The sequence below is a fragment of the Helianthus annuus genome, chromosome 11, assembly GCF_002127325.2.
Source record: "Helianthus annuus cultivar XRQ/B chromosome 11, HanXRQr2.0-SUNRISE, whole genome shotgun sequence".
In the NCBI taxonomy this organism is placed as follows: domain Eukaryota; kingdom Viridiplantae; phylum Streptophyta; class Magnoliopsida; order Asterales; family Asteraceae; genus Helianthus; species Helianthus annuus.
This window is the reverse complement of record NC_035443.2, coordinates 24520276-24592364: the sequence shown is the minus strand read 5'-3', so window position 1 is coordinate 24592364 and position 72089 is coordinate 24520276. Positions and strand designations below refer to the sequence as shown.

The window sequence follows — 72089 nt, the reverse complement described above, 5'->3', positions numbered from 1 at the left end:
CTTTGACCCCATTATACTGCCTTGTGACTTATCGTTAGTCTAACCTGATTTTCATCCTAGCATATCTAACTCTGCAAACGGATTTCCATAAGAACAGTTCCATCATTTCAAGAACGTTGTGAGATGTGGATCTTAGCTAGACAACACCCAGATGAACGTGATGACTTACACAATAATTTTACCTCTTATATCGCTAGAGTCATTATTTCATAAGAGTTCTCTTTTTAAGCTGATCTTTTCCCTAACCTTTGCACTGGTCAATGTTTACCGTTTAATGAGATAACTAGTTATTGATCTCGACATAAATAAATCTCTCATTCCATTTTCATGGTCACACTACATCTTCAATTTTTTTTTTTACGCATAAACATGCCTTTTGACCTTTAGTGATCACAATATTGAACTCTGAAGATGGTGATGTATTGTTATCATTACCATACCATTTTGAACGCCTTTACACGCCTTTGTAATGAAAACTCTTGGCGACATATGTGATGTCCCCAGTACACCCGTCTTAGTTCAAACCTTCAAACTTGGTTGCATACATGTTCGACTAATTGCATACTCAATTACTTACATGGATCTTAGTGAATCTATTCTTATTCGCATACGAGCAGCTCGACGACTGTAGAGAACGCTCTGATTTAACCGAAATGCTGCAGACTCAGCCAACTATCACCTTCATAGATAATTATTCTTGTGCCAACACCTTCAAAGTAACGCTTCCATCGACTGGTACATCACTTTATTTCTATTTATACTTCTTGTTTGCGACCAGCTACATCCTCATCATCGGATTTGCTACTTTACTCATGATTCTAAAACAATTAGATGGAACAGATTGATGATAACCGCGTCTTGGTATATTCTTCGCGTCTTATCTTGTTGTGCTAAAATGAATACCATAGTTCTTGCATAACCCTGTTATACGCTAATCCTCGCTTGGCTAAATCACTCTCTACGAACGTCACTCGAGGAATGAGTCATACTTAAGATCATCAAGTGCAAGAACATAAAATAAAATTATTACTTACGTAAGGTATGCCAAGGTCAAATTCCTTCGTGTGTGAAAGCACCATACTCATGTATAGCTTCATCGACCTCTTTGTTCCATGCTTATTTCTCTTTGACCGAAGGCTGGTCATCTACTACAACCAACTACGACCAAAATATCACGATCAATATCAACTGAAAATCTCTTTTCCCTCTGAACGAACGAGTCAAGAGGATACCAGTCTGAAATAGGGATTAATGCCTAACTTGAGTTTTCATTCAATCGATTGATTGAATTGCTTGAATCACCTGTTCCAAGAAATTATATTTTCTTTCTCGAATTCTTACATACGATGGCATCACCTTTGATCTTCGATAGGGGTGACTGCACCAGTTCTGATCGCCGGTAGCGATACCATATATAAACATATATCTCTTACACTCACTTTATCACATTCACATACTTTGCTTCGAGTAAATCTTGGTGGTGCACCCAACACACGTGATTTTAGGGTTGAGCATTTTAGCCTGTAACAAACTACCTTAACACATTTCCAGTTCGGTTTATTTCGTCGACCCTTCGTTTATGATGTACGACATTCGCCTCAATTCTGGTAAGCTCTAGATATACATTAGATACACTTGCTTCGTGAAGTGTTGGCTACTTAATATACAACATCCATGATAACTAAATACTGCCTTTTTGCAAGTCCCCAAATTCAAAGGCGTATAGCTCACCTAAGTTATATTTAGTGCAACACCCACCCCTCCCCCCCCCGGTCGCACATGTTAAATGCATCAGGCAATGCCATACAGATGTATGACACACTCGTATTTCAACTTTTGTGAGCATCTCTTGAGCTTAGCATAACTTGTCACAACATTCTTCATTATCAAGCTCCTATTAACTCAACTTGTGTTTCTATTTAAGAGCAAGCACAAAATTGACATGTGTTAGTGCTTTTCCTTTGTTAGCCTAACTCGATCTCTAATTAAAACCCCAGTATACGAATTCACTCCAATGAATCACATTCTCTTCAAGCCATAGTAGCTTCACCTACTAAATCATTAACATTAATATCACTTCGGTAACGGCAACTATACCTGGAAACTAGGTACAATATGAACATCATCTTACTCGTGAAAGGAAACTAAATCACCAGAATTTAATACCAAAATATCATTTTGAAATTGCGTCATTTCTTTACTTTCGTGTATACTTACATTGTAAGCGACTTCCAATACTTTTGATAGTCACACTTATGTGCACCAACTCTTGCTGAAATCGATTTGTTGCTTCGACAATTGGCTACTCCATACCTATATATATAATCTCCTATAACTTGTACGAATGAACAATTGAATCTCATTGTCATCAGCTGTTATCTCAATCATGTAGTTTGATTTTATCTCATTTCATTTTACCGTCATATGCCTTCACGCTCTCTTTAGCAATGAACTTGCAACTATCATTTTAAAATATCATGATTCAAATTTTCGGGACGAAAATTCTTTCAACAAGGGGATGATGTAACACGCGACATTTTTATTTTAACATAGTTAACACAAACTCTGTTACCTCAAACACTCATTCATGCATAACACTTGATTTGGGAAAATTATGTGTGTCGGTTATTTCATAACACTCACGTAACGGTAATTCGGGGAATTACGGAATTACACATGGGTTGTACTCGAACGTTGATGAACAATTAGAACACTATTCCTGAACAAATAAAGAAATATAACTTATGTGAATTTATATGTTATCTGACTTTATATGCTATGTGACTTATATATTATTTAGTGAACTTTCGTGAAACCGTATTTAACTACGTGTTTAGTGAATTATCGACAAACTCATAATTGGAGTCTAGAGTATAATATAGCCTAAATTTCGAGGACGAAATTTCTGTAACATGGATAGGATGTGACAACCCGTATTTTCGACCCTGGTTAATTACATAAATTTACCTGTGGAAATACTATGTATTATTATTCACTAAATAATAACATCACCCAACAAGCGAATACGTCATGTAATTTACAATCATGGAGTTGTACATATTCGTTTTGAATTTAGCTAGTAAATATATTTTATATTTATTGTAAAAAAAAATTAAACGAGCGGATTCATTTTAAATGAGAACATTACACCCGGTTTAAGCCCAACCCACTTACCCAAACCCTAGCTATATAACCTATCTTTCTCTTTTCCCAATCAATTTTGCAAAACCCTAGCCCCACTAGTTTCTTTCAAACACACAAACCTGCGTAAAATACAAAGTTGTGTGTGTAGAGATTTTAGAGATCGAGAGAGATGGAGTTAAAAGAGGAGGTGCCGGCTAAACCTTTGTGCCCATGGTGGTTCCCGAAGACCGGCGACTGGCCACCCACTCACTTCCTGGTCCCACGCAGCCGCGCAAGGCAACAACAGTGACAACGTGACCCCTCTTCTTTGAGGACGGCGGCGACACATAGTGGTTGTGGGCATCATGCGGCGGAAGGATGGGTTTACCAGATACCTGTTAGGGTTTTCAGGCTGTATCGAGCGGTGTGTGAGTGACGACACAGTGGTGGCGGTCCGACGGGGTGATTTACGATGGGGATGAGGGTGGTCTTGGGCCGAGTACAGGTGGATGACGTCGTCAATAACAGTGGCGGCGAGGTGGCTTGTGACGGGTTTGTGCATCATATCTAAAACGAATCCATAAGTTCCGACTCTCGTTCTCATGTTTTACTCGACACTAACACTCTATACCCGACTTCCATTGCTTGAATTGTGTTATATGCTCTTGTTCAGATCCAATGTTTAAAAATTGGGATTATTGGAGATGTGGGACGATTCCGGTCAGTGGTGAAACGGTGATGGTTAGGTGGTGAATGGGTTATTAGTGTTTGGAAACTGAGATGGTGATATTTGGGGATCGTTTGGAGACGAGTCAACGCAGTCAGAGCTTGGTCAACAGCAGTCAACTCTGGTCAAACTGCCAACTGTGGTTAACGACTCAGCCGTGACTAGCATGTGGCTCAAGGCGTGTGTGTGTTAGAGAACGAGTTACGTGTAGGTAATGGTATGTACCGAATCATATTTCCATGTAAAATATATGTAACATAGTTGTTGAAGTAATGAGTCAACTCGCGAACGAACCGAACCGACAAGTGAGGAAACCCGAAACTGAAAGTGATTGCATTCATCTTATAAGTAAACAACTCTTCATTTAATATGCTTTCGTAACCAACATGAGTTAGAGCAACTAGCCACTGGCCACATGATATTATTAAGCGACTTTATACTTACCCTATCTAGTATAAAAAAAAAGATGATACTTTATCTCTGATCGAAACTGTGTTTGAAACCAATGAATAATCAATATGAATAATAAGTTGTTATTTTCACGTATGCTTTGATAACATAGAGTTGCATGAAGATGATTAATGAAATTGGTTCTCTAGATATTAGAATAAGATAATGAAACAATATCTTACTTTCAGAAAAAGTAAGCTATCATTTTGGTCCCTGAGATTTGGTTACTTTTAACACTTTGGTTCAAAACTTAAACCTTTTGCATCTGGGTCCCTATCGGTTCGTCGAGTACACGCGTTTAATCAAATAAGTGTTTCGATCTTGACAAGGTAGTTGAATAAACTATCTTTATAACCAAGTTGTTAATTGTTAACTAGAGTATTTTTATTAGACTTAAGGTGTCCTTTATTTGTAGTAGGGCACGAGGAGATTTGATATTTCAAGCTTCGGCTTTGCTTGCTTTTATTTGTTACATGGAGTATTATGCTTTGCACATAAGGTGAGTTCATCTCTCTTGAGCATGCGTCCCGGTGGTTGGGACAGTCAGTGGGTATCCTAGGGAGGGATAAGTCTTTTGGGTAAAAACGGGAATGTTGGATAATATACTCTTCCTATCACCTTTAAAGTCCCTCCGTGTTGTTTGGTTACCAGGAAGGTAACATGGTATTAGTTAGTAGCGCTACTTAGGTTTGGCAACCTCACCCCGTTCCTGGGAGGACGGGTGTTGAACTAATGACCTAGTCATGACCAATGCTTTGATAGGAGCATTGGAGAAAGGGCAAAATAATCAGAAGCCGTCTTGTATTGGGGTATTATCAACATTGTTTTCAACATTACTTTTGGATTTAAATTCAATGGATCAACTAATCACTTGGTAACTAACGTTTTCGTAAAACTATGAACTCACCAGCGTTGTCTGATACACTTGTTGCATGCTCGCAGGTCGTTAGGTATTTTGGACTTGGGAACTTGCTATCTGGAGTGGCAGGAGTGGTCATGGGTCGACTGGAGAGATTCCTGTGATGGAATCCTTGACATTTTACATTGGTTTCGAAATAGTTTAACTTGGGTGATTATTTGCTTCCGCTGAACATATTGGTTTTCATTTAAACTTGATGATAATGTTTTCATTAATATTTGAGGACTTTATTTATAAACTTGTGTGGGTTCAATGTAATTAGTGGCTCGTTGTTAGATCGTCACACGCCTAGCAGGGACGTTCCCTAGGTGGTATTTTGGGGGTGTGACACTTAATACATTACAAAATTGGTAGTTAATAATATATATACCAATTAACTTATTTTCATAAATTTATAAATAAGTTGTATAAGATTAAATATATTTATTTTACATTTAATCTAGTAGCCATTATAATCATTTACTTTATATGGATCAAAATATATAATAATCCTATTAAATAATTAGTTGGTAATTGTTGATGGGCCTAATTACCCTTATTAACTAATTAGGGTTTCCTCCTGGATGCATATATAAGGAGAATAATGTGGAGGTTAAAGGGTTAGACAATTACACAAACCCTAATAACACATAACATCAATCGACCTCCTCTCCATAACCGAACTCCCTTATTCGGTTTCTCTTACCACCATCATTAGATTGCACCCTAAGGAGGAACCAGACCAAACTGACAACTATGTCAAACACTATTGTTGCATCTCCATCTGGATTCTCTGCTGGCCTGTACTGATGCAATCAAAGGTATGTTTTCATGTTTTCCATTATGTCTAAACAGAACTGATCAACATGTGGTATCAGAGCATATGTTGATAAATCAGTTCTGATTTTATCCATTATTCTGGGATTGAAATCTGGAAAACATAAGTTTTGAAAATTTAATGAACATCAAGGCTGGTTTCGAGTCTGATGTGCCGAGATCAATTTTTTCGGAAAATAATGTTATATAAATGACTCGAAATCATAATGGTTAAAATCAAGTCCAAAATATGTTTATAAAAAGCCTTAAAATTCAGGTTTCGGGTTCCAGAATTTATGTTTTATTTTTTTTAGGGTTCATCATGTGTTCTTAGGAAAATTCGAAATTCCTTTATGTTTTGGAATATTATTTGGATTTTTGAGTGTTATTTCCTGTTTTGATCTGTTTTGCATTCTAAAGATTTTCGAAATCTGTTAATAGATAATCAGATAAAATTTTCGAAATATTTTGATAAAATTAGATCATCACTATAACAGGAAACCATATCTCGAAATCCCTAAAAATTCGAGTTTTCAGTTATTATCACAATAAACAGCTATTAACAATGGGGTCGAGACCATCAGATTACGACTCGAGACCATCAGTCTCGACTCGAGACCATAAGGTCTCGACTCGAAATCATCAGGTCCTTAAATCTTCACAACTCGAGACCAACAGATCTCGACTCGAGACCACAAGGTCTCGACTCGAAATCATAAGGGCTCAAAAATTTACAACTCGAGACAAAGGCCTCGACTCGAGACCATAAGGTCATAACTCGAGACCATAAGGTTGCGACTCGAGACCATAAGCTGAAACTCGAGACCGTGGTTGCGACTCGAGACCTCATTATGACTCGAGATCTCATAAAATACAGTAGTCGAGACCATGGTTCCGACTCAAGACAAAGGTTGCGACTCGAGACCTCATAACTGACTCGAGATCTCAAAACTTAGTCGAGACCTAACTCGAGACCTGACTCGAGACCTCACTCGAGACCTCATTACCTTAGGATGTTTAATGTGAAAGAAGACTTAGCTCGGGGCTCCGCCGCGAACCCCGAACCCCGTGCGGGGGTACGCTGTTCCCCCGCAAACCCCAGCGAACTCACTGCGGAGTTTGATCCACGCTAACAGGTGGTTTGCTACTAAATAATTGGTTTTTGTAATTACTTAGTTAATTAATAAGGATCAAATAATGTTTTACAAAACCAAAATGGCTTAACCTGAATGAGCTTCTGATGTATCACTTCGGGCCAAAGCTGATTTGACGCATCTATTTATCGTTCAAGTATTACGAAAGCTATGTTAAGTGTGCATCATAAACATGAATGTCTTAATATCTGGCCAAAGCTGATTTAATTCCTTCATAGATGGCATACTTAACGAGTGCATAACTAAAGTGATTGTTTCAATTCTGGCCAAAGCTGATTTGTCACAAATACTTTGTACACATGCTTAAATGATTACACTTCTGGCCAAAGCTGATTTGTTTTCGTTTAAGTAGAACTTTAAATAGTCCATTATTTTGATGTTAGTAATAGACACATCACAACCTCTTCACATAATGATCCTTATATTAATGATCCTTAATTAATTTTTTATGATCATTTCGTCTGCCTTATTCTTAGTACCCATAATTTTACTCACTTTAATTTTCTTCTATAAGTCTATATTTCATCCACTCTAATTTCTAAATCTAATATGTTTTGCTTAAAGTTTCTATAAGAATTAGCTCTTAAATTAAATCCTTGATTATCTCTTAAGACACGATAATCCTATTACTCTCTTCTGATAAAGCACTACAGAAGGAAAGTAGAGCATGATGATTAGGATAAATTGAACATGATGTCTCTTATGATAATCAAGAATAAGTGTTGTCACTAAAAAGTTATTCCAGATTAAGTCTTTCCTAAGACTAATCTATAATTGTGGAATGATCACAAGAATTCCTAAGATGCATGCCTTCATTTAAAATTCTAAATTATAAAGCTAAGTGGTATATGTGAATACATAATAATGTACAATACCATGACCTATAAAGTTAAGGGCTTACGCATGGAAATAAGTACATTTTTCCAGTACATTGCATACTAAGATTTTCACTTGTACAATTTGATGCCTTATAAATCAACTATAACACTCAAAAGTACCAAAGTATAATGAGTGTGTTGATAAGCAACATATGTACAAAGAAATAAATGTTTGAAGCTGGAAAATAAGTTGTTACTCACCTTACAACCACTTAAACTCTAAAAGAGGATTGTTCTAAGGTCCATAGACAAAATACAAGTACAAAATCCCAACTCTAAGGTTCTTCAAGGGAAAATCTCACTGCATAATTATGTCATTAGACTAGACATAAGCAACGAGACTATCCATTATTCTAAAGAACAGTTGGATAAATTAATTAGACAGTCACTTACTAATGATATTTAAGTCTGATAATTCTTTAATATTCCTATTAACACATGATTTAGTTTTAAACGTTTCCTTACCAGAAGTCAACAAATAACTAACATGAGAGTTAGTGACAAAATTAAATGTTAAGACTATAAGAACCATAATGAACAGTCTTCTAACAACGCTTTTCGATACCTTATATATTCTGAAGATTAATCAGAATATAGTATCATAATTAAGCAATGTTATGAAGGTTGTGAGGTTTGCATAGTCAACATAAAGTCACACTTACCTTAAACTCTCATTTTATTTGTTCTAAATATCTGGATTGAAACATTACTAAGATAAAACTAGATGATACCTTACATTTTCACAACTTTTGTTAGCATGCAAATAAGAATTTGATAAAAGGAAAATGAGACTTATAAATTTCATCCATTATAACCAAAAATTCATGAGAAATCATGACATGGTTAATGAGGATGATTTTTTCATCTAATCTCATTATAAGTGATTTTAAATCATGACGTTACAACCCTAAATATTACTTGGCTTAAGGAATAAGTATGGATCCATCATAAGTCATTCATTGACATTCGTGGAACTTATTCCAAATGGAATATTCAGACATAATTCATTTATCATTTAACAGACTATCAACTTGTATCTAAATTTTGTCGCATATGGCACACGGTCTTAGAAGAAATCTATTCATATATATACTTAATAAGATTTCTATTAAATATATCCCTAAAGTTTCTTATGATATCTGGACATTAAAGAAATCAAATAAAGTCTAACGTATATGTGATAGGTTCCCACGTCACGTAGCTCATTGAAACTTCTCTTGTAGCATTCTAGAGGTATTAAAGATCAGTGGGAGCATTAAGTGTCTTAATAATAACTTGCAATAGTTGCAAGAGGCGGAGGAGTGAAAATTTTACATTACCTAAATTTACACCTCTTGTACAAGACACCGCTCTATCACGACACTGTTCCATCAATACTTGTCTCCTTAAAATCTAATGCTACTCTTACAAAAGTTTCATTGTTGCTTAATTATGGGCACACTTAGATTTCTTGCCTAAACTAACATAATCCTCAACAAGAGAAATCACAACGACTAACGTCATTAACTTGTTTCTCTATTAGAATTTGTTGGTCGTTAAACATTGACCCTGAGCATGCTGAGTTCCTAAAGATTTCTAAGGTCAGTGGGAGCAGTCAAAGTCCTTATCATGACTTGCAAGGAATACAAGAGGCGGGGGAAGAGTGTCATTAAATTTCCCTCCGAATTTAACTCCGATTACACCTCTTGTACACCATACTGCACCAACTCTTATAAACTTAGAATGAAAATGATAGCAACCTAACCAAGAGCTAATCCATAAAACTGAAACTTCTAATGAACCCAATAATCAACTCAGGAGGTCATCTAGGTTTAAAAGCCTACTAACTTTGATGATTACATAACCTCCCTAACTAAAGTTGAAATGGATTATGGAAAAGTTTACTGATCCAATCTCTTCTAATTAAGCCATTAGTGTCAATCAATCTTCTAAATGGAATAAAACTGTTTTCTAGTAAAACTGATTTTATGTGTTCGTATAACGTTTGGGATTTGATTGAGTTACCTAAGAGTGTTCATAACTAAACCAAATCCTGATATATAAACGTTACGACACTAAGAAGCATGATTGATTGTCAAAAGGTTATACTTAGGAAGAGATAAATTATCAAAGATTTCTTTGAGGATCATCACTGTTCTAGTAGCTTATAATAGTTTAAAGCTACATTAGATGAACATTAAAAACAATTTTCCTTAACAAATGGCTGACATATTTACATGTTCATAAAACAACCTGAAAGTTCCAAACTGAAGGTTAAAGAACACTTTGTTTGTAAGCCAATAAAATCCATGTATGGGTTAATGCAAACATCATAATGTGATGAAATCTTAACGTAATTATTTTCATCAACAACCAAGTGGATTAATGTACCTACCTCAAAATGAGTGGGAGCAACTAAGATAAACTTGTCCATATAGATGATATTCTTTTGACAAGTATATGTTACATAAGTCAAAGCATTGTTAACACAAACTTTGATATAATAGATCTCAGAGATATCTCTTACGTGATTGATATCATAACATACCGAGATAGACCCAATGGGGCATTAGTTCCGTTCCATAAGTTTAACATTAAATGGGTCCTTACATATGTAACAAACAATACTGCTCTCCTTTAGAGGATAATAGGATAAATGAGATTGTTTCCTTACGCTTCATTAATTGGAAGCCTTATGTAAGTTTAAGTCTATACTCGTTTAGATATTACTCACATTGCAACACACTAGATATGTCTAGATTAACGTGAAGCATCTAATGGAGTATTACAATATCTTTAAAGAAACGAGAGACTATAATTTGAATAAGAAGTGAGAACTCAAACCGGTTTATTACTTTAACTTTGTGATGTTCAAAGATGACAAAATGTAATTTCGGGTATATCTTTATGTCAGCAGACAAAACCTATCTCATGGAGGAGTCATAATAAATTGATAATAACAACCTAAGTTATAATGACATAATATCGTCACTAAATGTTGTTGAAAATTTATTAGTGGACTCATAAGTTTATTAACTCCATATAATTAATGTTTTGAAGACTTAGTGTGATATAGTCAGCTACCATGACTCCTTGAACAGTAACAGTTCGAGAGGTGCTGCATTAAATTTCGATACGCAATTAATTATTCGTTTATGAACGAATTGAGGAAACTAAGTTTTGTATCGAATACATTCATGATATGCTTAAGGATCCTATAACTGAAGGGCTATTACCCATAAGTCTTATTAAGAGAGCTCATAGACGGGTATTAATTGATGGCCGTGCGCAATTGCATATCGTACTATGAATGACTAAGTATTAGTTAATTTTCCTCATCAGTTTGATTTTGTATGTCTCTAAGAATTTGTCAAGTCGACATAATGGCATATAGACAAATAAAGTTACAAATCAAACAAAGGGCTTATGCATATTTTGATCATGACGATTAGGTTTTAAATTAAGGCTATAGTATGACTAATGGGGGTACTGAGTTGCATAATGATTCAACGGCTGTATTTCTCTGCTATAGTACTTGTTTAAGGCTAAATTGAGTGTTAACTCCTGATCAGGCTTATCTAATACTAATAGTAAATGATTACTCGGCTAAGTGGGAGAATATAAGATTAAATATATTTATTTTATATTTAATCTAGTAGCCATTATAATCATTTACATTATATGGATCAAAATATATAATAATCCTATTAAATAATTAGTTGGTAATTGTTGATGGGCCTAATTACCCTTATTAACTAATTAGGGTTTCCTCCTGGGTGCATATATAAGGAGAATAATGTGGAGGTTAAAGGGTTAGACAATTACACAAACCCTAATAACACATAATATCAATCGACCTCCTTTCCATAACCGAACTCCCTTATTCGGTTTCTCTTACCACCATCATTAGATTGCACCCTAAGGAGGAACCAGACCAAACTGACAACTATGTCAAACACTGTTGCTGCATCTCCATCTGGATTCTCTGCTGGCCTGTACAGTTAGGGCTGGCATATCGTGTATACCCGTACACGATAAGACATGACACGATACACGAAATACCATACACGAACACGACACGATAACTTATCGTGTCCTTTTTTTCAAACACGAACACGACACGAAAACACGAAATTACCTGTTAATACCTGTTAACGAACACTAGAATAATCATGTATTAACGGGTATCTAACATGTAAACAGGTATTAACATGTATTAACGGGTATCTAACTATCTAACAGGTATTAACATGTATTAACGGGTATCTAACAGGTAAACAGGTATCTTAACGGGTATCTTAACGGGTATCTAACAGGTAAACAGGTATCTTACCCACTCGATGTTAAGTGTTAACATGTATTAACGCTATACACGAACAGACACGATAAGACACGAAAACACGAAAACACGAAACGCTAGACACGAACACGACACGAAAATTAACAGGTTATTTCGTGTCTACCTGTTTAGTACACGATACCTGTTAAGGTCATACACGATACCTGTTAAGGTCGTGTAGGTTCGTGTCGTGTATTCGTGTATCGTGTAAAATTGCCAGCCCTACCTGTACTGATGCAATCAAACGTATGTTTTCATGTTTTCTATTATGTCTAAACAGAACTGATCAACATGTTGTTGTTTATTAATAGGACTAATTAAGTAACTTATTCAAGCAAACATATTGTATAAACTTGGATTAGTTAAATTTAAATTAATATCATTTAATTTTTCAAATTTAGTGACTTAAACATGGTTGTAAACGAATCAGACGCACATGAATAATGCATTGTTCGTGTTCGTTCGCTAAGGAAATGAATGTAGTCGTGTTCGTTCGTTGATTTTAGGTAATAAACACAAATGTACGTACATGAACACACAAACGAATGTTCATGAACAAACAAATGTTCATTAACAGAAATGAACACAAAAGAATATATTTTAAATTCCGAATAGAATCAGTATTTTCCATAAAAAAAACATTACGTAGATAAATATTATGTAATATGCAATATCCTAATATTAATCAAATATTTATTAGTGTGAATTTTGAAGTATTTAAATAAAATATAAAATTAAAAACTTTAGTGAATATCAAGCAAACTAACACAAACAAACATACATGTTCATATTCGTTCATTTAACAAAATGAATATAATATTTTTTTATTCGTTTATTGTAAGATCAAATACAAAAATAAACTTCATGAAGGTTTTAGTTTATTTGGAGCCTTAGACATTTTTTTTTCAAATAAAACAAGGATGGATACAACTCTACAAGTGGATAACAGCTAACGTTTTGGGGGAGCCAACTTTAATTCGGCTCAAGCTGAAAAACCATAGCTTGATAGATCTATATATAGTAATTAATTTAATTCTATGAAATCTTTGTCTTAAATCTAAAAGATGTCTTTATTAAAATAATAATACAACCATGACAAGTTGAAACTAATATTCATTTTTTTTCCAATTCTAGATTAGAAAGAAAGTTAATTAAAGAACCATTTTAAAGTATAAACTTTGTTAAAATTTTTAGGAAAAATGATAAAGCTGAAAAGATGTTTTACAACAGAAGATAAAACCAAAAAAAGCAAGCAAAAGTGGAAGATGAAAAACAATTAAAGAAATGATATTCCCCATATTTTCTTTGTGACCCCCTTCACACTTGCTTTTTACTGTTGTCTTTTCAGTTTTCATTCTACTGGTTGGTTCCCTCTTTCTCTCTCTCTCTCATCACAAAACCCTCATTCTCTCTCTCTCTACAATCTGAAGCAAACTCACACAAATGAGAGGAGTAATGGGAAAATACCCATCAAGTGATGGCAATGGTGAAGTTGGTGGTGCAAATGGGATCATAAAAACCAACAGAAAATGCAGAGATGTTGTCTTTCTTGTTTTTTTCATTGCTTTTTGGATCGCCATGATTGTTAACTCCAGTTTTGCCTTCAATCAAGGAAACCCATTGAGGTAAACCTAAAAATAAACTATAAAGTTTCAACCTTTTTTTTATTTTTATTTTTTAATAAAAAATTAATTCTTGTTCAAGATTTTCAAGATTTCTTGCAGGTAGTGTCACTATCATGCTTTAATAAGATTTTATGGTTGTCTAGATTTGATTTTATGGATTAAGTTGTTATCAATCTTCTAGATAATGTTTGTTAGTCAAGTTAAGGTTTTTTTTTTTTTTTTTTTCAAGATTTTGATTTGTAGATTAAGTTGTTAGTTTACAACTTAGGGACTGTATTACATATTTACATGATTATTGATAGGTTATTATTTAGGGAAGAATTTAGCTAAATACAAAATGTCACTTTCTACTTTTAATTTTTTGAGAAAATACCAACAATGCCAGAACACATAGGTGGAGTTAAAGGGCAAAGATCCACACCTTTCTACAATAAATAAAAAGAAATAAATTAAAACTGCTAAAATTTGGAACAAACTGTTGAGTTTGAAATCAGGTTCAAATAATGGAGACAGCTGGAGCAAACCGCCTATGGCGTTTGTCACATGATACGGACTGTTGAGACTTTTCGGTTCATAAGTAATGGGCATTGTAACTCCAAATGTGGTGAAAGTTTCGCCAATTTAAGTTGGGCCGTTTCGTAGCCCATTTGGTTTTGTTTAGTTGATCCAAGTATGAGTCCGCTAGCTCTTGGACCAACGCCTCATCAAGTTTCCAAATATTAAATTTTAATCATCTTGTTTTCTAGATAATTACTATTTGTTAATAATTTAATTAGGGGTGCAAACGAGCCGAGCTGAGCCGAGCCCGGGCTTGACCAGGCTCGAGTTTGATTAACTTATGAGATCTTGGTTCGTTGGTAGTTTCTCAAGCTTGGGCTCGACTCGTTTATTATCTAATAATTAACATATTAAATAAAAATAATATAAATAATAGGCTCGTTTAGGCTCGGAAGCTCAATAAGTGAAGTTCAGGCTCGAGCTCGTTTACTAAACAAGCTTATTTTTAGGTTCGGGCTTGGCTCATAAACAAGTTTAAATAAGCTCGGCTCGGCTCGGCTCGTTTACTAGACAACTTTAAATAAGGGGCAAATGTTATTAAACATTAATAAAAACTAATATTCCATTAAGGCTCGATAAGACTCGACGAGCCTAATGAGCTTCACATGCCAGGCTTGAGCTCGATAAGTAAACGAGCTTTATTTTAGGCCAAGCTCGGCTCGTTTCGAGCTTTTTCTTGAGCCGCTCGGCTCGTTTGCACCTCTAGTTTTAATTTTAGTTTTTGATATTCTTAGTCACAGTTGAAAAGGATTTATATATCAGTTACAATAGGCTAGTTTTCCTCAAGTTCTCACATTTCTTTAATGTGTAATGAATTATGTATTTTATCAGGCTAAATTTCGGGTTGGATTATAAAGGAAATGTATGTGGAGGCAAACACAAAGATTTCAACCTCCATGAGTTGGAACTCAAATATTACGTTAACCCGAATCAAGTTTACCAAAGCGGATTAAAAAACAGCGGAGCAAAACTCTCTAACGCGCGAACAATATGTTTATTGGATTGCCCAACTCCGTCCGAAGATTCATTGAACTGGGTTTGCGATTATCCCGAAGGAGATATCCGTATTTCATTAGACGATTGGATCGATATGAATTACGATTATTACGCTGATCTTACTCCAGAACTAAGAAACTCTTCTCTTCAGCTTCAAGGTCCTTGTTACCCCGTTATTTTTCCAAGCGTAAACGGTATGTCATAAGTCGAGTTTTTGAATAATAGCTTTTTGTTTCTGTAGTGATTTGTTGAATGTTGTTGTTGGTAATGAGTCTAATGGCTAATGCAGTTTATTGGACTTGCCAATTTGTTGATCGACCGTCAAACGTGTCGTTAACGCATTGGAAACAATTGAATGGTGTTACCATTGATGATGATATGGTCATAGATAAATCTATTCATAACTCCATTAATCAACGGTCCGCAGTATTGAAGGTACGCTAGCCCAAATGTACTAAAATAGATTTTTATCGTCTATTACACTGTAAAAACTAAAGGTGGTAACATGCCAAAATGGTTTCTATTTGAAACAAGTTGTTTTTTAGTGCGGGTCAAACGGGCCGGGTCGCAAGGTTGGGTTGACACACAAGCACTTTTGTCTACTTTAAATAAGATTTTAAAATTGTTAAGCTATTATTTGATATTTCAATGCTATAATAAGTTAAATATTTGGGGAATTGAACTGTAATAATTCCACCTAGACCTTATTGGCCATTAATAATCGCACCTCAGAATATTCCCCCCACCAGTCCCACCTTTCACCTATTTTTCCTACAATGGTCCCCCATTAAAAAAACTTAACGGAGTTAAGCTTTTTTCCAAATTACAAACAGATTTTTTAGGGCTTTTGATCAGAACGATGATACGAGTCCATTGATGTAAAACTTACTTCAAAATGGTGCTCCAAGTGACTTGATTTTGGTTAATTGGAAATTTAAACACCCGAATTGAAGCGCCGTTTTTATCGTTTAGAGCACCGTTTCGAGGCAAGTTTTACATCAACGGACTCGTATCGTCGTTCTAATCAAAAGCCCTAAAAATATGTTTGTAATTCGGAAAAAAGCTTAACTCCGTTAAGTTTTTTTAACGGGGGACCATTGTAGGAAAAATAGGTGAAAGGTGGGACTTGTGGGGGGAATATTCTGAGGTGGGATTATTACAGGCCAATTTCCCCAAATATTTTAACAAAAATGATCTAAGACTATGAGTTTATATGCAATTATGCATTATAGATAAGACTTTGGGCAACTTTCAAACGGTCACGCCCGTTAGACTACTTTCGATTTTAGCAAAAGTTTTGATTTGACCCGTTTAAGATAAAACATAATTCATATTTATCCATTCATAAGTATATGGGTCAAAATTCCCACCTTTAGTAACAATTTAAAAAAATGATTGTTGTAGTGCATTAAAAGCAAGCCATCTGACCCGTTCGACTCATTGCCCTTTTAGCTAAAAAATTTTATTCGGCCCGTTTGAGCGAAAACACGACCCAAATTGACCCGTTCGCAAGTGAATCGAATAGGTCAGAATTCCCACCTTTTTAAAAAAATAAAAAATAGTGTGCATTTCATTTGTCATGGTAGTGCATACATACCTTTAATAGTTTCAAGATTGAGATTACTTATCGGTGTAATGATTGCAGAGATATGTAGCTGATGTTGGAAAATCATGGCCCGTTTTGATTGTGTGCGGAGGACTCTTGCCTCTAGGTTTATCGTTGCTATGGCTTTTAATGATTCGACATTTTGTAACCGCAATGCCATGGGTTACCGTATTCTTCTTTAATGGCCTTATAATATCAGTCACAATGTTATACTACTTAAAAGGTAAGAATGTAAGATTTGAACTTATAAATCCTTCGATGTAATATTATGTCTTTTTTTTTTTTTTTTTTTAGCTGGATGGATTGGAAACGATGCTATCTCACCAATCATTGGTGAGCATGATCCGTATTATCACGTTTCCGCAAGGGTAAATACTTTAATCAGTTAATAATTTATATTCATTTACTCACTATAAAGGTGCTGCTAAGTTGCTATCATGGTTTTGAAAACCGAACTTGGTAGAGCGATCGGTTTGACGACTGGTCCAGTTATCAAAACATCGGTTGCTAATCATTCGTTAATTTGCTTTATTCAGGAGCAACATCATATCCGTGCAGCTGCGTTTCTCATGACTTGTGTTATGATTGTTGCCGTTTTATCGTCTATAGCTATCGTTAGACGAATTCTTATGGCAACATCTGTACTCAAGGCAAGTGTACTCATATAATATAGATTAGAGTAAAATGCCATTTTCGTCCTTGAGGTTTGGCCAGTTTTGCGACTTTCGTCCAAAGGTTTGTTTTTGCGCAATTGGATCCAAAAGGTTTGAAATCTTGACATTTTCATCTGGCTCCTTAACTCCATCCATTTTTCTTCCTTAAGTCAGGGGTATTTCCGTCTTTTTTGTTGACTTAAAGGGCAATTCGATCTCTTTCACTTTATATACAAGCATTTAGCATAATGTACAAGTATTCACTTAAAGGGCAATTCAGTCTTTTCCACTTTATGGCAAGATTTCAAACCTTTTGGATCCAGATGCGGAAAAACAAACCTTTGGACGAAAGTCGCAAAACTGGCCAAACCTCAGGGACGAAAATGACATTTTACTCTATAGATTAAAATCCCACATTTTACCATCAATATGCATATAAGGGGACTAGGGGTGGAATCACTAGTGATGGATTCCATCACTCCCACTATCCAATCAACTAATGCCATGTCATCAATCCAATTTCCATCACTAGTGATAGAAATGTAGGAGGGGTGGAATCACTAGTGATGGGGATTCCAATATACAAGTATTAATGCACAATGTACAAGTCATACCCTATAAAACTCAAAAGTTTAACGCGTGCTCAGGTTAACGCGTTTAAATGTTCACGCGTTATCAAATGAGTGGCGGCGGTGTTGAAAATGGTGATCACGCGTTAAAAATGTTGATCACGGGGGTGCCCCGAGTCCCCTAATAATAAAACTATAATTTTTTCAGGTAGCTGCAAAGGTGATTGGAGAAGTTCATGCTCTAATAATATTCCCGATTGTACCATATTTAATCCTCGCAGTCTTTTACATGTTTTGGTTATCGGCTGCTCTTAATCTTTTTAGTTCGGGTCAAATAGTCCGCAACGACTGCAACACAAATTGTTGTGCGTACGATCTTAAAGCCAAACGCGTCACTTGTGACGATTGTTGCGGTTATAGTATCCATTACACCCCTCACATAGCCGCTTCCATTCTGTTCCACTTGTTCGGGTGCTATTGGGCCACTCAGTTTATCATCGCATGTTCTTCAACCGTGATTGCGGGCTCCGTCGCTTCATACTATTGGGCTCGTGGGGAATCTTCGGTAAGCCTTTAAGCATAAAAAATAGTTAACTTTTGGTTTATGCATCTTTCGTTACTAATGAATGCGTGTTTATTTGATTCAGACGACTATTCCGTTTCTTCCGGTTTTTTCGTCAATGAAGCTACTCATGCGCTATAGCCTTGGCTCGGTGGCTATTGGTTCCTTGATTGTATCGTTTGTTGAGTCGACCCGGTTTATACTCGAGGCTGTTCGCCGGAGACTTAAAGTTGCTGACATCATGCCCGAAAACTGGATTAAAAGAGTGTTGTTTTATACTTCGCGGGTTTGCTTGAAATGTATTGAATTGACCGTGAAATCTGTTAACCGCAATGCATACATTATGGTAAGTAAAGACTCAACGTGTATATCTTCTTGTAGAGGTGGCAAATGGTGTGATGGATCATGACAAAACGGGTTTTGGTTCAAACGGGTCATTTTTGGTACGGGCTGGGTCAGGTTCTATTGACCTGCAAACACTTTTTCTCATTTCTTTTTTTATCTTTAAAAAAAGAAAAAAAAAATCAATGCCTAAATTTTAATTATAAAAACAATATATTATTACAATAATTAATAGAGTAAAGTACACAGATGGTCCCTGTGGTTTGCACTTTGTAACGCATTCTTTTTCCAAAAGTACATGAATGGTCCCTATGGTTTGCACTTTGTAACACATTTAGTCCCTAACTTGGACATGCTAAAACCTAGGGCTGTAAATGAACTGAACAAACATGAACAAGGCCTTGTTCGTGTTCGTGCGTTAAGGATATAATGTGTTCACGAACGGTTCATGAACACCTACCGAACAAGATTTTTTGTTCGTGTTTGTTCATTAACGAAAGGAACATGTTCATAAACAGAGGCGTAGCTTAGTGTAAAGTTGGGGGGGCACCCGCCTCCTGAATGTTTCGGTTAGAAGCGTAAAATTTCCTATTTTTCGTCCGAAAATTTTTAAATTATATAGGATCCCCCCAAATTATTTTGCCTAAATATTTATAAAATATATAAATTGGGTCCCATGACTTTCCGCCCCCTCGGAACTTTTGGTCAAGCTCCGCCACTGTTCATAAATGCATTGCAAAATGCAAACCACTGGGACCATCTGTGTACTTTTGGAAAGCTAGGGACCAAATCCAAAATGTTGGTAAAACACAGGGACCATTCGTGTACTTTTTACTTAAATGCATTAAATTTATACTTTGTGCGACTTTCAACCGTTTTGACCCGTTTCCCTTTTAGCAATTTATTTTTAACTGGCCCGTTCAGGATAACCCACCCATTAACAAGTAAACAGTTTAAAATTGCTCTCTGTTTAACATGTGTTTCGAGTTTTTTTTTTTTTTTGGCAGATTGCTATAACAGGAAAAGGGTTTTTTAAAGCTTCCGAAATGGCAACAGATTTGATAATTAGTAACATTCTCCGTATAGGCCGAGTGAACGTAATCGGGGACGTTATACTCTTTCTCGGAAAACTATGTGTAAGCCTTGCAAGTGCACTTTTTGGATTTCTCATGTTGGATACTCATAAATACAAATCATCTCACAACAAGATCACATCCCCGTTATTTCCGGTGCTGGTATGTAACATGGGCTCAAGTAAAAATCGTATCTTTGATTAAAAAGATCGACGATTCGATACTAATTTGATTTATGGGATTACGATGCAGGTGTGTTGGGGTTTAGGATATGTGGTGGCGACCCTTTTCTTTGCGGTGGTGGAAATGTCGATCGATACGATTATACTTTCGTATTGTCAGGATGCGGAGGAACATCAAGGGACCGCACATTATGCGCCTCCGCTTTTGATGGAAACATTTGATGAACAGAATGAGGTGCAAAGAATTGCACAGTAAAGGTTACAATATGTGGTGGGAAATTTTGTTGTAACTTTTTTGTGGTGGTAGCATTGTTATGTAGTAGGTTATGGTTATGTGTATGTGCAGAGAAGAAGTGATGAGAACTATATATGAAGAGTATTATGATATAATATATATAGATATATATATAGCCACATATGCAAGTTTTGGATGCATACAAGGATGTGTCTCAAGTGTTTTTGAGTTTACTTGATGAGCAAAGGTATTCTTGACTGCATCATGATGAATGTGGTCAAAAGCCCTTTGTTTGACATGTTTATTTTTTTGGTAAAGTTTGTTTGACATGTTTGTTTTATTTTGTATATATGAATGGGGGGGGGGGGTGGATATTGCACGGTCCTCCCAACCGCTGGAGTGATCTCACTCCACAAGCTAGCTTAGCCCCATAACTGTCTGGCGGTTACTACCCAACCGGAAGCGAAAGCCTGGAGGGTGTGCCTGAATGTGTGTAGGCCTACAAAGTGAAGATCTAGTACTTGTTTTAGTTTTTCATTTTTTTCTCTTCTAATTTCTTACTTTGTTTCAACTTTTTAGTTGTTTTGTGTTTAATTTTACATGAGTATTCGAGTAATTTTTCATATTTTTTTTTTCATTTTTGTAGACTATTCATAAACCTTTTTTAGCTTATATTAAACTAGTGTTTTTCAATGACGCGCGTTGCGCGAAAGGCATTGGTGTTTTCGATCGACATCATTCTTCAAACGATTCGAGATAAACGATGCGTAACCAGCCATATCCGGCATCGTGGAGTGTATTAAAAAGGGAGCAATTGGACGATTGGATGTTGTGCTAGGTGTTTCTTGGAATGCCCACGGATCGTTCGGGTCAAAACCACGATTATGAGGATTCATTTTTCGTATTGTGGTTGGATGAGAATTTTTTTTTAAAAATAAGATAGAGATGATTACAGAAGAGGTGGAGTAGTTGTGGTAAAAAAAATGAATAGAAGTGTGAGTATTTATAGTGAATAAATTTTTTATATACACATAGCCATTGGTCAACGGCTAGCCCAAACGGCTACTTGTCTTGGCCAATGAGATCCCGCCATGTCATCTTGATAGCCCCGTCCAACGCACGGGCTGAAACCCCCGCCCAAGGGGCCACGCCGAAACCCAAGCCCACCCGGGGTGGTGACTTGGGCATTTGTACCCAACCCACGTCACAACCCCGCCCCCGGGCTAAAACCCCCGTCCAAGGGACCACACGAAAACCCAAGCCCACCCAGGATGGTAACTTAGGTGTTTGTACCCAACCCATGCCTTAACCCCGCCCCATACCATATATGATAAAAAAAACAAACTCCTGTTCATTTAGTTTGTTTTTTATCATATATGAATATGAATATGAATATGAATGGTTCATTGTTATTTTAATATTATTTTTTATTTTTTATCTAACCTGTTTTTAACATGAAATGTTTTTGCCCCCCATAAAGAAATTATGTGCATCCGTCAATGCTTTACTTAATTAGCAACTAGTATATAAAATCATTTATCAATATCATCAAATATAAAAAATAACAAATAAATGATGTGAAAAGTTTAAAAAACTAGTTTAATAAATTAACAAATAAAAGAATAAATTTAACAACTAAAAAGTTTACCCAAAACGGTATAAAAGTTTACACGCAGGTATTAAAAAAGTTATTAAAGTGATAAATTGTCTTTGTAAAAAAATCTATAAATAAAGTTGCTAAATTTTTTATACTTGTATTACAAAGATGGTATAGAAATGCTATAAAAACATGGATATCACGTAAATAACATTATCTTAAATTGTTTTAAAAAAAAGTTGAGTGATAAAACTCTTGCCTTTTGAAAACTAGTATTTAGATCCGCGCGCTGCGGCGAGACCATTAAACTGCAAAATTATACCAAAATATAAAATGAAAAAGATTTTCCATACATTGTAGCAAATACGTTTATAATATCCGAAATCTCATGTAAAAAATGACACGTCTTGTGACGGTACCATTAAACAAAACAAAAATTCAACATAAAAACGTTGAACCATGCACGGTTGTTACGTAGTGTTAACTCGCAACTCATTTGAGTTTAAAATTTATATAATTATAACAACAATAATAATAGTTAAATAAATTTATTAAGTATAGGGTTTATTAAAATTAAAAGTAAATCATAAGGGTTATTTGATACTTATTCTAATACTCTAAGGAAAGATATTTACTTTTAGTTATAGTCAAAGGGAAGAAAAATAAATATTTATATGCAATAAAAATTTGTACATCTAGCTTTAAGATTTATATATGGATATAATAAAAAAGTGGATGTCATATGACACCCACCGATTGACCTACAAAAGCTCCTCCACCAATCAAGACACTAAATATTAACAATAAAAGCTCCTCACAAACCAATTTTCTCAATTAATATATGGGAAATATAAATTGGTTATGATAAAAATTTTAAGATTTACCATTAATTAGAATTTTAAGAAAAAATACATAAGCATGACAAGGGTTGCGTCGCAACTCTCTTTAGAATAACAAATCCAATTCTATAAAAAACGAAACTCTAGTTCCTCAATGTCGAGAAATTGTTGTGCACTACCTTCTGCACTCTGTCTAGGAAACCGATAACTTCTGAAGCAAGAAAACCAAAAGTATCTAGGACAAAGGGAACGGAGACATAACACAAGTTTTTTCATGCTTAACAACTTTCACTTATTCTGTTCGGTAAGCCACAAAACGGTTTTCCTTGAGCCAACAAGGGGGACACTCAGGTAACATCCACACAAGCATGTTTTCCACCTGTGAACACAATTTTTTAGAATAAAATAGGCCCCCCTTGTTCCCACACCCCATATATCTTATTTTCACACCCTAGTGTATACGGGCCCGTATACAATTATATGGCCCGTATAGAATGTTTTTTAATAGGAAAATACGCAGAGAATGTTTTTTTGATTTTACTATATACGGCCCGTATATAGTTATACGAGTCGTATACATGTTTATACGATTTGTAAAACGTATACGGCTCAATGGATTTATTTTTGTGAGGTTTTTGATGTTACCAAATGTATACGGGCCGTATATAAGGATGTTTTTTTAAGTATCACGTTTTTTCCAGTAAAAACACCATCATTCTAGGGTTTCTAAACTCTTCATCACCTTTAACAACGTTGATCGGAACACGCCGCTTAAATCGGAGCACAAGTAGAGTAACGTTATCGATCAGTCCGTTGATCGAGTAACTAGCAGAAGAACCCGACACAAACAAGTTCTCCACAGTTTGTTATTCAGATCTCTATTCGGTCATCTTTCCAAGCTACAACACACGATAACTTTAAACTTTATATTGTGTGATTTGACCAGGAAATGATTGGAGGTGATTGCTACTTTTAATAAGTTGTCATAGTTGTCAAATTCGATTTCAACAAATCTTTTCCTTTTCCTTCAATTTCTAGAACATTCTCCGTAACATGAAGACGTGTCGGGTTCTTCTACTAGTGGTATTTTAATGAAGTATTGAAGATTGAATGTGCAAACCGCAACCGTTTTTTTACTACGGAAACGGTGGCTATGCGAAATACAAACCGCAACCGTTTGTGACTATGGGAAACATAAGTTTTCTTTTTGAGCTTGATGGATGTCCGTTATCTCAGTTGAGGTGTGCATTGTTTAAATCTGAATATAACTAGATGTTACATGTAACTTCATTAAACCAAGAACAAAGCCTATTTCAAAACACATGTAGACGAAAATAATAAAACAAGCAGGCATTGATTTTGCCAAGATTGAAGGAAAGAATCTGGCCATAAGCGTTGTGGATTCTCAGCGTTATTCGAGTGTAAGTGGATCGAGTGATACGCTTATCTATTCTGGTCAAGGTGGGCATGGTTTGTTTGGGAGTAAATCACCACCCAAAGATCAACAACTTGTGAGTGGGAATATGGCTATGAAGAATAGTATGGATAAGAAATCACCGGTTCGGGTGATAAGGAAAGTTGCCTCGTTCTAATAGATTAAAAGAATGATCGTTCTAATAGATTAAAAGAAGGGGTTTACAATGTTTTGCTAGGTTGAAAGAGGTGAATGGTCTTGAAAGATTTGTTGAAATCGAAGAAAAGAGTAACTAGCAGAAGACGTGTCGGGTTCTTCTGCTAGTTATTCGGAATGTTTCGAATCATCACAGAAGACGTGTCGGGTTTGTATTTCCCATAGCCACTGTTTCCGTATACAAAACGGATGCGGTTTGCATATTCAATCTTCATTGCTTCATTAAAATTACAACACACGATAAAATGCTTGGAAAATTGCATCAATTCTCCTATATCAACATACTCTTCTCCAGACGCTTAGTTGTTATGAATGACAAATTGAGGGGTCTAGTTAACTTTCAGATTCAGATTCAGGAAGCAGATGATTTGTCAAAAAACATGGTCAACGTAGTAAAATGTGAGCTTTAATGATTTGTTTCTTATTGGCTATTATTCGACCGAGTAATCAGTTTTATTAATAGATTCCGAAGCTGTTATTTCAGTTATTTATGTTGATTCAGTACTTCAATGCATGAACCAACCGAAATCCACAAATTCCAACAAATTGTGTACGTTAAATACCGTTCATCGCTTTTTTAGTTGCTTCTCTTGTTAAGTTTCTGAACCAACTGAAATCCACAAATTCCAATAGTTTCTTCGTAGAATCCGTCCGGTGTCAAAGCCGGTTGAGGATTACGAGTGTTCTAGACTCGTTCAAAGCCGGTTGATGAAACCGAAGCTGTTATTTCTGTTGTTCAGTACTTCTGAGACGATTGAAGTGAGTCCTATAAAGCAAGTGTCTGTCTATTCAATTGAGAGGAATAATTGCATTGTTTAAATCAGAATCAAGGTTCTCAAAACAAGGATCGTTCTAATAGATTAAAGAGAATAAACCATTTTTTACCAATTTTTACCCATAGTATACGGGCCGTATAATATTATACGGCCGGTATACAATCATCGTATACATTGTATACGACCGGGTAATTTTTTTTCACATGTTGTATACGGCCGTATAATAGTATACGGCCCGTATTAACAGGGTAAAAAATGATCTGGTAATTTTTTTTCACATGGTGTATACGGGCCGTATAATAGTATACGACCCGTATTCTTAGGGTAAAAAATGGATTATTCTCTTTAATCTATTAGAACGATCCAAAAAACGAAGAACAAAGTCAAATGTGATCAAACTTGGACATCAGACGTAAATCTTGAAGCAAATATGTGGTTCCCAATTGGTTACAGAAACCACTAACAGACATGTCGTGCATTGTTTAAATCAGAATCAGGTTCTCAAAACAAGGATCGCTCTAGTAGATTAAAGACAATAAACCCTCGTTTCTTCATCTTCATCTTCAAGAAAAATGATGAACATATGATGTTTTTTTTTTCGCAGAACCTTTGGTATACGTCGACCACAACGAGAACAGTGCAACGACAGTTGAGTCTCCTCCTTCGTTCCCGATGCAACAACGAGAACAACGCCTGATTCAGATCTCTATTCGGTCATCTTTCCAAACTACAATACACGATAAGTTTACACTTTATGGTGTGTGATTTGACCGGTTATATATAACAGAGTAACCCTCACTCTCAGTCATATCTACAGAGAAAGTTGGGTTTTCAACAAATCTTTGTGAAGTTATTCAGAATGTGTATTTTTAGTTATTTCTGTTGATCCACAAATTCCAACAAATCTTTGTGAAGTTATTCGGAATGTGTATGTGCTTGTGCTGTAGTTAAACAGACTCTTTCACTCAAAGTTAATATTCATTGTGATGGATGCAAGCACAAAGTTAGAAAAATACTCAAGAAGATTGAAGGGTACCAGTACCTAGAGAGAGAGAAATGGAGAGAAAGTGAATTTGCGTACACAACTGAAGGTTCAGTGCACGAAAAGTTTCTTACGAACGATATGTATCAGGAAGCTTAACTTGAACGGACGATATGTATCAGGAAGCTCAACTTGAATGGACGATATGTATCTTTTATCATGCGACGGACCCAATTCTTGCTCAACTCTTGTGGGCCCGTATCGGAAGAGCGGGATGCGATAAATGTACCATCCATATGGACACAGTATCTTGAAGCAAAACGGTGAGTCTCCTCTTTCGAGACATTCCCATAGCCACCGTTTTCGTATACAAAACGGATGCGATTTTAATCATGTCGTTAAGACCCAACAGTGAAATTAGCGAATCTGGAAGTGATAATCATAACGTTAATGATAATGAAGTAGCAATGAATGATTAATATGAATAAGATACCTTCGAGATACTTCGTGTTAGTTTGATTTGAATTTATCAAGTGACAAATTGATGTATCTGGTGGGGGTGATATAGTAATTTTAAATAATGTAGGAAGGATTGTAGTAGTAGGACATTGGAACCATAACTGAACTTTGACTCATAAACCCTTGAATCCCAACGCTTCTCTAAACAAGGATTGTTCTAATAGATTAAAGAGAATAAACCCTCGTTTCTTCATCTTCATCTTCAAGAACAATGATGAACAGATGATGTTTTTTTTTCGCAGAACCGTTGGGTCTAGGGTTGTCATAGAGAGAAAAGGAGGGGGAGAGAGTCTGACACCATGGTCTAGGGTTCTCAAAACAATGATCGTTCTAATAGATTAAAGAGAATAAACCATTTTTTACCATTTTTTACCCATAGTATACGAGCCGTATAATAGTATACGACCCGTATATAATCATCGTATACATTGTATACGATCTGGTAATTTTTTTCACTTTGTCTATACGGGTCGTATAACTGTATACGGCCCGTATTCATATGGTAAAAAATGGTTTATTCTCTTTAATCTATTAGAACGATCCAAAAAACGAAAGGGATTTCGAGCAGTTGGTATTAAACCAATCATTTGTTGATGTATATAACAGAGTAACCCTCACTCTCAGTCATATCTATAGAGAGAGTTGGGTTTTCAATATATCTTTGTGAAGTTATTCGGAATGTGTATTTGCTTACTCTGGAATTGGAGAACCGTTGTTTATCTGAATCAGGTTCTCAAACAAACACTACTAAAGATGATCTGGAATTGGACAACCGCAACCGTTTTAGTGCTTCTCAATCAGATATTATTTATTTAATGAATCATAACTGAAACAGTCGGAAAATAACTAAACCGAACCAACATAGTTGAAGGTGCAAGAGAATGGCGAGTAAACAGTTGCATTTTTAATGATTTGTTTCTTAATGGCCATTATTCGACCGAGTAATCAGTTGTATTTTTAATGATTTGTTTCTTAATGGCCATTCTTCAATCTTCATTGCTTCATTAAAATTAACAACCTGATTCAGATCATCTTTAGTAGTGTTTGTTTGGGAACCTGATTCAGATTTAAACAATGCACTCCTGATTCAGATCTCTATTCGGTCATCTTTCCAAACTACAACACACGATAAGTTTACACATTATAGTGTGTGATTTAACCGGTTGTCAAATTCGTTGCGTGTCATATTGTTTAGACAACAACAGATAATGAACGGATTATTGGCCATTATTCGACCGAGTAATCAGTTGTATTTTTTTAGTTGCTTCTCTTGTTAAGTTTCTGAACCAACCGAAATCCACAAATTCCAACAGTTTCTTCGAAGATTCCGTCCGGTTTTCAAAGCCGGTTGATGAAACCGAAGCTGTTATTTCTGTTGTTCAGTACTTCCGAGACGATTCAAGCGAGTCCTATGAATTTTTTCGCAGAACCGTTGGTTAATAGATTCCGAAGCTGTTATTTCAGTTATTTCTGTTGATCCACAAATTCCAATAATGTGGGGGTGATATAGTAATTTTCAATAATGTTGGAAGGATTGTAGTTATAGAACCCGACAAACCAACAAAATCCGAATACTTCAAACATTGTAAACCCTAACTGTGTATGTGCTTGTGCTGTAGAAACCGGTGATGAATTTGTGTACACAACTGAACGTTCATTACAACTGAACGTTCATTACTGATCTGGAATTGGAGAACTGTTGTGTATCTGAATCAGGTTCTCAAACAAACACTAATAAAGAAGAGTTGGTATTGAACCAAGAATACTTCAAACATTCTAAACCCTACCTGGAAACAAACCAACAAAATCCTGATAGTGAAAAACATCAGCAACCATTTTTTCTTTTCATTCAATTTCGAGAACATTCTCCCTGTGTATGTGCTTGTGCTGTAGAAACCGGTGGTGAATTTGCGTACACAACTGAAGGTTCAGTGCACGAAAAGTTTCTTACGAAATGTACGTGACAAAACAAGTATGTTGGGAATTAAACGCATGTACGTTGTCACACCCCAACCGATGGCGGAAACATCGGGATGAGACGAAGTGTGTATAGATTGCTAGAGACGTCATAACACTATGTGACAATATTTAATTAAATTCAAATTTCATTGCAATACTAAATTGTCATACAAGGTTCAAATAGAAATAACAACATAGTTTCAAATTGTAACATAACAACAAAGATAAATTAATCTAGGTGTGTATCTAGTCCACCCTAAATCTCGTTTCATCTTTAGTCCTTACTTCAACAATTAACCTGCAACATGTATTAAAATAGAGTTCAATGCAAAAGCAAAGGCGAGTACACAAGTTTGACTACATAGCATAATAGAATAAAAACTCATATCCAACATGTAACATAGTGATTTAATTTACTAGCGATGCAATTTTTGGCGTACTATATGATCAAACCCAAGAATACAACGCACAATAGCCTAATCCCAATAGTTTAGCGGGATAGAAATGTTTAACTCAACAATACCCAATTAGAATAGCGGGCGGGGCGTTAGTCCTATAGCGCTATAATTGTTAAGGTGGGCTAGCAAAGTTAATGAGCATATAACGTTACAAATCGTTCATAGAGCATACAAGCATAGCAATTGATCACAATAGTTTCATGTTTCGTTCATAGATAGAGTATGTTTTGTTTTAAGCATAAAAGTTTGTTTTGTATAATCATACATGTTGCATCCCAAAGTGTAAAGGGAAAAAGGGATCGAGTATACTCACGGTTTACAAGTGGTGACTTGAAGTTCCGAGAGCAAGTTTGTAGATGAATTAGTTCGGAGCACCTTGTCCTTCTACACAAGGAAACGTAGGTGTGTGAGTTTGGCGTATAACGGAAGATTATAGATTCGGAGTTTTTAAAATATATAGAAAGTAACATAGGTGAAAATAATCATCTTGTACACATAACTCTTGTTCTTGACACTATTGAAACTCAAAAGAGTTGGTATGATTTCATGGATTCTAAGATCCATTAGAGTCGTAACAAGGGCATGGTCATAGATGATGTAACGTCCACTTAACAAATAACTATTAAGTCATCATCAAGTCTTGGTTACTTAGATGTATACATATAGAATAACTTAGATATTATATAGTTTACAAGTCTTATGATTCAAGCATGAGGTAGGAGATTAATGTCTCCATTTAGGTACCTCTTTGTGTCATAGAATACATACATGAGGTAGGAAGAACAAGCTTCCATTTAGGCACCTCTATTGTTCACCACTACACTTGTTGTTATAAACAACAAGGAGGGTCATGAACGTACAAGTATCAAGGTATTAACAACAACTAATCTATAGCAAAGCATCAAGTAATGAGTGGGTTCTTATGAAGGATAGCCCAAGCTAATCCAACCATCTCACATTCAACAAGTTTCACACTTGAACATTACTTGTGGGTAAAACCCTAATTAAAAACAGAAAGTTTATGGGGTTTTAACCTCTGATTTAGATGTCTCAACCATGTTTTTAAGCCTAACCAACCATAAGAGAGGTTGTAAGCATTAGGACATTGGTTTGAGATGTGTTTCACACAAGTTGGATGAAGTTTGCATAAGTTTGAAACAAAACAGAAAGTTTTTGGTCAATTTCGGAGCAATTCCAGGTCTGATTTCTCCAAGGAGAAGTCAAGGAATCAAACTACATGATTAACCAAGCAAGTAGGAAAAAGAATGAGCAAAAACGGACAAGAAACGAGTGAGATATGCTCACTTTTGTGCAAGAGTATGAATCTACTCGAACCTTCTGAATTAACACGAATTTGGGACTGATTTGGAGATTTGAGAGTGTTTAGAAAAGTGAAAATAGCTTGGATTAGGATTGGTATTTATAGGGAAAAAGTTAGGTTAAGTTTAGGTGAGTATTTAATGCCAAAATCGAGTTTAAAACTCAAAAAAAGGTCAAAATCGCGCTCAAACAGACCTACTGGAGGGTCTGTTCGCGCTGATCAGGCTTCAGTGAGGGAGTGGTTAAGAATTAAATGTGCTGAATAGAAACCATGTGAAGGCACTGGTGGAGTGGTGTGTGCGTGTGTCTTTAAGCTGGGTGACCTGGGTTCGAGTCCTGGCACCCGCTTTTTATTGTTTTGATTTTTAAACAGTTTCAATAATTGCAGAATCAGTCCCTGAAGTTTAGTTTGGTGAATTTGCACTAACGGTCCCTGTGGTTTAACTACTAACCAAGTTATATGGTTTTTTAAAAGGAAAGTAACTTTTAAACTAACTAAGTTATATAATTTTTTTTTTAACCAATTAGTTTATCGAAGTAATTGCTTAAGTAATTTAACTTGGTTTACTAACTAGGTTATTTTCTAGCTTCAAAATCTAACGGGACTAACTAGATTATTATAAAAAATGAACTTTTAAATAACAAAATTAATTATTTTAATTAATTTAATTAGTTTAAGCTTGAATAATGACCATATTTATAACGAAATAAAATCTTTAAACGTTTATTCGTTTCACAAAGCTTTCGAGTTTCACTATTTTACGAGTTTCAACTAGTTTAACGAGCATTGAGCGTAATAACGAATCGAGAGTCTATGATAATATATCGTTCAAACGTGAAAATCGCACATAAGTGTAACACAAACATGAATAAAATACCTTCGTTTTCATTATGATCAATAGTCTCGAATTACAAATGAAACGAAAGTAGATTACAAAGAGAGTACAAGTGTCTAAACATGGAAGGTACAACACGACTTGCTAAAATAAGAAAGGTTCGAAAATGCGGAGCGTTACAGTCTCCCCTCCTTTAGGAAATTTCGTCCCGAAATTTAGGAAGACGTAGGGAAAAGATGAGGGTACTTCTTCATCATATCGCTCTTGAGTTCCCAAGTAAACTCAGCGCCACGTTTACCTTCCCATCGAACCTTGACGATAGGAATTTTACTGCGCCTCAATAACTTGACTTCTTGGTCCACGATTTCCATAGGTTTCTCCACAAAATGCAAAGTGTCGTTGATTTGAAGATCTTCGAGAGGAACTTGAAGTCCTTCATCAGCGAGACACTTCTTTAAGTTTGAAACATGAAACGTGGGATGAACATTGTTGAGCTCTTGAGGTAAATCGAGTCGATAAGCCACCTTGCCAATCCTTTCGAGTATCTTGAAAGGACCAACATAGCGAGGGGCAAGCTTTCCCTTCTTACCAAAACGAACCACTCCTTTCCAAGGAGATACCTTGAGTAGGACGAGATCTCCAACGTTGAATTCCATGGGTCTGCGTCCCTTGTTAGCATAGCTCTTTTGACGATTTCGAGCCTTGAGTAGATTATCACGGATTTGGTGAATCTTATCCGTTGCTTCTTGTATGAACTCAGGACCAGTAAAATGTTTATCGCCAATCTCGTGCCAACTTAAAGGGGATCGGCACTTGCGTCCATATAATGCCTCGAAAGGAGCCATTTGAATACTAGAGTGGTAGCTATTGTTGTATGAGAATTCGATCAAAGGTAAATGCACATCCCAACTACCACCAAAGTCGATGACACAAGAACGGAGCATGTCCTCTAGGGTTTGGATAGTACGTTCAGTCTGTCCATCCGTTTGAGGATGAAAGGCCGTACTGAGATTCAAATGAGTACCCATAGCGGACTGAAAAGTTTGCCAAAGGCGCGAAGTAAATCGACCATCACGATCAGAAATGATGTCTAGGGGAACACCATGATAGCGTATGACTTCATCGGTATAGATGCGAGCAAGTCGTTCAACCTTGAAATCTTCACGAATAGGAATGAATTGGGCGGACTTGGTCAAACGATCGATGATCACCCAAATGCTGTCGTGACCAGAGGGTGTACGAGGAAGTTTGGTTATGAAGTCCATCGCAATGCTATCCCATTTCCAAACAGGGATTTCAGGTTGTTCGAGTAGACCAGAAGGTCGTTGATGCTCGGCTTTGACTTTCGAACAGGTAAGACATTTGGAAACGTACACAGCAATGTCTCTCTTCATACCAGGCCACCAATAGGATGTACGTAGATTATGGTACATCTTGTCGGCGCCAGGATGAATTGAGTACCTAGATTTGTGTGCTTCGTTCATGATAAGGTCACGAAGATTGTCGCGATCTGGGATCCAGACGCGATCACAACAATAGAGAAGACCATCAGGTTTCGAAACGAGTTGACTTTCAGAAGCTCCACGTATTTCTACAGCCATGGAACCTTCATTGATAGACGAATATTGCGCTTCACGAATGCAATTGTGAAGATTGCTCGAGATATGAAAACAACGAATGACATCTACATGAGCCTTACGACTAAGTGCATCGGCCACGACATTTGCCTTACCAGGGTGGTAGCGAATCTCGCAGTCGTAGTCGTTGAGTAATTCCACCCAACGTCGCTGTCGCATATTGAGTTCCTTTTGGTCAAAGATGTGTTGTAGGCTCTTATGGTCAGTGAAAACCACACACTTAGTACCATACAGGTAGTGTCGCCAAATCTTTAACGCAAAAACAACTGCGCCAAGCTCGAGGTCGTGGGTAGTATAATTCTTCTCATGTATTTTGAGTTGACGAGAGGCGTAAGCGATGACTTTGTCTCGTTGCATGAGCACACAACCAAGACCACGATTCGAGGCATCACAGTACACCACGAAATCATCATTCCCATCAGGAAGAGCGAGGATAGGAGCGTTGCAAAGCAAATCCTTGAGAGTTTGAAAAGATTCCTCTTGCTCAGGACCCCAAGCAAAAGGTTTCTCTTTTTGAGTCAACGAAGTGAGAGGAACGGCGATTTTTGAAAAATTCGAGATGAATCGACGGTAGTAACCCGCCAATCCTAAGAAAGAACGGATTTCTGAAGGGGATTTAGGCGCGGTCCAATTCTTCACAGCTTCGATTTTTGCAGGGTCGACATGGATTCCTTTTTCACTAACAACGTGTCCAAGGAATTGAACTTCTTTGATCCAAAACTCGCATTTAGAAAACTTAGCGTATAAACGTTCACCACGCAAAAGTTCGAGTATAAGACGAAGATGACGCTCATGATCGGCTCGAGATTTAGAATAAATGAGAATATCGTCAATAAAGACGATCACGAAGCGATCCAAGTAAGGTTTACAAACACGATTCATGAGGTCCATGAACACAGCGGGTGCGTTGGTTAAGCCAAAAGGCATAACCACGAACTCGTAATGTCCATAGCGAGTACGAAAAGCGGTTTTGGGAACGTCCTCTTCGAGGACTCGAAGTTGATGATAACCAGAACGAAGATCGATTTTGGAAAAACAGGTAGCGCCTTGGAGTTGATCAAAGAGGTCGTCGATACGCGGGAGTGGATAGCGATTCTTAACGGTGAGTTTGTTGAGCTCACGATAATCGATACACATGCGAAAGGAACCATCTTTCTTTTTAACGAAGAGCACGGGAGCACCCCAAGGAGAGGTACTTGGACGGATGAAACCCTTCTCGAGGAGTTCTTGTAGTTGCGAGGATAATTCTTGCATCTCAGAAGGTGCAAGACGATAAGGAGCCTTAGCAACAGGAGTTGCACCAGGTACGAGATCAATACGGAAATCAACAGATCGAGGTGGAGGAGGACCAGGCAAATCTTCAGGAAAGACGTCAGGGAAGTCGCACACCACTGGAACATCACTTATACATTTTCCCTTGCCCTTTTCTTCCACGACGTGGGCTAAAAAGGCAAAGTACTGTTTGCGTAAGTACTTGTTCGCTTGGGTGCAGGACATTAACTTCAGTCCCTTTGAAGGTCGGTCTCCATAAACGTGTAAAACGTCACCAGAAGGAAGAGGTAAGCGAACGAACTTCTCGTGACAAGCGATTTCAGCATGGTTCTTTTGAAGCCAATCCATGCCTATGATAACGTCGAAACTGCCCAGTTGCATGGGTATGAGATCGATAGGGAAAACGTGCTCGTTAAGAGTAAGACGACAATCGAGGAGAATGGAATCGACTAAGATAGATTTGCCATTGGCGACTTCGACGGAAAACGACTTGGGTAGCTTAGAGCGTGCGCAATTTAACAATGATTCGAATTCTAAGGACACAAAGCTTTTGTCCGCACCAGTATCAAACAGTATCGAAGCATAAAGATGGTTAACAAGAAACGTACCGTTAACGACATCATTGTCGTTGCGTGCTTGATTCGCGTTCAGGTTGAAAGCGCGTCCACGAGGAGGTTGTTGTTGCTCTTGATTCCATAATGGGCATTGGGGGCGAATATGATTAACATCCCCACATTTGAAACAAGCCCTAGCGGGTCTTGCGTTTGGAGGAGCAGGTGGAGCTTGTTGCGCTTGTTGAGCTTGTGGCGCTTGCTGTTGTTGGTAGCGGCAAAAGGCGGTGTCATGTCCATAACGGTTACAATTGCCACAACGACGACATCTAGCAGTGGCGGGATGATGGTAGTTACAGGTGGCACACTTGGGGTGAACCCCAGTGTACGGCCTTTGGGCGTTATCAGGAGCAACAGGGTTTGGGTTAACAGGCGGCACAATCGCGTTACAAACGGGGTTGGATTGCTTTCGCTTCCTTCCCCTATTGTTATTCGACTGTTGGGTAATCTGGTTGGCTGGCTTGGAAGAAACAGGTTTTGCGGCTTGCTTATCACGAACGCGGTTGTTATTAAGGGAAGCGGCCAAACGGTACACGGCTTCGATGTTATCAAGGTTGGCTGCCTCAATCGTATCGCGCATGCTAGGGGGTAACCCATTGATGTACTTGGTTATCTTGCGTGCGGTAGTCAAGACAAGGTGAGGGACAATGACACTGAGTAGCTTGAAACGGGTGGTATAGGCTAGGTTATTATCATCAATCTGCCTTAAGACCCAAAATTCTTCTTCCAACTTTTGTTGCTCGTGCGGAGGGCAAAACTCGTCCATCATTAGGGCCTTAGTCTCCTCCCAGGTCAACGCATAAGCCAACTCGTTCGAACGTATGTTTCTTTCATTCGACCACCACTCGAGAGCTCGGGCTTGGAATACCCCAGTCGCGCTACGCGTCTTGAGCTCGTCAGGGCAATCGCTATTGATGAATGTGACCTCTATGCTGTCAAACCACTCAAGCATAGCGGTCACTCCATCATTGCCAGTAAATGGCTTGGGATTGCACGAAGTAAAGTGCTTAAAGTTGAACGAAGCGGGCTTGCGTATTTCGACCTTAGAGTCGACGGAACAGTGAGGAGTTTCAGAAGCTCGAATCTCGGAAATGACCTTTGGAACGACGCGCGCAAATTGATCGGCCATGAAAGCCATCATCTTCTTCGTGGAGCTAGACTTTGACTTCTTAGACGCTTTGGAGAGACGAGAAGACATCTAAGATTCAAAAGATTGAAAAGGTGAGACTTGGTCACAATGTTTGTTTAAGAAAAATGAAATTGATCACATAACATAAAGGGTCACATAGCATAAAGGGTTCAAATTGATTCGCATAGCATGAAAGTTTAAACATTTCATATAGCATAGTCATGAATTCCACATAGCATAACATGAATAAACGAAAGCATTGTAAATTTAGTTTGTTCACGAGGGATTATTATTGTTTGTGATTGCGATAACGTGCGAAATGATTAAAACGACATTTTGAAATGAACGAACGTTCGAGTATGAAATCACATATAAATTGAGATACATAAAAGAGAGGCTCAATAAAACATCGGAGTGTTTCGGGTAGAGAAACGTCGACTATTCCAAAGTGGGTCGAAAGTCCTTTCGAATTAGAGATATTGTGCTTTGGCCTATAGGCAAGATACTCTCGTCGAGAAGCGATTAACGGTATCTTACCCTTCCAGTTACTACACATCTCTAAATGATTGGAACATTCGGGACTTTGGCGAGAATAAAAATCAAGGAATGGGACTTAATCGACAAGATGCGGGTTTCACCCCTAACTTGACGATTTCGTACCCTAAATGTGGTTGGTACTCGTCGGCCAAAATAAATTTTGACACTTTGACGAGGGTCCACTAGAGTTGAAGTGGAAATTACCATTAAGTTGTGGATGTCACTCCTAGCTTAATGGTGAAATTTCGTGCAAAAATAGATTAAAGGTAGAATGAGAGTCGTTTACCAAATTGTGGGTTTCACGCCTATTTTGGTAAATTCTTCTCGTTGGTGTTACAAGAGTATAAAAATAGCATAAGTGTATTCGTGTTAGCCTTAGGAAAGGCACATAATTTTAATCAAAGTATGGCTAGGAAGCATGCATGGTAGAGTACAAAAGTCTTAAACAACAAATAAGAGGCAAAATTCCTAGAACTATAGATTAGGGCAAAAGCATGGCAATTTTCCTAATTCCCTATAGTTATGGCTCTGATACCAATCTGTCACACCCCAACCGATGGCGGAAACATCGGGATGAGACGAAGTGTGTATAGATTGCTAGAGACGTCATAACACTATGTGACAATATTTAATTAAATTCAAATTTCATTGCAATACTAAATTGTCATACAAGGTTCAAATAGAAATAACAACATAGTTTCAAATTGTAACATAACAACAAAGATAAATTAATCTAGGTGTGTATCTAGTCCACCCTAAATCTCGTTTCATCTTTAGTCCTTACTTCAACAATTAACCTGCAACATGTATTAAAATAGAGTTCAATGCAAAAGCAAAGGCGAGTACACAAGTTTGACTACATAGCATAATAGAATAAAAACTCATATCCAACATGTAACATAGTGATTTAATTTACTAGCGATGCAATTTTTGGCGTACTATATGATCAAACCCAAGAATACAACGCACAATAGCCTAATCCCAATAGTTTAGCGGGATAGAAATGTTTAACTCAACAATACCCAATTAGAATAGCGGGCGGGGCGTTAGTCCTATAGCGCTATAATTGTTAAGGTGGGCTAGCAAAGTTAATGAGCATATAACGTTACAAATCGTTCATAGAGCATACAAGCATAGCAATTGATCACAATAGTTTCATGTTTCGTTCATAGATAGAGTATGTTTTGTTTTAAGCATAAAAGTTTGTTTTGTATAATCATACATGTTGCATCCCAAAGTGTAAAGGGAAAAAGGGATCGAGTATACTCACGGTTTACAAGTGGTGACTTGAAGTTCCGAGAGCAAGTTTGTAGATGAATTAGTTCGGAGCACCTTGTCCTTCTACACAAGGAAACGTAGGTGTGTGAGTTTGGCGTATAACGGAAGATTATAGATTCGGAGTTTTTAAAATATATAGAAAGTAACATAGGTGAAAATAATCATCTTGTACACATAACTCTTGTTCTTGACACTATTGAAACTCAAAAGAGTTGGTATGATTTCATGGATTCTAAGATCCATTAGAGTCGTAACAAGGGCATGGTCATAGATGATGTAACGTCCACTTAACAAATAACTATTAAGTCATCATCAAGTCTTGGTTACTTAGATGTATACATATAGAATAACTTAGATATTATATAGTTTACAAGTCTTATGATTCAAGCATGAGGTAGGAGATTAATGTCTCCATTTAGGTACCTCTTTGTGTCATAGAATACATACATGAGGTAGGAAGAACAAGCTTCCATTTAGGCACCTCTATTGTTCACCACTACACTTGTTGTTATAAACAACAAGGAGGGTCATGAACGTACAAGTATCAAGGTATTAACAACAACTAATCTATAGCAAAGCATCAAGTAATGAGTGGGTTCTTATGAAGGATAGCCCAAGCTAATCCAACCATCTCACATTCAACAAGTTTCACACTTGAACATTACTTGTGGGTAAAACCCTAATTAAAAACAGAAAGTTTATGGGGTTTTAACCTCTGATTTAGATGTCTCAACCATGTTTTTAAGCCTAACCAACCATAAGAGAGGTTGTAAGCATTAGGACATTGGTTTGAGATGTGTTTCACACAAGTTGGATGAAGTTTGCATAAGTTTGAAACAAAACAGAAAGTTTTTGGTCAATTTCGGAGCAATTCCAGGTCTGATTTCTCCAAGGAGAAGTCAAGGAATCAAACTACATGATTAACCAAGCAAGTAGGAAAAAGAATGAGCAAAAACGGACAAGAAACGAGTGAGATATGCTCACTTTTGTGCAAGAGTATGAATCTACTCGAACCTTCTGAATTAACACGAATTTGGGACTGATTTGGAGATTTGAGAGTGTTTAGAAAAGTGAAAATAGCTTGGATTAGGATTGGTATTTATAGGGAAAAAGTTAGGTTAAGTTTAGGTGAGTATTTAATGCCAAAATCGAGTTTAAAACTCAAAAAAAGGTCAAAATCGCGCTCAAACAGACCTGCTGGAGGGTCTGTTCGCGCTGATCAGGCTTCAGTGAGGGAGTGGTTAAGAATTAAATGTGCTGAATAGAAACCATGTGAAGGCACTGGTGGAGTGGTGTGTGCGTGTGTCTTTAAGCTGGGTGACCCGGGTTCGAGTCTTGTCACCCGCTTTTTACTGTTTTGATTTTTAAACAGTTTCAATAATTGCAGAATCAGTCCCTGAAGTTTAGTTTGGTGAATTTGCACTAACGGTCCCTGTGGTTTAACTACTAACCAAGTTATATGGTTTTTTAAAAGGAAAGTAACTTTTAAACTAACTAAGTTATATAATTTTTTTTTAACCAATTAGTTTATCTAAGTAATTGCTTAAGTAATTTAACTTGGTTTACTAACTAGGTTATTTTCTAGCTTCAAAATCTAACGGGACTAACTAGATTATTATAAAAAATGAACTTTTAAATAACAAAATTAATTATTTTAATTAATTTAATTAGTTTAAGCTTGAATAATGACCATATTTATAACGAAATAAAATCTTTAAACGTTTATTCGTTTCACAAAGCTTTCGAGTTTCACTATTTTACGAGTTTCAACTAGTTTAACGAGCATTGAGCGTAATAACGAATCGAGAGTCTATGATAATATATCGTTCGAACGTGAAAATCGCACATAAGTGTAACACAAACATGAATAAAATACCTTCGTTTTCATTATGATCAATAGTCTCGAATTACAAATGAAACGAAAGTAGATTACAAAGAGAGTACAAGTGTCTAAACATGGAAGGTACAACACGACTTGCTAAAATAAGAAAGGTTCGAAAATGCGGAGCGTTACATACGTGACAAAACAAGGATCGTTCTAATAGATTAAAGAGAATAAACCAAGTACTAATCATATGCTTTCTGAATCTGAATCTGAATGTTAACTTTGACTCATAAACCCTTGAATCCCAACGCTTCTCTAAAAAAATTTGTTTCTTTCCTTTTCATGAGGTAAAACCGGTTTCAACATCAAGGGTTGTTTTTCACCCTGTGTGAGCATTGGAAGCCCGACAAACAATCTTGCAATTACGTCTTCAATCAAGACCGCATTGTTAATTTTAATGATGATTCGAAACATTCCGAATAACTAGCAGAAGAACCCGACACGTCTTCTATGATGATTCGAAACATTCACGAACCACAATGGACTCAGACTCATACTACTCACCCTCCCCTGAGGAAAAGTTTTCCCGACGACTCAAGATAAAGCAGTTGGTTTGTGTTCATATCAGCGTTGTTTATCACCCTGTGTGAGCATTAGAAGCCCGACCACTAGCAGAAGAACCCGACACGTCTTCTATGATGATTCGAAACATTTACGAACAACAATGGACTCAGAATCATTGTTGCGAATTTGGTTTCTTCGGTACAGGTTGATGAAACCGAAGTTATTATTTCGGTTGTTCATTATTCGAGACGATTCAAGTGCGTCCTATGAAGCAAGTGTCTGTCTATTCAATTGAGAGGAATCATTGCATTATCATTGCATTACATCCCCGTTGAAAATAAGTGGTTGTAGTGACGGGACCCTTGATTTCAACGCTTCTCCTTACAACTCTCATCAAATGCCTCACCCTTCCTTTTATTCTGTAAATATTAAATAAAGAATAACACCATGCCCGTAACCCCGCGTTGATAGCTTCTGTTTTATTACAGTCATACGACGCGACTTTTTGTTCTTCAATCTTTGTTAGTTGTTAATGTTTTATTTTTTTCTACTTTTAGAAAGGTTTGACCACCTCACAACTGTAAAATGTCTTGTGTGATTGGCACCTTAAATCCCTTAAATACTTTGAGAAAAATCTAATTTTCGAAGAATACGGGTCGTATAACAGTATACGGCACGTATACATCGTTCGTATACATTGTATACGACCAGGTAAATTATTTACAAATGGTGTATACAGACCGTATACTGTTATACAACCCGTATGGAATTAAAAAAACTGACAAAGCATACACCATATATAAATAAATTTTTTACATGTGTTAATATTAGGAGCCATAAAATATTGAACTAAAAATATGTAATTAACCGATTTGGGGTTTTCGTTCGGTATTCTTCTCCACTCAAAAACCCTAGAGTTACAATCATCTTTTAACAACTTCAATTAATCAGAGCATCAATCTAAGGTATTATCGATTCCGAAAGATGATAAAATCTTAATATTTCAATTAGGTATGCTTTGATTCAACATTCTCTGTTTCAATTTTTTGGGGGATTATATGCTAGAGGAATATGATCCAATAAAGTTTGACACTATAAACTCGTAATTTGTTCTAGGCCTATATTCTGTATGTTGGAAGTTACTAAATTAGGGTGCTTTTATAGTTTTTCGTTTCAGAGTGTAAGTAATTGAATCACTGTTAATTAACTGAGTGTGTTTGTTTATGCTAATTTGCAGAAATTGAAAGTTGAAGTAAGATTTAGTACAGTGTAATGTGTTACTTTTTTATTGATTTCTTCAATTTAAAGTTTAGGGTTTCTCTGTTTATGTTGAGTTTGTTTGTTTGTTTTTTTTTTTTTTTTCAACTGTTTGATTTCTAGTTTGTTGGTTCAGATTTATTAGATCAATTGAGGTAGATACAAATTCTAAAGATTACACAGAAAAGGTCTTGCTCACCTGGCTCGACCCCCCCTTGACCGTTAGTTAATCGTTTTGACCCATTGGACCTATGCAGCCCATTTTGCCACCTATAAATGGAAGTAGGATTTCTCCGAGGACATGATCGGTGATAGGGTTTCTTGAAGATGTCGGATAAAGGTTAGGCTAGGCTTGCACCTCTTTGAGGACATGATCGGTGATAGGATTTCTTGGACAAAGGTTAGGAATTTTTAGGGGGAATATTGGTTTTTGTCGATGTGTTCCGCGGTGTTTAGCAGCCCTTCAATCTCTCATGGGACCCTACTATATGTGTTAGATAATATGCCTAGTGAAATGTTGCAAAACTTGGTCCCCATCTGAGGCGCCTTTATTCAAATCACCCTTATAAGTCAGTGGTTGGTAAAACTCGGTCAACATCGGAATGAACGGCAGGTACTCCACCAAGTCGGTATAGGCTTTCAACATCGGATTGACTTTTTTTTTCTTTAAAAACCCTAAAACCTAATAACATTTTACATATCCGCCCATACACCATCTCATGCATTCTTCTGGTTCTTGACGCTGTACTCATCGAACCATCCTTCTGGTTCTGGTTACTTTCCTTCCATCGATATCTTCTGGTTCTGGTTTTGATTTCGCTGGATGCAATCACGAGCTGGTACGTCGTTTCATGAACGTTAGCTTACAGGTTCATCTCCTAGTTAATAGAACAATTGTTATATCCATAGTTATTAAAGGCCCTAGGCGCACTCAAGGCGCATAGGCCTCGCCTGGAGCCTATGCGCATAGGCCTCGCCTGGAGCCTAGGCGCAAGGCGCAAATAAAGTGAGGGCCTGTGAAAAGAAAAGCGCACAATGAAAAAAAATGAAAGATATATTATGTATTAGAAAATAATATTCTTGAAATGAAATAAACAAAAGCTATTATGTAACATTTAATATCATATATTTAGTACCAAAAGTTCTAAAATATTTAGTGTACTGGTGTAGAAAAGTAGTTTACTTAGATGAAAGTAGAAATCTAGTTAGAATTTTGTCAGATTTTAGAGAATTTGGCAGGAAAATATCAAAACTCTACAAATCTCGTCGAAATTTGCGCCTGAACCATCACCTGGAGAATTAAAGCGCAATTGCTTAAAGCGCAATTACCTCGCCTCGCCTGGAAAATGGGCTTAGGCGCAAGAAGCGATGGCTTTTAACAACTATGGTTATATCATGTATTCAATTTGGTTCTCAGTTTTCTAATTCTTGGGTCACCATTTGGTTCTCAATTCTTGAATTCTTGGGTTACCATTTGCTGAATCTTCTTCGTTAATATTAGAGTAATAGCAGGTAATAATGCTGACTGAATCTTTGTTAGCTTCTGAAAAGGTTAATAAGTAACTAAATGTATCACTACTATACTTGCTGAATGTTTTGCTTCTTGATTTTATGCAACATGTGTTGAATTTAAACACTAGACTAGATTAGTTTTAATGGTCTAACGGCATCTTTAGTATTTGAAGTTTGAACATCTATCCTTTGATATTTGTTAGTAAACTTATGATATTTGACATATATATATATATATAGAAAAAGTGTATCATACAATATGCCTTAACATACGAAGCGTACGCAATGTCAAATTCGCACGTTATAACAAAAAGTCGCATGTTGTAAAAACAGAAGATCGCATGTTAAAGAAAATGAAAATCGCATGTTTATAAAAAAAAACATATTTCGCATGTTATTAAAAAAACAAATTCGCATGATGTTAAAGAATACCAAAATCGCATGTTATAAACCAATTTTCGCATGTTGATACTGAATCTCGTTAAGGCATTTTGTACAATAACCGGCCTCTCTCTCTCTCTCTCTCTCTCTCTCTCTATATATATATATATATATATATATATATATATATATATATATATATATAGAAAAAGTTACGCCCCGCTTGCGGTATGCGCATATAATGTATATATGTGTGGGCCATCGGGGGGCAAAAGTGAAAGTGCACTAATTTTAACGTTATTTTACTAATTTCGTGAAAATAACGTTAAAAGCTGAGGACGGTTAATCATGCATCATGTGGTGGCGTTGATAGCTGAAAGACAAAAGGGTACATGCACTAATCGGTCTTTGTCCCGATTGCTGAGTGTCATGTGCCTTATGTCCAAGGCTTGATGCAAAACTACTATCGAGCCGGGGGTCTCACTGGAAGCAGCCTCTCTATTCCTACGGGGTAGAGGTAAGGCTGTCTACATCTTACCCTCCTCAGACCCTACCTTTGCTTTGCTATTGGTGGGATTTACTGAGTATGATGATTGATTGATTGATATATATAGAAAAAGTGTATCGTACAAAATGTCTTTAACGTACGAAGCGTACGTTATGGCAAGTTCGCATGTTATAACCCCAGAAAGGAAATCTCGCATGTTGAAAAAAACCAAAGATCGCATGTTAAAAAAAATTAATTCGCATGTTAAAAAAATTGCATGTTGCTGAAAAAAACCAAAATCGCATGTTGATACTGCATCTCGTTCGCAGCGTACGTTAAGGCAATTTGTACAATAACCGGCCTATATATATAGGGGTTAGTTAACGTACAATTGGCCTTAACGTACGACGCGTACACGATGAACGTATAACATGCGGATTTGAGGTTATAACGTGTGGAATTTAATGTACAAACTCGGAAGGCTCACAAACCCGGATGATTCACCATGCGGACTTCACAAAACCGGACAATTCCAACATGCGGACTTCACAAACTCGGAAGATTACAACATGCGGTTCACAAACTCGGAAGCTTCCAACATGCGGACTTCACAAACTCGGAAGATTACAACATGCGGTTCACAAACTCGGAAGCTTCCAACATGTGGTTCACAAACTCGGACAAATTCCAACATGCGGATTTATGATTTTGAGGTTTTATAACGTGCGGTATACTCATCGCGTACGCTCGTACGTTAAGGCCAATTGTACAATACACTTTCTCTCTTTCTCTCTCTCTCTCTCTCTCTCTCTCTATATATATATATATATATATATATATATATATATATATATATATAATCTCCCAACAATTTAATGCATAATAATTTACCATGTCCGGGTACTCGCCACTCCCACCTGGGAGCGCTTAGTGACTTGTGCAACATTGGCTTATTGTTTGTGAAATGGAAGTATCACTAATATATACATATCTTTCTTTTTTGGTTTATGTAAGTTAAAAGTGTTTCTTCATGTATGACAGTTTACAAATGGGAGGTAGAGGAGTGATAAGCGATAAATGGTCCATGAGGGTTCTCTGGATCACAGCAATTGGAAGTGCTATTGGTATGTACTTCTTACTGTAAACCCGTTCGACAATCTCTGGATATCAGTATTTGTTATAGTGATAATGTACACCAGTTTATTTGCTCTTGTAGGCCTGTATATGGTTGCGGTTGAAAGACAGACACAAAACAGGGAAAAGATGATGGCTGAAGCCTTAAGGGCTGCTGCAGAAGCTGATGCAAACAACACCTGATTCCTCATCAACTGAAAGTTGGAGATTTTTGTTTGAGACATGATTTAATAATAATAATAATTCATCATCTAAGTCAAAAAAGTGTAGAATTTTTAAATCTTGAATTCTTTCAAGAATGATGAGTGTGAGTTTGTGACCCAATTTGTTTTGTTTTGTTTTTTTGTTTATATATTTTTTTTAATCAGTTACATATATTTGTGTCTGTTAATTTGCATATGTTGGTGGATTTACCTTTGTTGTATTTTAGGAATTAACTTTTCTTGTAATAGTTTATATTAGCTTATTACCTATTTCCCCAAACAAAAAAAAAAACAATTATATATTTCCCATACCCAACCTATATATTACATATTTCCTCTGTTCATTAAAATTACTCTTATTGAATGACTATTTTACCCTTAATGAACTATTAAATGAATATTTACATATTTCTCCTTTCTAATATCATCACTCAATTACATATTTCCCTAATTCATGTAGTATTTCTCTATTTCTTCTATTTGCTACTCTTCTCAAACAATACCATAATGCTCATAATAAAGAAAAAAAAAAAAAACACACACACACACAAACTTTCAAAAATGCAATCCTTACTTGTTCATAATCAATTACCTAAAAACATAGAATTTCATAAAATTTAAGAAGTACAAATACGATATCAATGTCTTTGTTAAAAGGAAGAAAAAGGAATTTGTATTAGGACTTGTCTACGTGACTATAAAACAATGATATGCATATATGTTTGTTTTGTATAATGAATAGTTGGGACATAACTTACGAAATATACTGCGATCTCGAACCTATAAACTAAATTAGCTAGACTATATAATTATTTAGTATGTGCTACCTAACTACCCAAATCTAATTGGGTTTCACGTCCTGTAAACGGAGTAAAATTATTAAAGTTTTACTAATGCAAGAATCTTCTTTAAACCTAACTTAAATTCGGTGACTATCATGAGTTGTTCCATAGATGGGATATACAAAAAATAGGGTAACTGCAACGAACAAGAAAACAAATAAGAGTTGACAAAATCAAGCTTCTTTATATGTTTTAGTATCCACTAACATGGACTTTTTTTATCTTTGGATCCATTATAGCCCTTTTAATATTCACATCTTCACATACAATTCGTACAGATAACCCTCACACTCGTCCACGTATGGTGGTACAACGTACTCTGTCAATTGAACAATCGAGCCTTTCTGCAATTGTTGAGATCTAGCCAAGTCATTCAACTGAGTAGCAAGCATCCCTTGTTGAGTTGGTGGTGAAACAAGCCATATGAATATTGTGGGAATAATTAAAGGGTAATTGAGTAATTTCTTAAAAAAAGGGAAATGCGTAATTGCTTTTTTTTTTGGGGTGGGGGGGGGGGGGGGGAGGGAATACGTAATAAGTTAGCTTAGAGGGAAATATGTAAAAATCTGTTTGTATTATTAGTTATCATAAACGAGCTCAGCTACTCTTGTTTTGAGCTCTAAAGCTAAAGCTCGAGATCTACTTTATCATTATTAAACATTTTAATTAATTTATTTACATATATAGTAAAATAAATATCATTTTGTTATTCTTATTATAACTTTATAAGCAATAATGTATATTATGAAAAGCAGAACAAGACAGCCATAACGAACAAAATAAGGCATGAATTAACCAAAAAAGAAAACGTCTCAAGAACATTTAGTATCCGAGTATTTACACCAAAAATTGAATGTATCAACCAAAATTGGGAGAAATTCTATCCATCATATCATATGCTACATACAACCAGAATCCTATATCCTTCTCTTTCTTTTGTTAAAAAGAGTCGAATGCGGAAAAAAACCAAAGTATCAAATGACCATATTGTCCTTGTTACCGGGATTTTTCACATGCCTTCTGGAACGAGATCTCTTCTCTCCTTTCCCACGTTTAACAGCGTTTTTCTTTAATGAACTTTTAGCAGATGATGTATTACCCCTCACAGGTATAGGAACTGTAATGGGAACATTAACTCGCGCCCGTCTTAAACTACTCGTTTTAGCTGCAGGTGGTGGCATGTGCTCTAGTAGATCTCTATGGTATGCCTGTGAATTAAAATAAGAGTCAAGGGTATTTAGGACATGTACTCATTCATGATGTAATGAGTATGTATTTGACTATTTTCATACCTGTATCACGAAATTCCGTCTTTCACAGTCCATAAACATATTAATACTCCAGTTGACTCGAGCCATGATTTTGTCTCGTACAGTAGCGAAACTTAACTGATCTCTTGAAGTAAACCGGTCAACTTCATTGAACCATAAACACGTGAAGAGATTCGTTATTGGAATATGTTCTTTTATGATGACACAACCTTCCGGAACATCTACACGAGCGATAGATTTCCTTAAAAACATGTTCCAACGAAAATTTAAAAAAAAAAAAAAAGAAAAGAAAAACATACCACTGATTATAGGAAGCTTAGCCTCAGAATACGGTGTTAAACCTTCGTTTCTGTAAAAATTAATCTGGTAATCAATGGATGCGTTGTTGTATTTTCCTGCAGCTTTATTAGCTTCGGCTTCTTCAAACACATCGAACCGCCTATAATGTTTTGAAATAGCAAACGTAGCATTGTGACGCCACAAAAACCTGAATAAAATACATCAGTGTCATAGTATATAAGTTAGGGGACTTTTTTAAAAAATTATGATTATATTAAAGTACGAAATTACCTTTCTAGAAGTTGATATGGATCCACAACGAGTTGCAGCTTCCCGTCAATCCATATAGAATACCGAACATTTGGAAAGAGTCTGTGTAGTAAAAGCTTTGGGACCTGCATCATGTATAATTTTATTTATATATAATCTAATTACATTAATTTAAATGGATCTTAATTGCAATATCATCGTATATGTGTATAAAATTGCATAAATGTAACCAACTTTGTTCTTTATGAAATTATGACCAGAAAAAGAGTAAATTAGTAAAAGACCATCAAAGTTGAAAGTTCAAACCTTTTTAATTTTAAGTAACCAACTTTTTAAAATTTCAATTTAAGGTCAAATTAATGCATTGGCAGCTGGCGTGTCAGTAAATTTTGACCATGTTACTTTTTTTTCCTTTTCTGATAAGGCACTCATTCATGCCTGCTTATCTAGGGTAAATTACCTAAAATCACAAAATTTGAAATATTCATGATTTTTTTCAAAAGCTAAAATAAGCTGGTTACCAAAAAAAGAAAGCAGACCACAACTGGTAATCTTTCAAATTTATGCAAATTTAGGCCCCTCTCCAAACATCTCCAACATGCAGAAAAAAGAGCATCTTTTAGGAATATTCTTCCTGTGATTTTTTTCATCTTCAACCATCTAATCCAAAATTTTCATCTCCAACATAAGTATAAGATTTAGGGAAAATCACGAAATTGAACATTGACTAGTCAAATTTACGAAAATGAACATGCTTCGACTCTATGGTAGACGCGATCCCTGAAATCCATGGTACTATTGCGTCTACCATAGGCTCATGAATCCTAGTGAATAAGAAGTTGACACGTGTCATCATCCTAAGGCTTTTTTTTAAACTTTTCCACCACGATTTTTAAACGAGCAGAACTTTTTCATACGTTAATATTTATAAAAAAAAAGGTTTACACCAAATCAAAGAGAATTTTATTATCTTTAATTTGGTGTATTTTTTTATAAAAAAAATACTATCGTATGAAAAAAGTTATGCTCGTTTAAAAAATTGTGGTGAAAAAGTAAAAAAAGTAGGCGCGGAAACCCATGGTACAATCTTAGACGCAAACTTTACATCTCAAACGCATTCTCTACATCTTAGGGTGAAGGGGGCACCCCCCTAATGAGGTGAGGGGAAACTTTTTGTAACCCAATCATACGTTGCCATGTCATTTCCCCTCTATAACTTCCCTCTTGTCCAAAAACGTACGGGGTGCGCCCCTCTTAGGGGAATTGTTTTTTTATTCAAAAAAAAAAAAAAGAAAAAAAGAAAAGTTTTCATTGGTTGAAAAAAAGGGTGGCCCACCTTCTCTCTTCTTCCTTCTTCGGTGCCTCCTCCCCGAAATTGGTCCCCGATTTGGCTCCCCGCCTGGATGGCGGCACCGCCCCGCTCGGCAAAATTGGTCCCCGCACGGGGTCACCGAGGGTGCCCCGCTCCCCCTTAGACACAAACTTTACATCTTAGACGCATTTTTTACTATAGACGCAAACTATTGGAGGCTACTAGACGCAAACTCATTTTTAGATCAACGTGTCAACTTCTTATTCGCTAGGATTCATGACTCTATGGTAGACACAATCAATGTTCATTTTCGTAAAGTGGAAAAGTGAATGTCCATTTCCGTGATTTTCCTTAGCAAAATACTTCTATTGAATTTGGTTGGTTTTCTAAATTAGTTAATACATGGAATTTCCTAATGTTTTCAATCAATTAAATGAAATCATTTAGCAACACATAAATACATAAATAGAACAAATTTAAAGATAAAGTGGACAAACCTTTCCATTTCGTCGAGAATCGGTGTACGGAACATTATGTACAACAATAATTCTCCATAATCCAACCTTCATTCGGTAGTCCAAAGCGCTTGAATTTCTCATATATGCTTCGGTTTCTTCATCAATAAACATATAAAATGGTATATTCTCCCTTGCAGCCTCACTAATCTTAGTCGGCTGCTGAATTACATCATAGTTTCCTGAAAGCCGAAAAATGATACGTTTGATACAACACTATTATTTATATGAAATCAAACCAATGAGATGAGTTTTACTCAGAAGTACCAAATATGGCCGATGCAACAATAATATCATGAGATTGCTCCAACTCCACAAGATCAGATACATCGATATCGAATCCGGTTTTGTAACCAGGTCGGCAACCTTTTACAAACCTGGATGAAATTGTAAAGATTTGTAAAAGTGTTTTAAACGATGATGGTATGATACAAAGTCCATATCGAACACGTACCCGCAATGTACAGTCATTGATTCTTTAATATCAAAAGATTCATTCCTTTGCTTTATGGAAGGGTACCCACCAAAATCTGAGCCTTCGTGTGGTTCGGTTTTAGTAGAAGTCTCCTCATGAAAATAAGTTAAGTGTTGAAGAACAGGTGATGCTGACGTGGCGCTCGGCATGCTAGCTATAGCTTCCTCCACCGGAAGGTAGCATACAGGACAAGCTGATAGAACGGTTACATCACAAAATCAGTTACCAAATGGTTATAAACATTTATGGTTTTAACGGAAAATAAACGACTTGCTTACGTCTAGGTCCGGGTCGTCTCCTATCGCCTGGAGGAGGGGGTGGAAATGCAAAATTCTGACACCAATTGCTATGAGACGAAACGGATCCCGAAGAATGCGATTCAATGGAAGTATGGCGGGTAGGAGGGTTTTCTTCACATATAGACAACGTTCTTTGTATATTAGAAATATCATCGTTTTGACTATGAAACGTTCTAGAGAACTGTAAAGAGGTGTTATAAGCATCGCTAAAACGATTGAAGATCGTGCTCTCTGATACGTCTTCTGGCAACACAAAACCAATACAGAAAAAGACTATTAAAAACTTGAAAACATTATAAACTCAGAATGACGGTTGAGAAACAAACCTCTATTGGCATTAAAGAACCCTGATAAGAAAGCCATGAGTGCGAATAAACCTAAAATCATCATCACAATCTTCTTTCTACTTAGATATCTACACAAAAAAGGAAGAAATTTATCTTTCTCCCTTGAACCGCTAAGCGACATCCTTGATGGCTTGCGCGCAGTAGCGAACCCATTTTGAGTCTGCAACGAACCATTTTGTGGCTGTTGCGGTGATCCATAACTCTGTGGTCTTAAATCCAATGGCACTCCGGTCATTGTAATTCCAGTCTTACTGTTCTACTCTTCATTGCCTTGTTCCCTCACACCTCTCCCTCATTCACAATAACCGAAGTTCGTCTCACAAACACAAACTTTTAACAGCAAAATCAAAATTTCAAAATCCACCGGTGATCCAACCAAATCTACAAGCAATTACAGAACACGTGAACAATTGAACACTAAATAAGTAACTAAATGATCTTATTCTAACTCACAAACACAAACTCTAACAGCAAATCAAAATCAACCTGTGATTCAACCAAATCCACAAGCAATTACAAAACATGTGAACAATTTAACACCATCTAAATAAGCAACTACATGATCTGATTCCAATAGTCGATTGAACAAATATCCAAATATGAACACAAAATTTTCGTAAAATTGCGGAAAATCAATCTGAAGTGGTATTATATAAACAGATTAAAATCTCACACCTCACATTACTTCACAATAACTAAAGTTCCTCTAACAAACACAAACTCTAACAGCAAATCAAATTCAAGCAATTACAAAACATAAAAAAATAAACACTAAATTAGCAAACTAAAGGATCTGATTCCAACAGTCGACTGAACAAATATCCAAACAGAAACACAAAATTTCCGTAGAATTACGATAAATCAATCCGACGTCATATTAGACAAACAGATTAAAATCTCACACCTCACATTACTTCACAATAACCGAAGTTCCTCTCACAAACACAAACTCTTAACAGAAAATCAAATTCAACCAAATCTACAAGCAATTACAAAACAGATAAACAATTAATCACTAAATAAGCAACTAAATGATCTGATTCTAATCATCAATCGAACAACAACGGTTAAACAAATATCCAAACAGAAACACAAAATTTTCATAAAATAACCGTAAATCAATCTGACGTCGTATCAAACAACCAGATCAAAAACTGACACCTCACATTACTCTACGATCTAAACCCTAGGCAAACACGCACTATTTCACACAAATCTATCACGTTAAACGCAAAATCACACAGATTCGATCGTATATACTAAAAACAGAAACATAAAAACAGAAATTACTGGATTAAAACTCACCTGTTCCGCTAAAACACACTCGCGAGCGGCAAATTCGCAGTGAAATCAACAAATCTGGTGGTTAGAGATCGTTTGAAATCCGTGATTTGAGTGGATTATTGTGTGTGCAGATTGAAAGTTAAAAGGCTTAGGTAGTGAATTTGTTGTTGAATTGAAGATGTCGGTTGTGAAATTGAGAGATTTGATCAAGTTAAGAGTTAATTATGGATTAGCCAATGAGATTGGTGATAGTGGAACCGAACCGGGTTGTAATCGGAATAGGGGGCTTGTTTGTTTGGAACCGTCTTCTTTTCGCTTTCGGTTATTGGTGATAACCCTTTGAATCTAGATTCTTATTTATTTAAATTAAATTAACCATGATTTGTTTTTTTTTTCTTTTTTTTTATTTTTTATTCTTTGATGTGATTTTTTTTAAATTATATTTTATTTTTTATTCTTTGCTGTGATTCTTTTAAAATTCTTTTTTTATTTTTTATTCTTTGATGTGATGTGATGTTTTTAAATGTTAGATTGTTATTTATATTTATTTAATAGTTAATTACATTGTTCGGTCATGTGGTTTGTCAAAAATCACTATTTCAGTCTATTAGTTTAAAAATAGCGAAAACAGTACATGTGGTTTCACTTTCGTAACTATTACAGTCCACCTTCGTTAACCTCATCCAATCTATAGTTATGTCTTTAGTGAAATGCCTAAAATGCCCTTATTACTTTAAAAATCATTTATATTATTAATTATACTTTAGGGACTGTTTATGTAAAATCCAATAATAAAACATACTCACTGTGAAGAATGTTTCCACCATTACCACCCATCCATTCCTCCCTTAACCACCAACACTCCACCACCATCCACCAGAACTGCCATCCCCCACTGCAATCTTCCACTATACCAGCTACCTCCCACCGTCGATTCACCACCATTCCACCCGCTGCTGACCATCGACTACCCCCTTAACCACCATTCCATCGATTTACCCAAACCAAAACCAAAACCTTAACCCTTTCTCATTGTCGTCGCACCCCTAACTTCCACCACCATCCTCTACCGTAGTAACACCCTCCCTCGATGACCATCACCCATTGAATCACCGCCAATTTCAGCTTTATTATTTAGGGGGTGTTTGTTTTTTGTGAGAAGCACTTCTTAACCTCTTATGTCTGCCCCACGCAGACCGCGCGCAGACGTTTGAGTCTGCAGTGCGTTTGTTTTCTAGAAGTGATTTCATTAAAAAAAAGGTCTTCCAAACCTCTTCTTAGGGCAGATGTGGACTCTCCACTTCTAGCCTCATCTTCTCTCTTCTGCCAAACATAATCCTCAACCCTAGTTCTCCTCCACACTTCCTCCTCCCAGCCGACTTCTCCATATCTCCGCCACCACGCCGTCACCTCCCCCACCTCCACAGTTCTCCGTTACCACCCCTGCCTCCACACCCGACGCTACTGGCTCAGACCTCCGCAATCGTCGCACGTCGACCTGCAGACCAACCTGCAGACCTGCAATCGTCGGATCACCGCCGCACATCGAGACAGCCGCCGCACATCGAGACCCCCACCTCCACAGCCGACACTTCCCCCACCTCCACAGCCCCCGCTGACACCTCCCCCACCTCCACAGCCACCGCTGACACCTCCCCCACCTCCACTCCCACCGCCGCCGAGCCTCCTCCACTCTCCACAGCCACTGCTGCCATTCCTTCACCACTGCCATTCCTTCACCACTGCCGACCTACCATTCCTTCAGCACAGCCAACGACCAAAAGGTATGTAACATAATTGTTTTTTGTTGTTTAATGTTTGAATAAGAATTGTGTTTTTTTTTATGTTAAATTCTAAATATAATTGTTGTTTAAATTCTATTTTTTGCTGTTTAAATTATGATTTTTGTTGTTCATCTTGTTTGATTATAGTTGTTGTTTAATGTTCATCTTGATAAATTGTTTGATTATAGTTTTTGTTTGTTTGATTATAATTGTTGTTCATCTTGTTTGATTATGATTGTTGTTTAAATGTTGTTGAAAAACTCTTTTAAGTTTATTAAAATGAGTTTATTTATATTTCAGTTTATTTCAGCAGCTTGTAGAAGTTAAAAAAACAAACAGTCTTCTTCTTGCAGACTGCAGAGGTTTGGTCCACCTCTTCAGCTACAGATGTCTGCAGATGTGGTCCGCATGCAGACGTTTTACCTCTGAAAAAACAAACAATACCTTAGGGTTTGTAATTGGATCTTCATATACCTCTTCTACATTATCCCCTTCCACTCACCTTTAAGATATGCGACCTTCGCCGGAGAATGAAGCACGAAATCCACTGTAAACAACCACTTCGACAACCTGCACCGCTCAACCAACTACGCTGTCATCTCAACTCCCATCGAAGCACACCACTTGCCAATCGATTTGCAAGTGGATTTGATGTTCTCGATAGCAAGAGTGAGAAGGATGAATCTGGTGTTGAGAAGCAATCTTTCCCAGTTATGCCTTCGCCGGAGAATGTAGTCGGCTGTAGTTTTGTCGGAGGTAGTTCAAGTGCTGGTTGTGTTTGATAAAGATGAAAAAAGATGAAAAATGATGAAAAATGTGTGATTTTTTTAATGTTTGTAACACAATGGCATTTTTAGACATTTCACTAAAAACATAACGACAGATTGGATGGGGTTAACGGAGGCGGATTGTAATAGTTACGAAAGTGAAACCGCATAGACTGTTTTCGTAATTTTTAAACTAATGGACTGAAATAGTGATTTTTGACAAACCACGGGGATGAAAAACGTAATTAACTATTTATTTAACCATGGGTTTTTTTTATTTCTTAATCTTTGATCTTTGATGTGATTTTAAATGTTAAATTGTTATTGGTTAATGTGTTTTGGGAAAATATTGCATTATTGTTTGGATATGTTTGTGACTCTATCTATAAGATTTAAAAAAAATGACTGATAAAATGTGTGTTTCGACATTGTTTTGAATCATTGTATTGTTTTTTTCTTTCTATGTGAAATTGCTATGGTTAATACTCTTAGCAAATAACTTAAACTCGGTTATAATTATAATGAGAGAGATGGGATCAAATACAAACCTCAATATGTGTAAGAACTATAAGAACCAACCACTATTAGACATGTGTCCTTCATTAAAAAAACTAGACAATGGTATTTTAGACTTTATCACTCTATTTTTTGAATTTAATTAATTCCAAATTTTAATTATCCCCTATATTCATGCACTATTTCAAATCAAAATTTGAAAATTTCCAACAACATGCACTTTGTAAATCAGCACAATGTTCACAAATTGCAACAATAGGCACTTTGTTAATCAGCACAATCTCCGTCAACAACAAGCAATTTGTTAATCAGCACTTTGTAACAAATTATTACAACTATGTCATTGTTTTAAACTAAGATAAAAGTCAATAAAGATAAGTACCAAGAATTCAAATTTCAAATAAAGAAATAAACAGATAAACTAAAATAAAAACTTGAAATTAATTTTCCATTACGCGGTTAGCATGTGTATTAACATAAATTTAGTTTCCTGTTGTGCTTGTTTTTCAAGTGCAGCAAAAAACAAATTTAATTCCCTGTTGTGCTTGTTTTTCAAGTGCTGCTAAAACATGTGCTACTTATTTTTTTCAGTATGTTTTTAATGTGTTGTTTACACATGTGCTGGTATGTTTCTAAAGTTCTGTTAGCACATGTGCTGATATGTTTTTAAAGTGTTGTTAGCATATGTGCTGGTATGTTTTTAAAGTGTTGTTAATACACGTGTTGGTTAGTTTTCAAAGTGCTTATTCAAATCACCTTCAAGCAGGATAAAATCTTATGGGAAGAATATTTAACAAATTTTATGAAATATCTCGATGGGCAATTATATTGTAATTAACACATAATCAGCACATTATCAACACAATTATAAAACAAGTTTTGGTAACTTTTTTAAAAGTTACTTTTATAAATAAAAAAAGTATCGCAATATGGTACTCATATTAAAGATAAAAAAACTACTTGATTTTATGGTATATTTTTTTTTTAAAAAAAATAATGAAGTATATAAAAGTTATTTTAGTTTAAAAAACCTTGGTGGAATTTGTATTTAATTGAAAATCTCAAATGATTAGCATTTTTCATAATTACCCCTAACTTGTTAGTACTAATTTTTAACTATAAGGGTTTTATTTATAATCAACCATAAACCTTGATTTAAACTATCAATGGTTCAGATTTGTTCTTACGGTTCTTACAGTTAACACTGTTTATACAGGATCTCAACCCTATAATGAGAAGCAAATAAGGATCATATTTAAAGGATTATGTCAATAGGGGATGGTTCAAATAAAAACCACTTTTATCGCGAAAACTCGAAAACTAACTAAAAAAGCATAAAAAACACACAATTTTTTTTATTAAAATCGCTAGTTTTTTATACAAAAAAAAAAATTTTTTTCAAAAAAAAAAAAAAATTGTAGTGCACATGTGTAGAACTCACATGTGCACTACAAATTTTTTTTTTTTTTGAAAAAAGTTTTTTTATATAATTTAAATAGCTAAAATTGGTATGCAAAAAAAATGGTATGTTTTTTAGGCTTTTTAGTTAGTTTTCGAGTTTTTACGATAACTAGTGGTTTTCATTTGAACCTTCTCATGTGTCTAGGGTTGTAAACGAACCGAACGAACACGCACAAGGTCTTGTTCGTGTTCATTCGTTAAGGAAATAAATGTGTTCACGAACGGTTCATGAACACTTACCGAACGGGATTTTATGTTCGTGTTCGTTCATTAAAGAAATGAGCGTGTCCGCGAACGGTTCACGAACACAAACGAACACAAATAAATTTGGCGAACGCGACGAAGGATAAAGATAGATGGCCCAGAGAGTAGCACTCGAACTTGAATCCCTTATTGTGGAACGGAGGTCGATCCTGGATCCTCCGGAACCACAAGAATCCTTAGTTAGAATTAGAATGCGATTCCAATTAAGGACCCTGCAAATATTGGTAAAACTACAATTAATGTTAACCAAGGAAATTTGTTCGTGATGTATTGAGAGAGTTTTTCCTTGATATCGTTGGCAGTGCTCATGAGAGATTTTCCATAGATTATGAATCATATTGATCGTTTTGAACTAAAAGAAAACTTTTGGGCGGAATACACACATTGTGTATAATATCTTCACTCTCAATAGTTACATATAAGTCTCTAGAACATAGAAAAGCAGGATGTCCATGACGTGTACGTGTCGGATGAACCAAATCCTCATTGAATTTTATTTTTCCATTAAAAGGGGCTCGCACATGTTCTGCAGTACCCCCTGTGAATACTCCGCCAGTATGAAAAGTTCTTAATGTTAATTGAGTACCCGGTTCTCCAATAGATTGACCTGCAAGTATTTGTGGATGTAAATAATGAGAAATGAAAGGGAAATGATGCATAACAAGGTGAAAGTGGGTTTCCTAGTTTAATTGTTATGGAAATAAAATAAATAAAAGTTTAATAATATAAAAAGTACAAATAAAATATAAGAAGGTACAAAGATCTTCAATTAAAACACAAACATACGATCATAAACGAACGCGAATCAACGAATGTTCACAGACACGTTCATGAACACCTTACCAAACGTTCACGAACACAATTGAACGAACAGACCTCTGTGGCTCTGTTCATGTTCGTTCATTTAACTAATCGAACGAAATTTCTTGTTCATGTTCGTTCGTTTATTAGACGAACGAACATAAACGAACTTCCTGCCGAACGGTTCACGAACTGTTCGCTGAACGTTCGGTTCGTTTACAGCCTTACATATGTCAATATGCATGAGAGTTATATTATTTGTTGATGTTTTTGTTTGATTTCGTGTTTCAGTTTATTTGCCTTATTTTTTTTCCAATATTGTTTCATCTTCATTCTTCTTCTTTTACGGATATTTGGTACAATTTATATTGTGGTTTTTAAAGGTTTATTGGATTTTGATAATTCTAAGTTTCACTAGTTATAATAATCCCAACTTTAAAAATTAATTCCAACAATTCAAACTTATAAGAGATTGGCCCCCATTGTTCCTTTTAACATATAAGAATTTGGCGTACACAATAGATTCAAGTGCACATGTAGACTCCTTAATTGATTTAAGAGCATCTACGTTAAAAAAGGATCAATGAGGGTTAAATTCTTATAAGATGGGATTGTTAGAGAGAATTTTTAAAATTGAAATTATTATCAGCCAACACGTGAAATTTATGATTATTAAAATCCAATAACCCTTTTTAAAATTCATGTTTGGTCCCCGATTTGTAAGAAAAAGAAAGATTCAAATCATAAATACAAAAATAATTTGGTCATTGGAGAATTTGAATTCTCTGATATGATGATTTATTTATATACACTACAAAGTATATGAGGGGGAATTGTGTCGGGCAGCTGATACTTCTCTTTTGGTCTAGCTAAATTACGATTTTGCCCTGTTTAAATTACAGTTTACCATTGGTTTTGTTTTTTCTCTCGCAGCCAAATTATGATTTTGCCCTCAGTTCAAATTTACAGTTTTGCCATCGTTTTGGGTTTTTCCCTGTCAATTTACGATTTTCCCCCATTGTAAAATTACGGTCATGGAATTGTTTTAGTTTTTTTTTTACAAAAGAGTAAATTGCCATAATCGTCCCTGAGGTTTGGGTATGTTTGTCATTTTCATCCAAAACAACTTTTTTGTACCATACAGTCCTTCATTTTTAGGATTTTTTGTCATTTTCATCCAAACGACTGACTTTTTTTTTGCCAAAATCATCCCTGAGATTTGGGATTTAAACATGTTTGCATAATTATAATTTAAACATGTTTGGATTTCTAGATAACAATTCAATTAAAAAAAATTCTAGATAACGTGCCTATTTAAATATAAAAAAGCTTTTTTATTTTATATTTAACAAATAATGTTTTTGTTTACAATGCAAAGAGAAAAATACTTATATTTTTATACTATAAATTAACAACATTTATGTGTTTTATGTTGTTGTACCCTATGTTTAGAGAGTATTTCAAAAAAGTTTTTAATATTTTTCACTTCTAACCTAAAACATCTTATCTTTGCAATTTAACCCCTTTGTTTTTTTTACTTTTAACACAAATCTTTTCACTTTTTGCAATTTAACCCCAACACTTTTTTACTTTCAACTTTAGCCCCCCATATTTTCATCTTTCGCAAGTTTTTTGTTTTACGTTTCGTTCAAAATTTTGTGAGTTAACACACCGCAACGTGGGTGTGGGGTTTAAAGTTTTTTCGTCTGTTTTTCCCATTTGAGAAGTTCGTCGCAACGCGCGGGTCCTAAATCGACTTAGGTATTTTTCTATGTTTTACGTTTTAGCCTAAATTTTTCACATTAACACACCGCAATGGGTGTGCGTGGTTCAACGATTTTACATCTGCTTTTCATTCGGTTTATTTTTTCCTTTTCTATTTATTTTGTTTTTACGAGTTTTCGGCGGTGGTCGCTGATAGTGGTGTGGCATTGACTTTGCATGGTTTTACGCCTCCGCCGCAATGCGGGGGCCTTAATACTGGTTATTACTACATTAAAATACCTGTCCACCGGACAGGTATTAAATTAGTTAACTACGAGGCAGTGGGGGACCCAGAAATTATTTGCTGGGGGTGCGGATGAGGCGTTCAATCATATTTTCAAGGGGTGCGGTTTTTTCCAATGGGTGCGGCCGCCCACCCACGACTATGGGTGGGTCCGCCACTGCTACAAGGATAACATGATGACTATCATAACCCACTTCTCCAAAAGTTCCTTAAGGCTATGCGGTATGTTGATGGTCCTCCCTTCGAGGATGGTCCGCCACTGTAACGCCCCAAAACCCGAAATGTCTAATTCACTAGTATGTTTCCATGTTATACGGTATAAGGTAGTTTAACTAACTTTTATTAAATAATCTAGTTAAAAATATAAGTTATGTAGTAAGGATTTAAGTTGTGATAAAAAAAGAAATATGGCAAACTTGAGGGACTAAAATTGGTGAATGGAGTTTAAGTTTATAAAGAAAACAAAACAATAGAATGTGCAGGTGTGTGTTTCGTGAATGGAGAAAGGAAGAGAGAGGAAACCCTCTCTCAAGAACAAGAATGCAAATTCAACCCAATCAAAGCCAAAAATCGAATGAAAAACATTGCATGGATGAAGATTTCTCACCATCTATCTCTAACAAACATATGGTAAGTTGTAATTTTGATTGTCATGATTTTTGTATGAAGTGGGTTATAATCAATCCACAAATTTGTATGAAATTAAGCATGAGCATATGTTAGAATCACCATATGGAACAAGAATTATACATGATTTTGAGGTCATTTGATGTTTAGAGGTAAAACCCACTTGTAGTAGTGAGGATGATGATATGGGTGAATCATCTTTGTTCAATATTTGTTTAATTTTGGTGTAGTATGTTGTATGTGATGAATTATTATTAGACAAATTGATTATGATGTGAAATAATTGAATGTTTAGTTGTAATTGATGAATGAGAACAAGAAATAGGAATATAAGCATGAAATACTTGTACAACATGCTTAAAAATTAGTACGCCCACCAAGTGTTTGATGAAATGTCTAAATGACATTAATACGTGAAAGTGTTCACAAGTGGTGGATAGATGTGCATAGAAAGTGATAATTGTGTATTTGGTAGTAAACTAACATTAGGAAGGTATTATTAGATGAAGTTCATGTGATGATTGAAGAATCATGGAAGTTACTAGTGTGAATAAAAATGATTAGTCATGTGTATGTATGTAACTAAGTGACCATGTAATTATATGTGTATTGCATCATGAGTATGAAATGTATATGGTGTCATTAGAATGGTCTACTATGATGATACGGATGATGTTAAGTCGAAAGTTCATATGATAAACTGTTGACTTTCTGAAAGTAAATTGTGCATAAGGAGCAAGGTTAGACTTTTGTCATAATTATAATGTTATAGAAAGTAATATGGTACATGATATATTAATAAGTGTTATACGTGACGACATAAAGAATTAGGTGGAATGAAAAGATGGGATTGTTAAATGCTTATGTTGTTGGCATTTGACTAGTAAAGGTCAATATAGAATATGAATGTGAAATGAATATAATTTAGAATGTGCATGTACGCTAATAATGTGGTAATCATAATGACATGAAAGTTTAGGATCATGTCAAGGTGGGTGAAAGCATGGAAGGCTGCTAACAGGAAGGATGTGAGGAAACAAGTACGAAACGGACGCTTAAGGTAAGTGATTCCCGCACTAAATTTATTATTATGTTATGAGTTTTGATTGCAAAAAGGATGGTAATAATGAAAGGATGGGCAAGGATTGGTGGAACAAAAGTAAGTAAGGTCGTATTAGGAAATATGTGGATTAGTTATGAATAAAAAAAACTCTCGTTAAGTTCAAACAGGTCAAAATGTAGAAAGTATGTGTCGGATGTGGTTTTTGGATGTTATGGTATGGGAACCATGTAAGAATGTTTAGGTAATCATATTACTAAGATAAGTATTGTTGTAGCAGGCCATAAGTAGTTAAATATGTCGGAAATAACTTGGTAAAATCAAACGGGTCAAAATCAAGGAAGTATGATAAAAGTATAGATTTGATTATAGGGACATGGGGTTAAGTATTAGAATGATTTGAGGGCTTGGAATAATGTTATTTTATTATTTTGAAGTTCGGGATACGCGCACGAAGGCGAAACGTCGAAAAGAACGAAATCCAATGTAGGTACTGCCTTGGTTTAAAAAAGCGAGCTTAAGGCGCGCTTAAGGCATGAGGCGCCTGAGGCGCCCAGAAAAACGCTTTTTTTCACTTAAAGTACATGAAGCACTATGAAGCAGGCTTAAAGCGCTAGTATTTCGAGGCGTTAGGCGGCTGAGGCGACATTCAGGGCTGGTTTTATAATGTTTGTTGTATAATTAAAAAGCCCACCAACATGGGCCTAATTTAAAGAATATAGACCCAAGAAAAAAGCCCACCTGCGACCTACTTTTAAAAACAGATTCTATTAAGTCTAAACCCTAAAAAAAATCACGCTGGCTGCTGTTGCTTCTTCTTCACGCTGCTGCTGCTGGCTGCTTCTTCTTCATTGCTGCCTGCTTCTTCTTCACGCTGCTGCTGCTGCCTGCTTCTTCTTCATTGCTACTGCTGCTTCTTCTTTATCGTTTCATTTCATCATCGCTGCTCCTGCTTTCTCAGGTTGCTACATTCTTTTTTTTATATTTCCAGCAACCTTCTTTTTTTATATTTCCTGTTTTAATCAGCTTCAAGTTCATTTGTTTTATTTCCTGTTAAATCGCTACATTTCCTTTCAGCTTCAAGTTCATTTTTTTTATTTCCTCTTAAATCGCTACTGTTTTCTGTTTAGAATTATAATGGCCTGAGCTTCAAATTCAAACAGTACCACCTCTACGGCTAAATCGATATCGATATCGTCATCGGACCCAAGTAGAAAGTATGGTACCCAAGATCCAAATTGTAGGACGAATATATCTTGTAATTTTTGTGGGAAAATGTGCAAAGGAGGAGTTTATCGATTGAAACAACATTTGATTGGAGGTTTCAAGAATGTTGTTGATTGTACAAAGTGCCCGGCACATGTACGGGATGAGATGTTAACTTACATGCAACAAAAACAAATGTCAAAGGTGGAAAATGTAATGAACGGAAGGGTTGGAGCTAATTTTGTGGATCTTGATGATGAGATTGACGAGGAGGAGGAAGAGTTACAAGGAAATTCTAAACCTAAAAAACCAAGAGTAAAAGGTTTGATGAACATGCATTATAACTCAATTAGAAGTCCAAAGCAACAAACAATGAATGAAATTTGTAAGAAGGAGCTAAGGAAAAATGCGTGCAAAGAGATACCAAGGTGGTTTTTAGATGCGGGTTTGCCATACAATGCGGTTAATTATGCTAGTCTCTTCAAAGCGATGGAGGTCGTTGCACAATTTGGCCCGGGATTTAAACCACCTAGCATGTATGAATTGAGGGTTCCTTTACTTAAGGAAGAGGTGAAAGAGGTTGACACTTTAGTTGATGAGCACAAGAAAGAGTGGGCAGTCAAGGGTTGTTCAATTTTATCTGATGGGTGGCGTGATTCGATGGTGCAAAAGGATATCATTAACTTTGTGGTCAACTCTCCTAAGGGTTCAATCTTCATGAAATCTCTTGATGTTTCCAACGTTTCAAAAAATGCCGATTTTTTATTTAAGCTTCTTGTTGCAATGGTAGAGGAGATCGGAGAGAAGAATGTAATCCAAGTTATTACGGATAATGCATCGGCTTATGTTAAAGCGGGTAAGAGTTTCCTATTTTCCTAACTTATAAATTTTTTTTATGTTTTCTTAATGTCGTTTTTGTTTTTATATAGTTAGTTTATGTTTTTAAATTTATAGGGGAGATGCTAGAAGGCGTTAGGAAGCATCTTTTTTGGACTTCGTGTGCGGCTCATTGCCTAGACCTTATGTTGGAGGATATTGGGAAAAAAATACAAAAGGTCAAGAGTTGCATAAAGAAAGCAATGTCTGTGAACGGGTATATCTACAACTTTGTGGGTCTAGTGAATTTGATGAGAAAGTTCACAAATATGAAGAACTTGCATAGGCCCACGGTTACAAGGTTTGCCACATCGTTCATCACGCTTCTTCAATATCACAAAATGAAGAATAATTTGAGAAAAATGGCTACATCTCAAGAATGGATAGATAGCACGTGGGCTAAGGATCCAAAAGGCAAAAAAGTGGCTTCCATCTTATTGAATGAAACATTTTGGAGGAACATAACTTATACTCTTAAGTTAGTGGGTCCTATTGTGAAGGTTCTTCAACTCTGATAGGATCGGAGGCTGTCATGATTGTGCTTGTTTGTAAGAATTTGACAAATCAATGAATATAAAACAATGTAAAGTGCAGCGGAAATGGATACAAACTTTGTAAACACAATCAAAGAAGGGAATAGTTTGATAAACACATGCTTTCTCATTAAGTCGAATGATTACAATGAAAATCAAAAGATAACAAGCATGCTTACATAACTAAACTCCCCCTCAACCTGATACCCCAAGGTTGGTTGCACAAGATGAAAGGATTGAATTGAGGAGAAGCACTCACTTAAAACGATCAAATGTAACAGTACAGAGTACTATTACATTTATAGACAATCCAAACCACTGAAGCATCTCAGCTGACGTCACCATGAAAGTGACATCTAACAACCTAACAAACTCTATCTACCGATCTATACAACTACTACTTTGCTAACTACTGATATTGCATTACATTACATGAGAAGAATAAAACTGCTGCTGCATCATTCTACTGCTGTGAACCCAGCCGTACTTGTCATGGTCAGCAGTGCTTGACTCAAGGCAGCAGATTGAACATCAGGGCTTTTAGTCTTCATCAGTCCTCTAATAGAACAGCAGTTGTAGGTCAGCATATGTTGATAAAAGCAGTACTTTGGAGTATAACAGATGTTGGAGCCACAGTCAAGGGGAAAGCTTATAGTAAACTGCTGCTTATTGTGAGTCCACTGTTGTGATCCGGTTTTGGCTTTCATTATCTGTTCCTCTGGTAGGGTTCAATCCCAACAATCTCCCCCTGGAACAGATAATGCCAAAACTCTTCATTATTCTGGACCTTTATTTCTCATCAAGAGTTCCTTAGCTTGTCTTTTAAATTCAGCTTCAAATTCATTGGAACTCAGGTCATCTTCATCCCTACACAGTGTAAGTTCAAGGAGATCCTGCAAATCTTCAACACTAAGGCCAAGTGCTTCTTTCCTTGATATGTACTTCACTTCACCATTGGATCTGACCAAGGTCAATACGTGGGTCTTTTGATCAGACGTCCACTTTAGTACTTTTAATCCTAATGGGTTTCTTGGGAGAGATTTATTCTTTGATGAGTTTGGAGATGTTGGCCTTGTGAACACTTGCAGACTTCATGATGGTATCATTTAAGTACTCAGCTTCCTTTTCTTTGACCTCTTCTTCAGACAGTTGTTTTCCTTCTTCTTGGTTTGTCACAAGAGTAGGATTATCTGCTGATTTGAACAGTGATTTGAGGTTTTCAATCTGCTGTTCAAGCTTCACCATTTGTTCACGTTTCTTTGAAGTGCCTGAAACAGTTATCTTTCTCTTCTTCAGCCTTTCATAGGCTTCATCAGTCTGCTGCTTTGACCATTTTAATATGGCTTCAGCAGTATCCATTTTTGCATCCACCAGCTTCTTTTTCTTTCTTTTATACTCAGTAGTGAGGTTAGTAATGAGCTTTTTGTATTTGCTCCAATTTGGAGCATTCTTCTTCTTTTTAGGATCATTCTTGATTTTATCAATCCTTTCTGCCTCATGTGTCACACCCCTAATTTCCACGTGTCACCGGTGGGCCCGGTGGGGGTTCCGTGACGTAATTGATATCGTCATAGTCAAACATACAATATATAAATGCACAGCGGAAGCAAAGAAAGATTTATTTCAACTTATTAATATTATAATATCCATGTATCACAAAAATAGTCGAAATAGATCCACAGGCGGATTCAAACAAAAGGAAACTTCATTTCAACAGACTTCATGCATCCTAAGCTTGCGAGACTTCTATGGATGCTAAGGAGTGACCAGCCTATTACGCGTAGTACCTGCACTTAGCCTTTTTGGAAAATACGTCAGTTTACACTGGTAAATACAATTTAGCTGACTCATTTTGAAAAATGTTTAAAATTGATTTATATGCCCGTGGCACAAAACTTTTTATAACTTGGGATAATTATTTGCTTAATAATCTTGTAAAAGAATTACATGTCTGTTATGCGTTCAGTTGCCCGGGTCGTACCGGGTTAAAGATTAATAGACACACCACTTAATATAATTCCGCCGCGAGACTTCTCTCGACCGACGATTATACTTTATTGAAATGCACTACGGGTGTACGCCTACACCCGTGTGCTAAGGTCGTGGCCATTCTTTGAATGATGCCAACGATATCCGGGACATGGTCATTAAACCCCCAAAGGCGTTAAACAAACAAAACAGCATTTTTAAACGGGTTAATTTGACAACACTTAACCACCAACTGGTTAAGGTCAATTCCCCGACCAAGCGGTATTTTATATACCGTACCCCAAGCCCGTATAGGGAAAATAAGTTAAGCGTATTTACCTGAGCAAAGTATAAATCAAAAATAGCGAGTGCACGTAGCTTTTACTGGGCTCCTAGATCTGGAAATTAAGGTTTTAATAACCTATTAGAATCCTAACGGGTCTTAAGCTTAGACCGGTTAGTTTTATATAAAGATTACGGTTTTAAACGCACGATAAGGCGAAGACCGTTTTAAAATGTGGTTTTGACCCAACAAGCTTGCATGCTTATTTAATATGGATAACATAATCACATTCTGGATTTTGAGACCAAAAAGATATGGTTTGACCCGTTTCGGCTAAAATGGGTAAACTAGTTACATAAGCCGATCCGAACGCGTAAAGTGCGTAACGAGTAACCATAAGAGTCATATACATGTTTCTGAAGTTAATATGCCTAAAATATGTTGTGATATCAGAATGATACCTTCCATTATGCCCCAAATGGTTTTAAACCAAAACTATGCCTTATAAGGGCATTTTGGTCATTTTAAAGGGTGTAAAAGAGTTTAAATATTAATCTGAGTTACAGGTCTGAATAAATCAGTAAGTATACTCATTTTATCATGTTATATCAGTAGGATATCAATTATATATGAAATTTATAACTTATAACCATTCTATGCTCCGTAGGGGCATTTTGCTAATTTCACATAGGCCTAAAGGGTCAAAACTGGAAATCTGAATTAATTTGTTTCCCTACTGATCAAAATATAAAGTTTTACTAATTACATCACTATGTTCAACCCCTTATGCTTAACAAGGTTCTAGTGCATACTTATGTGCTAAAAAATGCTTAAAAAGGCGATTTGGAGCCATTTCCGGGTTTTCTGTAAAAAGCTGATATTTTTAATACTCCAGCAGGCTCAAAATAATTTATTTAACATAACAAATCAGTAGAAAAAGGTTTGGGGTCAAAAGGATTTGTAAAACTCATTTTATGGCTTAAAAGGGCAAAACCGGCATAAACCGAATTAATCTTAGAACACTAAGTTATGCTCAGCCTAAAAATAAATAAAAATCTCCAAAAATCCCAAAATATTATTTTATAACAGTAGGTATAAGGTTTGGTATAAAAATTTGGGTTTAGATAGGCTATATGTAATTTACGCCATTTAATTATAAAAGAAGCCTTAAATTACGCTATTGAGCATAACTCTTAATCTACACCTCAAACTGATCTCAAATTTTAGGTGCAAGTTTATAAATCAGTAGTTAAGGTGTCTACCCTTTTATATTTTCAAAAATCTCATTTTATGGTCGAATGGGCATAATGGTCAACATATAAGCGATTAACGGAAACACGCATGTGAATAGGATATCTAATGAACCAAGTTGTATAATCTCAGAGAGTTATACTAACATGCAAATAGGTCCAAAAGAAGCTCTAAGGCAATCCTAAACTTGGCTTAAATGGGTCAGAACTGATAGTCAAACTATGCGACTTTCGGCTCCGAACCGAGCCTAAACTGAAAATTATCGAGTTGAACATGTTGGAACATGTTCTTACATTAATTACCAAGTTATTTTAATGATCAAACAGGTTGCATGTATCCTACATTGATAATTATGCATTAATTCGCAAATAACCTTTCTGTTGACTTTTTATAATAAGCTTTGACTCGACAATTAACATAGTTAGAGTGGGAATCTGGAAATACCCTTTTAAGGGTTTGTTACCCACATAATTACCTACTTATAGGTATTTTTAATTCGGGATATTAGTGAGTAATTATAGACTAATCCCGAAGTCAAACCTTAATTACGACGGTTTGACTTTTAGCTAATTAACTAAGCTAAAACGAATTTAGAAGGGTTAAGGACACTTACAAGAGTCCTAATTATGCTTAGGGATCACTAAGAATGTTGCTTGCTGTCCAGAAGGCTCCAGGAGTGAACTTGTGAACTTTGAAATGAATGAGCAATCTTTGGTCACAACCTTATGCTCCTTATATACAATCTTTGATCTCACAAGATGCTGCCAACATGGTCTATGGGTGATACAAGATCATTACAGGTGCCCCCTATGCATGAAATACCATTGGGGCAGCCCATGGTATGTAAAACAAGCATTTTGAGTCGGTTAACAGCCTTAACAGGCACCTGTCCATGTTTTTCTGATACTGGCACCCTGACGCGGCCCGCATAAGGCTGCAAGGGGGGCTTACGCGGGTCGCCTGACTTGCATAACCTGCCAAACATGTTTCATTCTTTGCACTTTTGGTCCCTGGTCCTTTGTAACGTGGTTTTAAGCTTCTAAATTGCTATTTCAGCCCTCTAACTTGATTTTTAAGGGCCTTGGGACTTTTACTAACTTGGTTAAGTCCTTGACTGACCTTGTAACCACTCATAAGGCCTTAGAATTCAACGTTGATGCTTTTAACCCCTTGTACACGAATTTGATCATAACTTTCCCATACGATAACGAAACTTTATGAAATTTTAACCACATATTCTAGTGAGTATATTTTATCGTTACAAAGCTTCGGGTCTGCCAAAAGGTCACTCAGAGGTATACTTTGCACATGTTGACACTTTTAGCCCCTGTAGTTTGTAATTCCTCACTTTCTTTCATTTTTAGCTTCGTATGATCCATGATTTATTCGTTTGAAGGTATAAACATTGTATAGGGCTATTTTTGAATATATTTATCCGTAGTTGACACTTTGGACCCTTATATTCACATAGTTTCCCCGTTTGTCAACTTTAGTCCCTCTAAAGTATTCTTTCACATGTTCAGAGCTTATGACACGTGTTCATACATTATTGGACATAAATTTTCAAGGTATTACATCATGCTTTAAAGCAACTATTGGCATTCTTCAAATTGGTTTTCTTCAGCAGGATAAAATTTTTCTTGCATAATGTATGCAAGAAGTTTTCTTCTCAGCTCTTTTCGTTGATTTGCCTTTTCTTTGCTCAGCTCTTGTGCAAAATCTTTTATCTGTTTGACTTTTGTGAGCAGAAAATCCAATCTTTCAGCAATGGCTTGATCACTTTGACCTTCACATTCAACCTTGGCTCTTATCTTAGCCTGTCTTGCTTTGAGCTCTAGGTATTCATCCATGTCTTCTAGGATTATGAAGCCAACGAGTGAAGGAAATCTTCTGTTTGAAGGATCATCATTGTTTTGGTCAAAAATTACCTAAGCAATTAAGTGATCAAATTAGTTAGGTGAGGTAGTGTGCTAAAATTATATGTGAAAAATGTATTGGCCAAATTAGATATGAAAACAGTTTCAGGATACAGCCCGGGATATAGAGCTGTATCAATGATCAAACAATGAGCAAAAAAGTGAAGGTTGACACGTGATGTACGAGGAAAGCCCTTGATCAATCTAGATCGTCGGCATAAAACCTCGGGAGCTGACAATCGCAGCTGCCTTGTTCTTCTTATTGCTTCAAATATTAGGATACAATGTAGGATGTGGTGCGAATCGACTATGTGTTACAATGTAATTTGAATACAAGTGTTTGAGTGTGGTGTTTGCGGTGAGCTAGAGAGTAAAAGTGTTCGAGAGTGTAAGTGTAAAATTGCGTGCCTTAAACTGATCCGCCCCCATCTATTTATAGTAAAGATAATGTAAGAAACTATCCTAAACTTCCGGGATCCAGCGAATATTCCCACTCGAACGTTGAGGACCAAGTCTTTCGGGTTCAACGGCTTCCTTATAACAAATACGCCCGAGTCTTGAGGAGAAGAAGTCCTGATGACCGTTAGTAACTTACAGCCATTAACCTGCACGTGTTTAATTCACTCAACCTTAGGAAATCGCCCAGGATGTTAACAATATCCCCGTCCAGTATCCTGATCACAAATAAACAATTAAAAGCGGGATATTAGTCAGGATATGTATACTCAGAAAATGACCCATAACAATTGTCCCCAAATATATCGGTTGGTATACCAATCCAACGGATATATTTCAAAAGTCTTATCTCATAACTCAAGGCATTTAAAACGAAGCGACGGTCGAGATCACATCGTAACTTCCAACGCGCTTTTTGCTCAATGGAGATCCATAATGCCCCTATATCTTCTCTCTTCTTGTTTGAAAAGCAGATATCTTCAACAGAGCTTTCAGGTAATTCTTCATTTCTTATTTACTTTCTATCAATTTTCCTTGCCTTCTTCGTATTGGATGCCGAAACCTTCACCCAGCAGAATCTCCTCAAAAATCCCGAAAAGGAGGTCTGTGCCTTTGACAACGCAGACATTGCGGCTTTGAGAGCTTCCGGCGCTTTCCCTGATAACACGGTCTTTAGACCGTTCGATCGGATGGTTCTTCCGCTGAATGGGTTTGCTTTCCAGCATATCCTTTTTCGCTAGGTCTTCGATACCCTTTTCCTGAATTCATGATGCAATTCTTTCGAACCACCGGCATCTCTTTTGCTCAAACCATGCCCATGGTTTGGAGAGTATTAATTGTATTTAACCAAATCAAAAACCTTCATTGCCCCGACCTCTGCATCGAGGATTTGCCTATTGCTTATCGCCTCCGATCTCACGGCTCTAGCCGGTTCTTGCTTTTCTCGACCTCTAGCAAACCCCTTATTCTTAAAGCCACCAAAAACGAAGACGCATGGCAACGCAAGTTTTTCTTTGTTAAACGAGACTCCATTGCTGAGGGTGCCGATCTTCCGGTGGAGTGGTTAACCACCGGTAGGGTTATAAATATTCTCATGGACCGTTTGGTTTTTATCTTCTACTAATATCCTTATTTTTTTATCCCTATGCAGTGAATTTCAAGGAAGTAGCTCCCCCTACCGCCGAATCAGAAGAAAGAGTCAACACTGTTTACCGATTACCTGCAATAGACAGGACCTTCACCACACACGTCCCGAGTTCCAGTCAATACTCGTCATCTGAAATGTCTGGTAAGGATTACTTTTAAAATAATTAGCTAACACAGTATAATAATAAAATGAAGAGTAATAATGATGTAAAACTTTTCCCTTTATGTAGCACCGGCCAAGATCCCTGAAGTCTTTGACCTCGACGAGTTGGACAGTTATTCTGATCAGGTTCAGGTCAAGAAGGAACCTAGTCCCAAGGCCACAGCCTCATCCAAACCCAGCAGCTCCAAAGCCATCATTATTCCCAAACCTTCACCGGCTACCAAGCCCCGGAGTTCAAGTTCCCACAAAAGGAAGGAACCTGATTCCCCTGTCATTTCTGACACCTTTCCTTATGAGAAGCACGGGTTCATTGAAGCTAGCGGGTTTATGACTTCCTTTCTTAACCAGGTTAGTATTCTCATATTATATCCTGCGGCTTACATCATTTACAAAGATTTATTAGTACCTGTCCTCTTACCTTCGCAGGGTCTTGAGCGTCTGGTTCACCTATATCAAGAATCCTGCAGGCATAACAAGACGCTTGAATCCAAGCTAAAGGAAGCAGAAATCACAATCTCTGATCAAGGCATGATTGCAGCCGGCAAATCCCGTCATTACGAGGAGAAATTCAAAGCTATGACTCAAGAACACCAGACTGCTC

The 72089-nt window shown here is 36.3% G+C and overlaps 5 protein-coding genes across 7 annotated transcripts in view; 4 read left to right on the top strand and 1 right to left on the bottom strand.

Annotated features, from left to right (window-relative positions):
• Nucleotides 1–13662: 13662 nt before the first annotated feature.
• Nucleotides 13663–20970, top strand: LOC110889645 (choline transporter protein 1). Its single transcript, XM_022137209.2, has 10 exons — nt 13663–13989; nt 15379–15737; nt 15833–15978; nt 17189–17372; nt 17444–17517; nt 17686–17799; nt 18580–18936; nt 19019–19279; nt 20283–20510; nt 20601–20970. Exons 1-10 carry the CDS (start codon nt 13808–13810, stop codon nt 20784–20786), a joined length of 2091 nt encoding a protein of 696 aa, XP_021992901.1. The 5' UTR covers nt 13663–13807; the 3' UTR covers nt 20787–20970.
• A 20399-nt stretch (nt 20971–41369) lies between these two features.
• On the top strand, nt 41370–45754 carry LOC110889646. Of its 2 annotated transcripts, none has more exons than XM_022137211.2 (3): nt 41370–41498; nt 45211–45295; nt 45388–45754. In XM_022137211.2, the coding sequence occupies exons 2-3, from the start codon at nt 45220–45222 to the stop codon at nt 45486–45488; spliced, it is 177 nt and encodes a 58-aa protein (XP_021992903.1). In that variant the 5' UTR covers nt 41370–41498; nt 45211–45219; the 3' UTR covers nt 45489–45754. The 2 variants fall into 2 exon arrangements, with proteins under 2 accessions (XP_021992903.1, XP_021992902.1); XM_022137210.2 differs by having other exon boundaries at nt 41370–41545; nt 45213–45295.
• Nucleotides 45755–47118: 1364 nt separating this feature from the next.
• On the bottom strand, nt 47119–52732 carry LOC110889648. Of its 2 annotated transcripts, none has more exons than XM_022137212.2 (10): nt 52424–52732; nt 51098–51499; nt 50751–51014; nt 50452–50665; nt 50265–50374; nt 49980–50179; nt 48192–48295; nt 47921–48108; nt 47643–47842; nt 47119–47558 (listed from the first exon to the last, which is right to left on the bottom strand). In XM_022137212.2, exons 2-10 carry the CDS (start codon nt 51351–51353, stop codon nt 47325–47327), a joined length of 1770 nt encoding a protein of 589 aa, XP_021992904.1. In that variant the 5' UTR covers nt 51354–51499; nt 52424–52732; the 3' UTR covers nt 47119–47324. The 2 variants fall into 2 exon arrangements, with proteins under 2 accessions (XP_021992904.1, XP_021992905.1); XM_022137213.1 differs by having other exon boundaries at nt 50751–51011; nt 52424–52727.
• Nucleotides 52733–60508: 7776 nt separating this feature from the next.
• Nucleotides 60509–72089, top strand: part of LOC110887791 — a 12097-nt gene continuing 516 nt past the window's right edge. Inside the window, exons 1-5 of the mRNA XM_035979658.1 lie at nt 60509–60633; nt 61610–61690; nt 71330–71467; nt 71556–71836; nt 71915–72089. The exon at nt 71915–72089 is cut by the window's right edge and continues 516 nt beyond it. Coding sequence (XP_035835551.1) covers nt 71461–71467; nt 71556–71836; nt 71915–72089 — 463 coding nt within the window. The 5' untranslated portion in view covers nt 60509–60633; nt 61610–61690; nt 71330–71460. The remainder of the gene's footprint in view (nt 60634–61609; nt 61691–71329; nt 71468–71555; nt 71837–71914) is intronic.
• Nucleotides 62834–64308, top strand: LOC110887790. The gene is made up of 2 exons (XM_022135359.2): nt 62834–63752; nt 63851–64308. The coding sequence occupies exons 1-2, from the start codon at nt 62966–62968 to the stop codon at nt 64285–64287; spliced, it is 1224 nt and encodes a 407-aa protein (XP_021991051.1). The 5' UTR covers nt 62834–62965; the 3' UTR covers nt 64288–64308.

What these genes read in the sequence shown, in the direction of transcription:
- LOC110889645 (XM_022137209.2), top strand. Translation starts at nt 13,808, where the DNA reads ATGAGAGGAGTAATGGGAAAATACCCATCAAGTGATGGCAATGGTGAA. An exon ending in TATTTTTCCAAGCGTAAACG is followed by an intron (nt 15,738 to 15,832) that starts GTATGTCATAAG and finishes TGGCTAATGCAG; the next exon opens with TTTATTGGACTTGCCAATTT. An exon ending in GGGCTCGTGGGGAATCTTCG is followed by an intron (nt 18,937 to 19,018) that starts GTAAGCCTTTAA and finishes TATTTGATTCAG; the next exon opens with ACGACTATTCCGTTTCTTCC.
- LOC110889646 (XM_022137211.2), top strand. Translation starts at nt 45,220, where the DNA reads ATGGGAGGTAGAGGAGTGATAAGCGATAAATGGTCCATGAGGGTTCTC. An exon ending in AGCAATTGGAAGTGCTATTG is followed by an intron (nt 45,296 to 45,387) that starts GTATGTACTTCT and finishes TTGCTCTTGTAG; the next exon opens with GCCTGTATATGGTTGCGGTT.
- LOC110889648 (XM_022137212.2), bottom strand. Translation starts at nt 51,353, where the DNA reads ATGACCGGAGTGCCATTGGATTTAAGACCACAGAGTTATGGATCACCG. An exon ending in GAGACGACCCGGACCTAGAC is followed by an intron (nt 50,666 to 50,750) that starts GTAAGCAAGTCG and finishes CCGTTCTATCAG; the next exon opens with CTTGTCCTGTATGCTACCTT. An exon ending in ATTCTCGACGAAATGGAAAG is followed by an intron (nt 48,296 to 49,979) that starts GTTTGTCCACTT and finishes TACATGATGCAG; the next exon opens with GTCCCAAAGCTTTTACTACA.
- LOC110887790 (XM_022135359.2), top strand. Translation starts at nt 62,966, where the DNA reads ATGTGCAAAGGAGGAGTTTATCGATTGAAACAACATTTGATTGGAGGT. An exon ending in ATCGGCTTATGTTAAAGCGG is followed by an intron (nt 63,753 to 63,850) that starts GTAAGAGTTTCC and finishes TTAAATTTATAG; the next exon opens with GGGAGATGCTAGAAGGCGTT.